Here is a 69661-nt window from a genome sequence, read left to right on the forward strand (position 1 = left end):
TTAACATGACAAATTTAATTATTAATCATCTTTGAGGCTCATTAACAATAGAAAAATTTATGCACCTTCAATATAGGAACTACTGAATTAGATTCCATGATGGCAAACTACAAGCCAGCAGCCCCAGTTTAATTGTACACCATAATAAATTAACCCAAAATTCAGTGGTCAAGCCAATCCACACCTTGAGCAAAACCTCGTCACCCCCGTCACCTGTACAATTTCTCATCACTCTTCTCGCTAATGAAATACCAGGATTCCTTTTACAACTATCATCAGCGTTAGTCTTTCATGCAGCCATTAGGTGGGGAATTAGCTACACCTTATAAGAATCTCACGACTAGGATGAAGAATATCACGTTGAAGACCGCACCATGCTTCATATTCGTTGGCGATGAATAGACGAGATCCACTTAAATGCCAAGACAAAGAAATCATCAAACAAGATGCAATTTTCCCGATGCCAAATTATCCAGTAAGCCTTATAGTCTGGAGATATTCCTTTTGATCTTATTGTAAATAGTCCTAATATCAAGTTATTTTTCATTTTTCAAAACATTTCATCGAATTAATAACTTTAACTCTCATATAGACGTCTCGTGTCTCTGGTTGTAAATTATAATAAAAGAACAGTTGTTGTTTTTCTTCGTGCTGCCAAGTGCCATCCTTGTCAATTTTGCATTTGAAGCAAATCTGGAATTGTAGTTGGTGGGTGTGGGTGCATCGACATAAATGAAGCATGCTCTGTTTTCAGGTGTTAGTAAGGTATCCATTATTATATGGCTGACGCAGTATGGGAATAGCCGCATCCCAACAAAAAGGAAAAATGGAAAAGCCAGATTGAGAAATATGGGCCCTTCCCCAATCTGCATTATTAATTTCTTTTGACAGTTACATGTTCTAGTCAACCCGACGAGGTAAAAACCTTGACGCTTTAAAGGCCATACTGAATTCTGTTTTCTGAAGTCATACTTCTAAGTTCATGTTTCCTACAAAAAGATAAAAATCACATTCGTCTACTTAATGTTTAGCAAATAGAAAAGCATGAGGCTCTGATTCATGGATTGGTAAGATTTCATGATTGTAGATTTGTAAGTTTGAGGTACTGGGTTTAAGCATGGAAAAGAAATGAATTGCCTTGTTATCGATAGATTAATTTTTAACAGAAAATTATCTGCCCTCATCATAGGAACAGAACTTTCAATGTTTCTTTTAAATCTTTATCAGGACAGGCCAATGCAAATTAACTTCACAAAAATGCTTAAATCTTTTCTAAAACCAAAAAAAGAACTAACAATGCCATTCTTCTTTAATATTTTAACCATTAGCTCTTTCTCGACAAATTTATAGCGTGGTGTGTAACCGACATGCTGACAAAAATATGATGCGGTGAGCAATGACATACATGCAAGTTTACGTGTGATAAAGATTGTTTTAATTATTAATTTCTAATACTTTTCATTCTCATACTGTAGAGAGAAAGGTCAGCCCCATATGCCCAACTTGGGTCCGCAATCCGCATGCTTCCAGGAAGAACACATCAATAACTAGACTACCTATTAATTAATTTCAAATAAAATTGAAATTCCTGATCATTCAAAGACAACACGTACGTGGCTTGACACTCTTTTCTCAAAATTTGTGTAAAAGCTCCACAGCTCAAGCTGTTATATATAAGCGTCATAGAGGCCAGAGAGTGACTGTTTATCCATCTTTCCTTAATTTTAAGTTCATTGAACTCCCAAGAAAAAGGATAGAGTCGATAGGCCACTAGCAGATATCAGATATGTCGAGTAACGGTGCATTGGAGGAAGCTAAGGTTCCTTTGATAGAAGATTTAGCTTCAGCGGAGCGATTGAAAGCTGAACAAGATGATCAAAATCAATCTCTTACGAAAAGGGTATGGATAGAATCAAAGAAGCTATGGCAGATAGTTGGTCCTGCAATCTTTAGCCGCCTCGCCTCATACTCCATGCTGGTAATCACTCAAGCCTTTGCAGGCCACCTTGGAGATCTTGAGCTTGCTGCCGTTTCCATTGCAAATAATGTCGTCGTCGGTTTCGACTTTGGCCTCTTGGTATAAATCTTTACCCTCATCTAGACAAAAAGCTGATTATTTGGTTCTTAAACCAAACAAAAAAGAAAAGAAAATTGTTTTCTAATGTGCTTTTTTCGGCTTTTATTTTATTAGTTGGGGATGGCAAGTGCACTAGAAACACTTTGTGGGCAAGCCTTTGGAGCCAAGAAGTACTACATGTTGGGAGTATACATGCAACGTTCATGGATTGTTCTTTTCCTGTGTTGTGTTTTGCTTTTGCCTTTATATCTATTTGCTTCTCCATTCTTGAAGCTGTTGGGCCAGCCTAAAGATGTTGCAGAGCTATCTGGGATTGTTTCTATGTGGATGATACCACTTCACTTCAGCTTTGCTTTCCAATTTCCTCTGCAAAGATTCTTGCAGAGTCAGCTGAAAAACATGGTGATTGCATGGGTTTCCCTGGTGGCTCTCTTGGTCCATGTGTTTGTAAGTTGGCTGTTCGTGCATAAGTTTCAGCTTGGGGTGGTTGGAACTGCAATTACCTTGAACTTTTCTTGGTGGGTTTTGGTTTTTGGGCACTTTGCCTATACTGTTTGTGGTGGATGCCCTCTTACTTGGACTGGCTTCTCCATGGAAGCATTTTCTGGCCTTTGGGAATTCATCAAACTGTCTGCTGCTTCTGGGGTCATGCTCTGGTACCTACCTCTGCATCTCTCCCTTTATGACAAGCAGCCAATTTAATTTAACATTTCCCTTTGAATCATTCTGATTGTTTTCTTCCCTTTTTGTGAATCTAATCACGATTCCCTTTTATATTTTAAAATCATCAGCTTGGAGAACTGGTACTATAGAATATTAATCTTGATGACTGGGAATCTGAAAAACGCAAAAATTGCCGTGGATGCTTTGTCAATATGGTACGCTAATTGTTGTACATATATATTTATTTTGACTGATGCATTGTCAGTAAACGGCAACCTTTCATTTTCCATAGGAACAAGTACATTTATGGATGAAACAAACTCTTTTATTATTTTTATTTGTGTGCTAATGAATATGTTCGTTGAATTTGTTATTGGTCTATTTTGGCAGCATGACAATTAATGGGTGGGAGATGATGATTCCTTTCGCATTCTTTGCTGGAACCGGGTAAGACCTCTCATTTTTCCTGTGGCCAAAGCAGTTTCCTTCAATTCTAGTCTAAATTAATGTACCATGTGGTGGAGCCCTTGCCATTTAGTTGCATCCACAATCGAAGGTTTAGGATAACATGAGGGCAGAAAGATACTACGCCATAAATGGTTTAGGTGATCTGACCTTTTAGTTGTCAATCCACCTCTGGATGATTGGGACTTGGGAATGATTATCATCAACGTTTTCTCCTCTTTCGTTTTCCTTCAGTTATATATGGTACCTGTCATTTGAAATTATTAACTGATAAACTCACAATTAAGCCCTTCTGAAACCTGGGGTCTAAATATCAGTGACACCATTTTAAATGATAAAAAAAAAATAATTGTCCCGTTTGTATTTTCTGGTATAAATTTGTTCTTTTGGGGTCTCAATAATTTTGCTTTTGTCAAAAATAAATTTTGTTTACTTTCTCTTTTCCTAAATTTGACTACTTTGTCTTGAGCTACCAAAAAGCTCGTGTGACCACTATATTCACGGCTCTAGTATAGGAAAGGTCCACGTTGAGGAACATGTCGCACGAACTGTATGTGATAGTATTCATTTCGTGAACTAAAACTTTCCAATAATTAATAAAAGAAAATGTCATATCTATAGTAGAAAATTTGTGTTTCTGGTCATCGACTCGTGAAGATGTCATATAAATATACACAAGCTTTTTATATATTCATGGATTGGAGTCAATCAATGTTTAGAATAAGATTTGAGAAAGGTCTAGATTGGTGGCCGATTTGTGTAGCAGTACATATTGTCACATCAACGCCAACATAGTCGTGTTCATCTTGTTCTCTGCGATTTTTCTTGTTTTCCTACTATAGTTTACCTTCTTTTTTTTCTGTCAGGTTAAAAATAATTTAGTTTGATGTTGAAGGTAAAGGAAAGGTCAAACTCCTATAGCGTCATATATCATCTTTAGGGACAAGAAGAGAAGCCAAAACCTTTGCTTAGCAAGGGGCGAGGTTAGTTACCTGCTTAAGGCCATCTTAAAGAGAGGAAGAGTGACAACCAAGAAAGCCGTATAGATTATCACTTATAGAAAAATAACCCCTAGTTGGTCAAACTCAATGTCTTCATCTTTTAGTTTCTATGGTTCAATTCATGACTGAATCAGAAGGCAAGGTGCATAAATAGAAAAATAACCCCTAGTTGATCAAACTCAATGTCGTCATCTTTTAGTTTCTATGGTTTAATTCACTGAATTAGATGGCAAGGTGCATAAATAGAAAAATAAATCAACAACAAAATGCTAGATCCTTTTGGGAAAGACACTAATTTGATTAACTGCATGGAAAAAGTCAGTTGCTATTATAATATCTGCTCATGACAACAATATATGGTTTATCGAACATTGATAAATACTTCATAAAACAAAAAGGGTGATCATGAAATGAAATTTGATTGAAAAAGAACAAGAAAAACCCAAAGTTCTATCTGTAGGAAGGGGCTTGTAATGGATTTGATCACATGCAGAAGCCAATTCGAAGTTTGTATTGCCCTCTGAAAGACTTTAGAATAAAGCTGTCACATAGAACAAAACATAACTGATGCATGTACAATCATGAATAAGATACTTCAGTCGCCATGTGATCTGCCAAATTTTCTGCTTCCCTTGTCTATATCTTCATGCGACTTCTTTTTAATTTTTTTTCCACGGTATTAATTATACATTTTTACAACAATTTTTGTTCTGTCCACTTTTAAACGGTGAGAACTGGAAATGAAAACCTTGAATATGGAGCTATTACCTGTGGCTTTGGCCTTCCTAACTTGGAGCATAAGAGTCAAGCACAACATTAAAGCACAAGACAATTAATATAGAAAATATCAAAGAGACAAAAATTATTAGAATTGCAAATTCATACAAACTAACTTTCTAGTTGGATTATTACTAAATGTAAATAAATATGACATTTCAGTTGGTGACATTGAGTTATTCATATCTGATACAGAGTTAGGGTGGCAAATGAGCTTGGAGCTGGGAACGGGAAAGGAGCTAAGTTTGCAACAACAGTTTCAGTGGTGACATCAATTATAATTGGCATCTTCTTCTGGCTGTTAATTATGGTCTTTCACGATAAGTTTGCTCTTATATTTTCCACAAGTGAACCAGTCTTGGAAGCAGTAAGCAAGCTCTCACTTCTCTTAGCCTTCACTATTCTGCTCAATAGTGTTCAGCCAATTCTATCTGGTAACTATTAATAATTTTCTCAGCTTCTTCATATATAAGTTCATCTAACTACTTATTAAGTATAAATCATGTTTACATTAATTTTGGTTTTTGTGTAGGGGTGGCAGTGGGATCTGGATGGCAATCCTATGTGGCTTACATAAATTTGGGTTGCTACTATCTGATTGGGGTTCCACTTGGATTCTTGATGGGATGGGGCTTCCATCTAGGAGTAATGGTAAGCACTATATATATTCCACCTATTATGAATGTAAATTTGTATGTTGTTTCTTACATTAAGAGTGGAATGAAATGTTTGTAGGGAATTTGGGCTGGAATGATCTTTGGTGGGACAGCAGTTCAAACTGCGATACTGGCCATTATTACCATGCGCTGTGATTGGGATAAGGAGGTAGGAATTTCCTCTTAAGTTGTTTCTTAATCAAGTTACTATTACTTGTCCTCTCTCCAATTTCATAATAGATTTTGAATCTGATACGGTTGGCATTTCCAGGCTGAGAAAGCAAGCATGCACGTAAAGAAGTGGTCAGGGACAAAGTAATCAAAAGCTCATGTGAATCAAGTTCAAGACAAGGATCTCGTATGTCAGAAAAGATATTACGCAATTTTGAAGTGAAGAGAAAGGTCTTACAAGTTTCAAGGGCCTATTAAATTTCTACTGGCAAAATGAATAAGTCCCTGGTTTGTAATTCTCGTTTTTCCCCCATCTTTGTAATTTTCTTTCGTTTCGAATGAAATTGCATAATGTTGTTGAAGTGTAAACCATGGAGCAATTCCTTCATAGCAATTATTACTTTTTGACCCAAATTAAAAAAAAGAAATATGCTTACAAGCATCATCTTACATTAGAAAATCGATTAAAAAAGAAAAAATTATAAAAGATAATCTTCTTCATAAACTCAATTTAAAAATATCATTTATTGTAATTTTAATTATTTTTAGTCAATTTTTAACACAATTTGACAACAATATTCTTTCAACAATTTTAGACAAATTAAAATGATTTCGTTTTTTTCTATCATGTCATTCAGACAAAAATTTTAAAATTAAATCCTGATTTCTCTTTTTTACCGAATACTGTTTATCTTGCCATCCAGCTCTTTCTCGCTATCCAAAAAAGCTGAGATGACATCAAGATATATGCTTTAGGTTCTTAAGTTTATTAATTTATATTTATAGAACTTTAAAATTGAAGGGTTGAAATTGATTAGACATATCTATAAATTAGAACACTATATGACTTTAGCAACTTAAACCTATTCATAAGCAAGCAAATCAATTAGTTATTAGGTATTACATTACTGGTTTTTAGACATTGTATCATTGGTTTTTAGGTATTGTGAGATTGATTTTTAGGTATTGCGTGACTTAATCATTGCGTCTATGATTTTTTGGTATTACATAACTGATTTTTAGATATTGCGTGATTAGGTTGTAAGCATTGCGTGGTTGATTTTTAGATAATGCATAAGTCACACAATGCCTAAAAACTAATTACACAATGCCTAACTAACTAGTCATGCAATGTCATTTTAACTAGTCACGCAATACTTAAAAATCAGTCACATAATATCTAAAAATTAGTCACACAATGCTTAAAAATTAGTCACGTAATACTTAAAAACTTGTTACTCAATGCTAAAAAACCGATTACGTAATACTTAAAATCCACCAAAACTACTAAGTTTCATTTAACAAAATCAATAACTTCAAATAATAAATCATATTCCATTTAACAATATAATCAACGAATATGTTTACTTAACGAAAAATGCTCAAAACACTCAAAGGTTTTTTTTCACATATAAAAAAATCACTCCAAAATGCTTAAAATGCTCAAAACGATCAAAGATTTTTTTTTTTTTGTATCAAAAACCACTCTAAAATGCTCAAAATATTTAAAGGATTTTCTTTATGACAAAAAATACTCTAAAAATGAATGATTTAATAAGAAAAGCTCAAAGGATATGAATCAGTTTGCAGCGCGGATCTAAATATATCAATCAGTTTCATTAAGGTTGTCCAAAATTAATTTCTCTTAACTAAAAATAGTTAAAATTATAGAGAGAGTTATTTTCAAAAATACTTTATTTATGAGAAGTATTTTTGAAAAAAACCGATTAAAAAATGTCCTAAATATGAAATGTAAGTTTCATTACTGTACTTGCACAAGTGATCATAAAAAGGAGAGACGTCATTTAGCTATTTGCATATTTGTCAACTATTTAAACAAACCATAAGAAAACGAAAATACATGCAATAGAATCCAAACTTATGTAACACTCAGAGCAAATAAGAAATTTATAATACCGAGACAGAAAAAAATAAAATCATGATTATTTGAATCTGACACAATGAGTAATTTGGAAAATATATCAGAGTCATCGGATTAATGGTTCAATCCTTAAGGCAACAGTTGAACTGCATATTTAAGTAACAATGCTTGAGTTGATAATTATAAAAGTTTATGTCTTCCTTGAGCCAAGATTTTAATCCAATTAATGACATTTAAATGACTTTAAATTAATATAATTCTTTTAACATGAATCAAACTAGTTTTACCGTCTGTGTCAATACTAAAAGTTTTATCTTTGAGAACACCAGTCCAGAATTTCTCTTGATGAAACTGAGGTAAACAAAAGAAAGTAGGGAAAGACATGCCTAATTCCAGCATAATTGAAGAATCAAAGGTTCCTTTATTGATGATGTGCATTCAGCTATTAAAGAGGAAGGCAATCAAGCAACCTTGCCACACATTCTTGCCTCCTGCTCTATGGGAGTCATCACTCAAGCCTCTGCTGGCCACTTGGGTGATCTTGACCCTGCAACATTTCCATTGCTTATAATTTCCAACCTTGCGCTTCGATTTTGACCTTCTAAGACTCTTTTCTTGCATATTTTACGTGTGTCTACACGTTCACGTGTTTATGTAAATTTATCTTTCTCTTTGATCTCTTTGCATTTAATTTGTTTCGGTTAGGCATGGCAAGGGCACTAGCAAATACACAGTGCGGGCAAGCTGATGGGGCAAAGACATGCTTTATGTTGGGTTTATATATGCAAAGATCATGGATTGATTACAAACGAGCCCTAATATGATACCATTTCTAATTGAGACTTGTTAAATATACCCATCATATTAAAATGGTTAAAATTGAATAGCGCAAATATTACAATTATGTAAACATGATGATATTGCTCAAGTTAGCAAATTTAGCAGAACTCACTAATTAATAGATTGGATGGCAATCAAACGTAGCATACATAAATCTGGGTTGCTATTATCTGGTTGGATCTCTGTTAGCATGGGGCTTAAACCAAGGAATTGTGGTTAAGTGCCTCCTTTGCCTGTGAACTGTGGCCACTATTTTGATATTTAATAACAATGTAACTAGTTCCGAGTGGATAACAAATTAAAGTTCCCATTCTCAATTTGTAGTCACACATTCAAATTTGAAAAAAACGTAATTACTATGATCTTATAATGTAAGTCTGACACTACTAATATGAATCGGGAATAAGGGTATGCAAATGGGAATGAATGATACAATTTGGCGAAACTACGATGCAATCCAGACCTTGATTTCAGCTGTCATCATTGCTTTCTGTGATTGGGAAAAGAGGCTTTAAAGCAACAATTCACCGGCTAGTTCCTGGCAACATTTTCCATTCTTTGGGCCACTTAGTTGTTAGGAAACACAAGCAGGTCGGTAGTATTTATATTTATAATAATTGCTGATTATTGGTTTGGGCCTGTGTTTAACTTTTTGCATGCAGTGAGAGCCGGCATGCATGTAAAGAAATGGACTGAAATCAGTGTAGAAACATAAATCTATTCCTACAGCTTGGGCAGGTCCATAATCTTTAAAATTCTCCATAGGCATAATGAAGTACCAACATTTACATCAGCAATTTTTGGGCCTAATTAAATTTGTGATAAGCTCTTTGGCTGATTTTAATCACACTATCATCAATTCACCCATTGTTTCCATAGACATGCATAATCTAATTGTAAAATAACTTAAGCAAAATAAGAATATAATAAAATAGAAAATCAGATGGCATTCTCTAAAGCAGGAAAGATGGCCTAGGTCTTTTTTTCTGTCTAGTAAAAGGTATTTACGTATCGAAAAGTTAACAAATGGTCCCATGGTCTAGTGGTCAGGACATTGGACTCTGAATCCAGTAACCCGAGTTCAAATCTCGGTGGGACCTTATTTTTCCTAGTTTTTTGTCTTATTTTTATTTTTACAACATTTCAAATATAGTACTTGATTTTTTTGTCCTTTTAACGTCTGTTACTTGATTTTTTTTGCTTGCCGTGTCTGGGCAATCCTTTTAACGTCTGCAGAATAAAAAACAGACAAATTTGGACGACAGTACTAAACAGTATATTCATTGGGTTAGACATTGAGTTTAGACTTTTCATACAATGATAGTTTTCCATTTTTCCTTTAATTCACTCTTTAATGTTGCCCTGTTCATGCTTCATGTCCATTGTTTCCGTCCCTCATCACATTTTTATACAATTCAAATAGCAAGTAAAACGATTTACTTGCCAAGTAAATAGTAATTAGTTCCAAAATTACTTGCTTTAAGCATTTTCTTCCCTTTATTTTAAATAAGAAAAAAGAGCTGGTTAAATTTGATCTTTCCTCGAAGGAAGTCACCATAAATTGCCAACATGAAATCCAATTTTTTTTTTTTTTACGCGTTGAATGTGTCAATTAAATTTTCGCTTTCTGTCTTCCATCTTTCCATCAAATCAAATAAACCCCAAGACCCCCTTTTAGGATTCGCTTGTGGAATTATGTGAAGGAGGAGCACCAAGGCCAGTGAGTGCGGCTGATAGGATTCCTTGCTTCTAGTCACTTCATCGATGCAAAATTTCAAACTGTCATTACTTTACAACACCTTGTATTTAGCTTTTGAAAATGAGGCTTTATGACACGAATTTCAGTGCATTACGCAAAAAATATTGGCAACATGATTGTGCTCTAACGTTCGCCCACATCCTTACTAGTGGTTAAGTGGACCATGGGATTTGCATTATTATTATTATGATTGAAAAAGAGGGATCCCATGCCTACACCTTTAGTCCAAATGGGAAGTCAATCAGAGTAGGTTACCCCAACAAGTAATTAGGTTGACTTGACTCCTTAATCCGTCGAAATTAATTTTTACAAGCAAACTTTTATGGATCAAAAATTGACCCAATATTATTCAATTTTTCTTTTTATTTAACTTTATTTTTTGATAACATTTTGTTTCGATTTGAATCTTAGTACACGTTAATTTAATCTAATTTTATGATTAATTCATCAATTTAGTCAATTAATTTGATTAATTTTTTATTCAAAAAATTTACTAATCATATCATATATGTTAACAATTGTTTAACTAAATTGTCTCCTATCTCATAAATTTCATAGCGATTGGAATTAGCCGTAGGCAATATGTTAAGAGGAATCGAATAGCCTCAGATGTTGGTGGCGTTGACAAATAAAAATACAAGGAATTCAAAAAAGGTTGGCCTGAACAGGGGACGGAGAGCCCGGCCATTTCAGTGTTAATCGAATGACTTGGTCAAGAGAAAGCGACTCCTTTGATAACGAAAACAAACCTATCTGATTATGTTTTGCTAAGTCTTTATTGAACATTGTGAAAAGTGAAACAAACTTGAGTTTTGGTCCTGACTTTACTCATTCACCAACGAACATCACTATCAATTCATTTTACCAACACCAACAATCTCTTGGGCTTTACAAGGGAAGTAATAATCAAAGATGAGACGTAAAATTCAATTGATAGCACTTAATACCAGTGTTTTTTTTCCAATAATAATTATATTTTTCAACAATTTAATTAGTGAGAAGAACAGATTCTTAATTTGCAAGTGGAAGCTAGCAAGAGCGAGAGCAAAACCCCGAAAATACATACAATCTCAAATTGGTTTATAAAGTAGAATTTACAATCCCCTTCAGGCATATGATTCAACCGACTCATAACTTCGGAAAGAAAGATTATTGGAGCGTAGAAACCTTCCTGAAGAGAACTTGACTGAGTCGCCATGCTTCAGAACTCGCTCCCCGAACCGAGCTGACTCGCTAGCCTTGTTTCTGCTCCCCATTGTCAACAATCTCCCCTCTTCCCTGTACACTTTGCTGCTCCCAACTTGATCCTTTATTTCACTTATTGAACCCCAAACAGCGTCTATCAGCACTTTCTTCCTTTGCGAAAGTGCTAACGATCTCTCTTTACAATCTTCCAATCTCTTCAAAGCACACACCCACTCAACCGAGTCAACGAAGCTCAAACTACTCAGTCTCTCCCTAACCTCACCGACCCGGATGGAAACCTCGTTGATTGATGACAAATAGTCCTCACCCACCAATCCCTGAATCTCCTCCACCAATATGTTGCCATTAGCATGCAAAGAATTGGGGCTTTTGGAAATTTGTTCGAGCAAATTCACCAACGAGTTTATCTCTCTAAGCAACTCACTATTTATCAGGGATGATACTTTCTCTTCTTCTTTATCTATGTCTACACTGCTTGAAGTTGAACATAGAAAGAACCCCAAAATCCTTGATGTTGACAACAGACTTTCAAGGTATAAAGCATACCTGCAAAATTTTTGTTTAGAACTGTTATAAAATTGATATTAGAATTACATTTTTTTTCTTATAAATTTGATCAATTCAGAGAGAAATATGTTTAGAATTTCGTGAAAACAAAAGCACAGACAAAATGGCAAAGCAACAAACAAAACGCACCATCTAACCCAAGAAGAAAGTTCCCACGTTAACGGCGTCGTATTATCTCTGAAGTTGGATAGTTTAAGGTAGTTTCTGCCACCGGTGGCAGGGAAAACAGAGAGCTGATCTTGAAGAATAAAGCTGCCACGTTTGATGATATGATGAATCGTGAATAGACACTTGATGGCAACGGAGGCATCACGGGTGGTCTGGAGGCGGTCCATGAGGGCCTCGATGGCGGTGGCAGCGATGGCGCGTGAGCTATGACCGAAGGAAAGTAGAGCCGCCAAGTGCCTAGGGTCGGGTGGCGTGAAGGGGTCGTGGGTTGTGGCTCTTAGCAAGGCAAGGTGGAGAGATAAGGTTTTGGGATTGGAAAGCAAAGCTGCTTTGCTTTGAGAAGCTTTGTCTTTGATGATTCCTATCAAGTCCCTGAGAATTGTTACGCGCCCCATTAGAGGAACGAACGAAAAAGAAAGAAGAAAGAAATTCGAAGAAGAAAGGAAAAGACTGAGAATTTATGAAGGGCTGGGGTATGATGTGGGGTTGATTTCATTATAGTTGCCATAGCGGCGTTTCTTTAAATGCTCTCACTCTCATATTGCAAGAATTTTTATTTTTTTATTTTCCAGGCACAAACATTGTTCTTAGACACATTGACCTTGAGCACGTGGTCAAACTTTTGGAACATCAGCAGAGATATAGCAAAACATTTTGTTTTAATTTTTTGATATAAGAAGCCAACAAATGTGGCAGAAATATTAAGCTTTAAGAGCTGATGTTTTTGAAAAATCAGACCCTTTCAAGCCATCTTTTTACAAGTTTCAACTTTGATTAATCTTCACTCAATTATGTAAATAATGTGCTTATTTAAAAATTTTGTTGATTTATGACGAGGGTCATTAATGAGCTGAAGTGTCGACTGCTTTACGTGAAGATTAATCAAGTTCAAAGTTAACTATATAATCTGAGTTGCATTCGATTAAAAATACTTAAAATTCAACTTGACCTCTGTCTTGTTAACTGTAGCCAATTCCAATAACTTGCCTTGTTTATGCATCCATCCTCTCAATTCGCAAAGAATAAGGGGAAACTTTTTCAAGGATTTATGATCAGCCATGAAGCTAATGACAGTTGGCTATTAGTTTTTTCCTCTACATTCTAGCCAATTCATAAAGCTGCAAAGAAAGGTTTGCGGTTGCATCATATTTTAACAGCATATTGTTCAAGATTTGAGTTTTAATGATTACGAGATAATCTCACTTTTAAGATAACTCAAACCCAATTTTTATAATATTTTCATCCCATGATCCAGCAATATACTAATGATTTCTTTCACCCAAGACCCCAGCTCATTGACCTGATCACTTCTCAAAGTGATAGCAAGACAGTAGAAAATGCTTCAATTTTCTTTGTTTGAAGAAATTCAAGAGGATTGAACAAATTCCCCCTCCCCCAAATTGCCAAGTAGTATTGAATTAAATAGGTACCACATGCACTAAGCAACCAACACTAGATTGGACTTATTTATTGAGGATGATGACAAATGATCTGCTCAAAATGGGGCTGCTCCATCCACCAATTTGATTATGAGCTTGTAAGTTTGGACAAAAAAAGACAGAGATCACCCACCACCATTATGTAAAATTAAGAAGAGGTAAAATTTTCTTTTACCTTATTCTTTCTATTTATATTATTTAACTATTATATGAAATCTTGTATTTTGTATTTAATTATTTATATTTTATTCATTATAGTTGTATGTTTTATTTTTTAAGTTTAAATATAAATAAATAAGAATATTGAATGTTGACTATATTGTTTTTTTTTTAGATTTGATTAAAATATGAGTAAGTTGAAAATAATTGACAAATTTTTTAAAAGAAAAGAGGTAGATCGCTCAAATGATTCTCCTACACTTGAGCCATCAAACCTTAATACCTCATCATCAAAGAATTACACTTTTTGAATTGTGCCAAAGATTAGCAGCAACAGAAAAGTCAAAGAATTACTACTTGATTGATAGATTAATTCACCTTATTTTGACTCTTTCGATTTGTACAATAACTACAGAGAGAGCCTTTTCAACAATGAAAATTGTGAAAACAAGATTTCTAAAAACAATGGATGATGAGTTTCTTACAGATAATTTAATTGTTTATATTAATAAAGATATTATCAGTCTTTTCAATACAGAGTCAATAATTTATTGAATTTGAATTTAGGAAACATCGTCGGGCATAATTTTCTTAGATAACTATTATAAGTTTTTTTTAAAATTTTTTTATTTACATGTTATATAAAATTATTATCTATTATGAATCTTTTGATTGTTGGTTAAATTCAATATATTAATTTTAAAAAATTTTTATTTTTATTTTTTTTTATCTTTGACCCCGTAACAAAAATTGATTAGCGCCGTCCTTGGCTGAACCTGACTTTGGCTCCCAACAACAAGAGCGTGTTTAATGGGCCTAATTTAAGTCCATCGAACCTGACTTTGGTTTCGTAACATTTGTCTGTCTGGGTCGATTTCAGACTGTCACGTGAAACCCAATCTGCTTTGCGTCATTTTCATACAAGGCGAAGACGAATACAAATACTGGTGCACTTAGTTTACCTATTTTAATTTTAGTCCAATTAAAGTAACAAGATCATTTTCGTTTAGGACCTGGGAATATTCTGATTTAATCACAAATGTTTGAATATTTTGTTCTAATAACAAATGCATGTATCTCTATTTAAAAAAAGTCGTGTCAAATCTTCATTTATTTCCTTCTTCATGAGCGTCTGATTACCCCTAATCTTGCAAAATTTGGCACCTAAAATCCCAAACTAATACCATTTTCTCTAAGATAGAACATGGTTCACGTGTAATCAAAAGTGGAACAGATGATTCTCGTGAATGCGCTACACATGTGTCGCCATGACTTGGTTGCGTTGTTTACAAAGCGATTCATCTCTTCTCCGACAAAGACGTGGCGTAACCTTTCACCATTACTTATGGACCAAACTTGTATTAAAAATTTAAAACTTGGTAATATGAAAGATCCTCGCCTAAATTTCTTTACCCCCACTTCCACATTCCAATCGAACCCCATTCAGATGAAGATTCCGTTCAAAAGGGTTCCACCCAAAAAAAAAAAAAAGGAAAATCAAAACAATACTATTAAGCAAGATTAAAATGGGATAAATCAGGATTACCATAGTATTTGTTAATCCATTCTTTCCCAAATTAATTTTCTCATTAGTTTTGATGGAGCTGTGATTATCCAAAAAGAGAATTAAACTAAAAAACCAAAACCCTAAACTACTTTAATTTTATAATTACAGTAATACACAGACTGAACAACAGTTATACCGGCAGCCGAGCCGAGGATTCGTCGCTGTCAATTTGTTCAACCTTCAAGTTAAGACAACTTAACTTCCCTTTAACGGACGTCAACCCTCTCCATGAATTCGACCCATCTCCATCTCCAGCGCCACCTTTCTGAGGCTTGACGGAACCCATCCTCGAAACAAACGGCGGAGTCCTTAAAAGCACCCGCCTATCAATATAACTCTTCCCTCTACTACTTCCTTCGCCTTTCCTAGAACTACCTTCCCTTCCCAACACGACGTCGTAACTCCTCGTCCGCTTCAACCTCCCGCTTTTCGCAATTTGCTTCTTAATTTCCTCTGGCAATCTCAAGGTATACCTTTCCACGTTCTCCCCTGGCTGAATCAGTGAGTGACCCGTCGAGTGCGATCGTGGAAACTTCCCCGTTATTTTCCCTCGCGGTCGGGGTTCTTCATTCACGTCAATGACGAACTCATTTTGTTCTTCAACTCGTTGAGTTGTTGGAGGACTCGACCACTCATTATTATTCGAGTTCAACTCAGTGACATTTGAGCTTGACTCTACTGGTTTCCCATCGGAATCGGGAGTGAGTTTAGCTCGACAAACGGGACAAGTCACATGGTATTCCAACCAAGCGTCGATACAATCGGGATGAAACACGTGACTGCATTTCGGTATCAAACGCAGCGCTTCGTCGTCTTCGAACTCGCTTAAACAAACTGCGCATTCCAACGCTCCTTTCCCCATTTTAAGGTCCCTCACGCAAGAATATATAAAGACCGGGAAACTCTCAATCACGGCCGAATCAAGACCTTTCCGCCGAGACCTTTCGCCAGAGGAAGCTGCAGCGACGGCGGACGCGGTGGCAATGGCGTTGGATTCGTTACACTGGCGGATGTAAATGGAGAGGAAGCCAACGAAGAAGAAAGCGCAGACGAGGACCATAACGACGATAGCCATTGAGGGGTCGAAGTGAGAGTAAAGCCCGTACGAGTCTCCCCTTGGTGGCGCGGTTGGCTGCGCCGCTGCTACGACGACCGTTACTATGTATAAGAAAACCCAGCGTCTGAGATTTAACATTCCGGCCAAGGGAATCAAGATTTGGAGAAAGAAATCGAAACGGTTTACTCACTTGCACTCTTTTTAACTGAAATTCGGGGTTGGGCTAGACCTCGCATTGTTGGGCTAAATACAAGAAGCAAGAGAAGGAAAATAGAAGACAAGAATCGGAAGGATAATAATCAGCGGTTGCCGTGGGCGGGAAGTAAAAATGGAGTCGTGGATGCTGACGTCATCCTAATATCAGAGGCTAAACTTTGGACACGTGGATGAGTTCGATTGAATTCCTAGTCGTAAAACCTAGATTAGCTTAAGTGTAATAATTTTCTGGAAGAATCTAATTCTTTCGCCGCTTTGGCACATTCAATCCAGTGACTAAGAAACGATGGGCTGAAGGAAGAAAACGGCTCCGAGTGAAGAAAGTGAAATGAAAAGGACGGGAGGGCCAATGTGTTAGGGATAAGGTTTGTTCGGCTTGATTTCTTAAAAAAAATAAATAAACTGTTTTGAGTTTCGATCTGATCCTTTTGTTGTAATTGCAATATGACTTCATCGGTATTGCAATTTGTAATTCCCTTTTTCCTAATTGATGTGACATAATCATTTGCTCCAAGATCAGGATTATCGTTGAATGTCTCGTTTTTTTACTAATCGAGTCAAAGTTCGGCTTTTAAGGCTTCTTAATCAGGTCATGATTTTGTCACGCTTTGCACTTTGTTAAGTGTTAAACTGACTAATTTGCTTTTCCAGCAGCCCTTGTTTTCCAAACGGAATAAATTAGGGGTTTACCGATGCTACTAAGCAATACCGTAATAAAATTGCCAAAATTGAAAACCGGCACCTGCACTATATCAAATTTTAAAGATTTAATCATTAATCTATCACAATTTTAAAAGATTTAAATTTTTATCAAATGTCGGATTTCGAATAATCCTTAATCATGAGATTATTCAATTGTTAAATTAGGTAACATGGCATAATTTTGATGCGTTGCATGACAAGTGGACTTTGCTAGCTGATTACTTATTTTATATCAAGTTTTCTTTTTTGTATAAATTATTATAATAATAGTAATAATCTGATAAAAAATTTAAAATAATTAAGTGAAATAGAGTGTCACTTGACAAGAAAAATATGTGGCCAGTCAACCAATTTGGTGGCTGAATATTTACACTATTAATAATTGTCTTTAATCCATGCATTGAATGAAAATACAGAAATTAAACTCGTTGAAATTGTAATATAGAGATTAAATTGTTAATATTGATATAGTATCAGGATCAAATTCAATTTGGACTTAATAATGAAAGGGGTTCTTTTCAAAAATACCTCATACATAAAGTGTTTTTTAAAATAATCCTCTTTATAGTTTTAACTATTTTTAATTAAGAGAAATTAATTTTAAATAAAATTACCCTCAATGAAATCGACCCATATGTTTAGGTTCGCATCTCAAACCGACTCATATCCTTTAAATTTTTCTCACTAGATCATTCATCTCTGGAGTATTTTTTACCAGAAAGAAAAACCTTTAAGCATTTTGAATATTTTAGAGTAGTATTTGATACACGAGGAAAAACCTTCAAACATTTTGAGCATTTTTAAGGATTTTGAAGTGATTTTTTATATATGAAAAAAAAAATTTTGAGCATTTTGAGTATTTTTTACCAAATAAGCATATTCGTTGATTATGTTGTTAAATGAACTATGGTGTATTGTTTGAAGTTGTTGATTTTATTAAATGAAATTCAGTAGTTTTGTGGATTTTAAGCATTACATAACTAGTTTTTAGACATTACGTAATTAGTTTTTAGGTATTACATTACTAATTTTTAGGTATTACGTGACTAATTGATATGGTATTGCATGACTGGTTAGTAAGATATTACGTGACTAGTTTTTAGATATTATGTGACTTAAGTATTGCCTAAAAATTAATCACGCATGCTTTAAAAAGTGGTGTACAAATATAGTTTTATGATTTCTTCGATTTCTTTTAGAGTAACCATACGTCAAGAGATCAAAATTAGATAAGGTTTGATGTCTGATTTTTCCTTTTTATTGACGAAATAGCTGAGATTCCAAGAGAAATTTTTTCATGAAACGATGAGCAAGTTGGTATGCCTCGATGGGGAACTTTGCGTGATGAGGGCGAAAAAAAGCTAACGGCCTCGGCCTATCTAACAGATTTGTGGGACAAATTTTACAAGCCATAGCCCATCATTTTTGGGGTCCAACTTTGGATTTTGCCTGGAGAAACATGTAAATGACATAATCTCCATTCAATGTTTTCAGATCGCCTAGCTAACACCTCCTTTAAAAAAACACTTAAAATACCAAGTGACATTATTAATGTAAAGAAAGTTTGTGTTTTTTTTAATACAAGAGGGAGCATTATAACTCCAATGCATAATTAAAACGAATTTATTTAATTTGGTTTATGAATGTGAAATTGAGACAAGTTTCATCCTTATCCTTTTTGAATAAACACCAAGTGGACCGCCATCAATTAAAAAATTATTTGGAGTAGTTGAAAACATTGTAAATTAAGAACCCATCCAAATCACCTTCCCTATTCACTTATAAAACACTCCTTGTATATCTAAACATACGGAGTAGTATTAAATAACCTTAAGAGCTCTCATGACTCTTACCCAAATTTAATTCATATATAAATACTACTTATAAAATGTATTTGCAAGTTGTAAGTTGTAACAAATGGGTCAAACAAATTGATAATGGCCCCTTCCAACAGATAATGGTAAAAGGTGCTCTGGAGCCAAGACCTTGTGTTGGCTCGATTCTCCTGGGATATTGAAAGTACAAATTGTGGATCGTGTAAATTAATAACAGAACGTCAAAGACTCTAGACTATCTTATTTGGCAGATAAATCCTCATCTTGCCCTCCCTATCATTTTTCAATAAGGTCAAATTATTGGTGTGATTTGGTCAGTCGAGTTAGTGAAAAGCTCAACTTCAGCTGGAATTCCATACTAAAGTAAAAGTTTGTATGTTGTTTCAATCAAAATTTATTAAAATAGTTATAATATTTTAAATAATTTATGAACTATAAAGAAAATTTAAATAAACTTATATTTTTATTGAATTTAATCATTTATTTTTATTTTTAATCAAATAAATTTTCATGACTAATGATAAATTAATTATTATTAATCAAAATATTATTTGTCATTTTATATTATGTGACTTTGATATAAAAATTCAAAAATATAATGCCATCATATCCTGTCTTGAGTTTAAGCTAAATATAATGTAACGATTGTCCAAGTAAGTTCCATTACTTTTTCTAATTTACTTGGACAATCGTTACATTAATGGAATTAAATTTGAGTTAGACAAATTCATGGTCTTGGGTTAGGCTCAATTGATCAGCCTACTATACAATGCTGACTTCAAATTCCAACTTGTTTATTTTTCTGCTTTTTGTTGGAATAGATTATGAAACAATTACTATATGTATTAATATTCACTTGCAATTATTTTGTTGAATATTATGATAACTCTAACAGTCTAACTAATGAATATATAGACAGAGTACCCATGATATAAGATATGCTTCAACAGAATAGTTCAAGATTAGCACATCCCCGTTGCAACTAGCAATAGATATGGTTGGAGCAATAATTCAAGGTGTTACACAGTTATTGTACTAATTTTTATTCAATAAATCTTTATTAACATATAATCATCTTAGCCAAAAGACAAGTAAATCTAGAATGAAGAAATCTAGGCAAGTAATTATTACAAATAATTAGTTTTAATAGTTCCAGATATTATTACAAAAAAAAAGTTTTAATAGATTTAGGTATTATTTCAAAAAAATATATTCATAATAGTTTTATGCATTATTACAAAAAAAATAGTAACTTTACATATTTTAAAATTTAAATAATTAGCATTCAAATATTATGTCATTATTTATTATTTTAAAAAATAAAGTTTGAAAATGTATATTAAAAAACATGTGTTTTAAACTTTATATTTTCATATACTTGAATAATTTTGTAAATGAATATTATATCTCAATAAAATACTTTTATTCTAATCCCTACTAAAATGCTTTTAGAGAATACATTTCTTTTATATTCTTTTTTCTTCTTTGAATCTTGAGTTTTCACATGATTTCTTTCTTTTTTGTTATGGGAAGCCTTATCAGATGCCTTCTCTCTTAATATAATAAAGCCTCTTAGATTCAGAGCCAATATTGTTTAGTGCACAACACATGTAATTAAAGAAAACAAAAGAAAAGTTCTTTCCTTTAACTTTGACTTGCTATAAGGTAGTGTTTCTTTTAAGTTCTATATCCTTAAGAATAAAAAGTAGATCAGTTAAAGTGTGATAGAATTTCAATGTGAATGCAAAAAAAAAAAAGATAGCCTAAATATTGGTGAATTTTTATATAAAAGATTTACTTATTATTTTTATTAAAATAACTTTTTGGATGTTTTTAATTTAAAGAAAATTGACAAAAAAAGTTAGTATATGTAGTTAATTTTTTTAAATGAATAAAATTGAAATGTTGTATATCAATTTGAATGAAATAATAGGTTGAATTTTGAAATAAAAATTTGAATAATATTAGATATTAAAGTAAGTATTTAGCCAAATATGATATTTTATATTAGGATAAAATATTCTTGCTCCTTAACTTTTAGACATAATTTTAGATAGGTTTATTAGTTTTCAAAATGGATAATCCGTCATAAAAAGTAAACATCATTAACAAAAAAATATAAAAGGATTAAAATTCTTTTTTGCTTTTTCTTATTTTTTTTCTCAAACAATATGACAAGTCGAACACCCCATGGTAGGTGCTCCCCAAGAGAAGGGAGCACCGATCAAGTGCTACTAAGGGGAGGGGAGCACAGAATTGGGAGCACTAGATGCACTAGATTGGTGCACCCCTAAAATTTTTTTTTTTGCTCCCCTAATAGTGATTTGAATGAGTTTCCCCTTTGTCAGATATTTCATTTATTAAGTCATTCATTTGTGAATTCTTATATACGAAACTTGAAGAATAAAAATAGAGATGATGATGTTATTGTGAACAAAGACCGGATATAAAGCAAATGTTTTCTTACATTGTTGAAATGGTTTAAGTAAAATAGACCTAAGAATCTAGAATCAGTAAAAATAAATAATTTCAAGATAAAAAATGAATTTATGCAAGAATGATTTATCCTCAATGGCAAGTTGAATAATGTGTATTTATATGCTTTCATGAATTGTCAATTCTGTTGTACCTGTTATAATAAATTGTTATGTATCTTTCTCTGTCAATTTCTCTTGAATAAAATAACAAAACTTCATACGTAACAAAGCATGTAACCTTGAATAAATTTTCAAGGTTTTAGGATCAGCCATGAGCTATATATGAGATACATCCTAGGCTATTCATAAAGTTGCAAAGAAAGGTTTGTGGTTGCATCATTTTTAACAGCATATTGTTCAAGATTTGAGTTTTAATGATTACGAGATAATCTCAGATTTAAGATAACTCAAACCCAATTTTTATAACATTTTCATCCCATGACCCAGCAATATGCTAATAATTTCTTTTCACCCCAAAGATCCCATCTCATTGATCTGCTCACTTCCCAAAGTGATAGTAAAACAGTAGAAAATGCTTTAATTTCTTTGTTTGAAGAAATTCAAGAGGATTAAATAAATTCTCCCTCCCCCAAATTGCCAAGTAGTATTGAATTAAATAGGTACCACACTAAGCAACCAACACTAGATATGACTTATTTATTGAGGATGATGACAAAGGATCCGCTCAAAAAGAGGCAGCTCCATCCACCAGTTTGATTCGAAGCGTCGGGTGAGTAGCCATTTTGATTAAATGCCGGTGCAACTAGATTTCAGAATTTTGTATACGCTACCGTAATACTATATGAACACAATATAGATTTAAACAAGTTTGGATTTATGTTAATCGTGTTTTGTATATTAATTATATTGACGTGGTTTAAATACGAATAAATCGTGTCAAATTTGCTTAATCCATTTAAGACATATCTAAGACACTAATACTTAATCGTGTTATCGTATTACGCGTATAACTTATGATCTGTTTATTTTATTGTGTTCACTTATCATGTAGATATGTTTATTACATGGTTAATACTCATCTATTGATCTATATAAATACTAATATTTTTATTATTATTAAGATTTATTAGTATTGAATTTTATTATATTTGTTAAATATTATGATATTTATAATTTTTTGTTATAAATTTGAATATTAGAATCGTATTTTACTTGTATATATTTCAATTTAATCGTATTAATATGTATTAATCATATCAATCGTATAAACAAATCATAAATCATATAAATTTTAATCGTATTAATCATGTTATATCGTATAAAATTTGACCTGACGCATTTAACAAAAATATTAATCGTGTCATATGACATGATTATTAAATGAATCCGTATACGTATTCAAGATCTTGACAAAATTAATTAATCGTGTCATATTTTTATTTACTGGTATAATTATTAATATCCTGAGTTTACACAATATGATTAAAATATAAATACACGAATTACCAAATTTAGGTACAACTATCACTTCTATTCACAACCACACTTCATATTCTTCCAAAAAGCCATTTAATTAAAGATGCGCTTTTATATTATAAATATATGTTTAGCTTAGAAACCAAGCTCCAACGTGAATGAAAAGAACGAAGTCTAAAATAAATAAACACATAAAGAAAACCTTCAATGTGACATCGATGTTAATCAATCATTTTGTTTATTCTACAAAATGTAGTGAAGACATGAGACTTTGATTGGAAGAAAGCTTGAGCGTCCCTTGATAATTAATTATGTGGTAGCATACGGTAAAATTGTACCATGCCATAATAATTCTATTTATTCCATTCCTTCTGGTCATGGGTTTTCTCCTCCAGTAACTTTTTTATGCTACCACTTTTTTGTTCTCTCACTCATCTCAAGAATATGAATCATTCTTAACATAAAGATCTTGGAAAAAGTTGATGAGTAGAGTACCAAGGTATTGTCTTTTCTTTTGAGAGTTAACCAAACTACAGACAGGGAAAGTAGACCGAGAAAAGTTAACAGGGAAGTTGTTACTTCTTTCCACAGTGGAAGTAGACAAAATTCACAGCCTTTACAATAGTGAAAACTGTTGGCAAAATAATGAAGTATATGACAAATATAATTAGTTTGAGGCATGATTTATTGTTTTTAAGAATAAATTTTATTTTTAAAAATATAAAATTCCATATAAAAGAACTAAAGTGGTTATCTCTAAGATTAAAAAGATTTTTCTTAATTAGTTTGTACAAACTATCAGAAATACTAAAAATAGCATAAAATCGAGAGGTGTGTTTTGAATGATTAAATCAAAATACAAAAAAAAAAAGGAAAAATTAAAAGGTGTGTTGCTGATTTGAATGACTTTGGTGCATGGTATTTATTCGCTTAGGATAGAGAAAAATAAAATTGACTATCAAGAGATAAAATATCACTTGGACTTAGCCTATAGGGAGTTTGTTTTTTCACAAGTTTTGATCCAATCTTATGTGTGTGCGGAAATCCCCATTGTACTTATAATGAGTTTGCTTATATAAAATACTAAAATCTTTTGTATTTACATAATGTGAGATAAAAATTTTATAAAATATCACTATTTTTCAAACAAATGCAACTTTCCAAAATCAAAATTGGTTGTTTCATTATTTAAAATTTGGTAGATTTTAATGCTCAAAAACTTAAATTAAGAAAAATCTGTTTTGCTTGTTACAGCAAATACCTTGGATTTGCATGTCTTGGACTGTCTAATTATTACTAAAATTGTTTCTCTCCTCGCTGATGCTGAAGCCATTGCCTTTCTATTTATTGGGAAAAGAGATGTGCTGTGGGCTTCCATCTCAAGCAATTGAGATACATACATCATCCATACATGAGCTTTGTTGCATCTCACCCCTTTTGCCACCCTTTGACCCAGATACCCATCATATAACATAACAAACTGTGAAACAGTTGAGAGGCTCTTCGGAGTGCTACGTGGCACTCCATCAGCCTCTTCAATTCCTTTTTGTTTTCTTATAGCCTTTTGCAATATGGTGCTTCAGCCTTTGGGTGCCTTAACAAGATCAAGGAAAAAAAAAAGAGTTGAAGAAAAAATATACCAAAACAGAAAATAGAGGAGGAATTCAGTTAAAAAAATTCAAAATTTTATTATAATTTTTTTATATTATATATTTTATTATTTTTAAAAGATAATATCTAATATTTTACTTTAAAATGAATAATAAAAATACAATGAAATCTGATTGCATCATAAAAAAAAAATCTCCTTTCTTTCTAAAAAAAGTAAATAAAGAAAGTCAGCACATTTCATCACTTCTCTGTTCCAAGGAAAATACAATAATCTGACGGCCGGTGGGCCCCACTCATAAGAAAAGCCCTACCGCATGTTTGGTAGGGGACACTATTCCTTACAAAATTTTCTCTCCTCATTTTGTTCGTTTTTTAGGAAGGGATTGCCATTCCAAAAAATGACTATTTCTCCAAACTTAGTAAAAATTTGGAATAGTTAATATCACTTTTTTCATGATATTAGCTATTTCACACTCATAAAAATAAAATTTAAATATTTTATATTAAAATGTCCTTATTTACTTTCAAAAATTACAAACTTAAACTTATAAAATTAATATTTTAAATTAAAAATTATTAATTATTAATATTTTCATATTTTAATTATAATAAATTTAAATTATAAATACAAAATTAATATTATAAAATATTAAAATTTTAAATTATTAAGTGAAAATATAAATTAAAAAATGAAACATACAATTAGAGAAAAAAATAAATCTTATTATAATAAAAAGTTTAAGTTTTAAACTATATATTATAAAATATTTTGAACTTAAACATTAATTAAAAGTAATAATATTTTAATCATAATAATATTTAAATTTTAAATAACATATTCATATTTTAAAATTTTAATGATTAAATGATAAATAAAATATTAATATTTAAATGATCAAGTATTAATATTTTAAATAAAAATATAAATTATTAATATTTAAAACATAAAATTAAATAAAAATAAATAATCACAATAACATTTAAATTATAAATACAATATTAATATTTTAGGAATTTAATAGTTAATTGATAAGTAAAAATGTTATTATTTAAATGATAAATTATTAATATTATAAATAAAATATAAATTATTAATATTTAAAAATAAAAAATAAAATAATCATAAAAAATCATAATAACATTTATTATTATAAATTAAATATTATTATTTTTAATATTAATGATTAAATTATAAATAAATTTAATATTTTAAATAAATTATAAATTATTAATATTTAAAAATAAAATAATTTAAAAATAAATAATCATAATAAACATTAAAAGTATAAATAAATATTACTATTTTATAATATTAATAATTAGATTATAAATAAAATATTAATATTTTAAAAATAAAATAAATAAATATATATAATAAAAAATATTTTTATTTTTTTATCCTCTATTATTTTCTTTTTTTTTAAATTAAATATTGTAATAAATTATAATAAATATTCCTACACTATTTTATTCATTGTACTAAATTTAATAATAATGATTTTATTTTATTTTTATCTATTTTTATCTACTTCCAAGTAAACAGTGTTAAACTTGAAATCATCCGGTGGGCAGATTCCCTTGACATGACACTGACAAACTTTTTCCTATCTGTCAATGTTCTACGAGATTCAGTCTCATGTCGAAACGTGGCCCAACTGTACAGGGTACCCATTGTACCTACTTTCTAATTACCCTCTGTAAAAGCACCTTCTTTCTTAAGACATTCCCCTCTCGTAGAATCTGTTTTTATGTTTTAACTTTTCCGCCTTTTTTTTTCTTTTGGATAATAGTCGCCTGTCGCCCAAAAGTCCATTAACCGTGCCGGAAAAGATCCCTAATTCAATTAAATAATATAATTAAATTAAAATATTCGATATTTAAATAATCTTCTACGAACCAACTCCATAGGAATCAGCGCCGCCTCTTACTGGCTACAGAGAAAAGAATGAATTAGTTTTTTCCCTTATTTTGTCGTTTTGTTGATTGCTTTGCAAATAGTACTCAACACACTGATGAATGACACGTGTCACGAGAGGGTCCATGGGCTCCACCTCTGCTCTGAGTTTATTTATGTTCGTGCGGATTTCGTGGAAAACGAAATGAGGGAAGTCGAGACTCTGAGACCGCTCAGGGCATTGGCCGTTGGGCGCAGTGGACGAACGTCGTGTTGGCGCAAAAATGGCGTGCATGAGCGTGGTGGGTCCGCGTTTTGGTCGCCTAATGGCCTTTTTTCTCTTCAGATATGTCCCCCAATAGGGTGACGTATACGTTTTTCTCCTTTGTTGCGTTGACTGTTTTGCCCTTGAACGCAATGTGCAATGTTAAGAAAGTTTCTGATAAAGTATTAATATAATAGGAGTAATTAGAGATAATTAATTAATGACCAATGAGCCATATATAATTAGTTTTTACAAATGATTTAGGTTAATGGATAATGAGTTTGAACTAGGTGTCATGGATGAATTGTTTTAAATGGTTTAAAATGTACGCAAATGATGCAAGCTCTCAAGATAAAATTGCATCATTTTTTATTTAAAAAAATATATAATTTTTTCATTCAAAGACTATTAGATTATTCGACTCTTTATCTCTTCCCTTTGAAAATATTGTTTTTTACCTGTTCATAGAGCATTTTTTTATCCTTCAATTCTATGAATATTAAACTTGATTGATTTTCATATTAAATGCAACGTTCATCGATAAATTAAATATTTATGAATAGATAGATTTTTATTGTGCTCATTGCACTGCTCTTCTACCTATAAAGAAGAGAGATCCAGAGCAATATCTCAATCTTAGTATCTCTCATGGAGAGTCTTATATTAATAAAGAATTTGATAAACTTTGATACTACCTGTCATAAAACCCACACTTTTATCTCAATAGATATGCTTATTAGCTTATGTGAGTACTAATCTTTATCGAGTTGTTGAATCGACTGTTTTGTAAATAAATTGAATAATGATAAATAAATATTTACTATCATTAGCATTATTTGAAGTCTAATATTAGTACTTTTATAATAACAAGATATTGATAAAAACAACGTACCTAAGCATTTGATTCATTAGTTGATCATAATCTCCTTCTTAAAAAGAGTAAGATTTAAATTTCCTTCCCAAAATATATGTAAGAAAGATTTTGATAAAGATAAATAAGTATTTTTAGTAAGTATTGTGAAATTTTGAATATATTTAATCACATATTGCATTTTATAGAGAAATTTTGTATTTCCATGAATACTAAACTTTATTGAGTTGATAGAGAAAATATTTGATCAATTAATTGAATTCATGAATTTTTTTGTTATCAATAATATTTGAAGTAACCAATACCAAACACTTGCAAAATAAAAAGTGATGTTGATAAGGATTAGAAAAGTGTAAATATAGTGTGTATCATGGAATTTAAATATGTTCATTGTATTGCAATTTACAGAATATTTCTAAAAATTCATAATATTAGAAAAATAAATGGTATTGATAAAGATGTACAAGTATCTTTGTTAGGTATTTTGAAATCTTGAATATGTTTAATTACACATTACATTTTATGAAGAATTTTTGTACTTCCATGAATATTAAACTTTAGTATGTTCTTAAAGTAAATATTTGATCAATTAATTAAATTTACGTGTCCTTATTATCCCCGGTAAGATTTGAACTAACCAATACTAGCACTTGCAAATAAAAATGATATTGATAAAAATTACAAAAGTGCAAGTATAATAAGTATCCGAAATTCAAATATATTAATTACATTGCATTTTATAGAGCATTTATTAACTTCTATGATATTAGTAAAATAAATGGTATTGATAAAGATACACAAGTATTTTTAGTAAGTACCATATAATTTTGAATATATTTAGTCATACATTACATTTTGTAGAGAACTTTTGTACTTTATGAATATATATTAAACTTTATTGTTGTTAAAATAAATATTTTTTTTCTTATGAAGAGCAGCATTCATTTCATATCATGATAAATGAACAAAAGACAGTCAATGGAGCAAATAAATCTCCAGCCACCAATAAAACAGACTTGCAGAACACCAAAAAATACATCTGCAGGGACTACATCCTCCTGCAAACCCCAGCAACCGACATTTACAACCCCCCAAACCTCACAGAGATTAGCATAACGTCATACCACAATGCAGACGATCTAGTCAAAAGAACAAAACAGAACTAACCCCTATACATCAAAAAGAAATCATTCACAGAGACAGTAGAAACAAGGGCAAAAGCAGGAAAACAGTCCCCTGAAACATAAATCTCCCCATTTGGATCACTTACAGATATTGTCGAAATCCAAAGGGCAAGCACGTTTAGCCATCTGGACAATCCAGGCCAGCCTCGTACCAGCTCGCAACTTCATCACCAGCATCTGAACGAACCCACAGAGGATGCATCTCTCTCTGAACCCAAGCCGTTGCCAAAGAATCTGCTACTTCATTTGCAGATCTTTGTATTTTCTGACAACTTCACTGCTTCAGCTTTGACTTGAACAACTCCAAACGCATCATGGTAGATCTATATTTCCAAGACACAGTAGATGGCTACTTAGCCCACTTCACCACATTCTCCGAATTGCTCTCCACAATAATACCATCAACACTACCCCATTTAGATGCCACAACAATTTGAAAAACCTTTTTTATTAATTCAATGAATTTATGAATTCTTAATATCATCAATAAGATTTGAAGTTGTAGATAGCAGCATTTGCAAAATAAAAGTGTTGTTGGTAAAGATTAAATAAGTGCGAGAATAGTAAATAATGTGAACACTTAAATTGTTTAATTTCACTTTACTATACAGTCGAGATTCAATATTATATTTTGAAAACATGCATCCTTCCTTGTTACGAAATTAATGACTTTTACTAAAACCTCAACATCCTCCTCAATGTGAAATTAATGACTCACTGTTAAAACTATGACAATCTCACCTACTCTAATAAGAGTCTGTTAATTTTAATGACATATCGTTATTACCAATTTACCAGCAGAGTCATTCGGATACCAACTATATCAGTTTATTCCGACTTGCAAAATTTGCCCTCTAACCTTACAGTTTTATCCCCGTGAAAAGTATCTCACATGTTAAAAATGATGTCAACCCTTCAAAATGCCAAAGCAGGTCAAAGTCGATAAACGTTTTCGTACAAAAACAAAAGAAGAAACAAAAGGTCATAAAGACTCATCCGACATTTGTTAGAAGAATGAGGGCAAATTCTTCGTTAAAAGCCACGTCATAGCCGTCACTGTCCTTGCACCTATAAAATCACTCATTGTATACGCACGTCTTACCAAGTCTTCTCTCTGTGGCTTTTATAAAGAAAGGCTCACTTCTCTTCAACTGGTTTTTCGGAGCGTCATTTCGAAAGTCTCTACTGCTAACGGTATCATCTTTGTAATCAGTTTCTCGCCTTTTGAAATTTCATCTTGACACAATCTCTCTACCGTTTAACGGCAATGTCTGGACGTGGCGGTCGCCGACGTGGCCCGGGACAGGACTCCGGTAGCGGTCAACCGTCGCCGTCTCTCTCTCGCGGTGGCGGCAGTCGTAGAGGAAGAGGTCGTGTACCCTCTGGTCCTCCTCCTTATTCCTCTTACACTCCGCCTCGTCCTCAGGTGGCTCCTACTCAGCCACCTCCTCCTTCGGCTCCGGCGTATCATCCTTTGTCGAGTTCTGGTGCGGAATCACTGATGAGAGAGGTCTCGCAAAAGCTTACATTGGAGCCAGAGTCTGCGACGACGGCGCCTCTTCTTCCTCCGTCGTCGTCAAAAGCGATTAGATCAGCCCAAAGGCCAGGTGTAGGTCGGGACGGTGAAAAATGCAAAGTCAGAGCCAATCATTTCCTCGTTAAGTTTGCTGACAAAGATCTTCATCACTACGATGTAACTCTCTCTCTCTTCTCTTTTCCTCTCTGTCTTTCCTATTGATTTTTGGCCACTCCTACTCTTGTCATTTGCTGGCCTTCCTCTGTTGTTTTAATCGTTTTATTTTTGTAAGTTTTTTCTATCTCTGTCTTTTTTTAATTTTCTAGTAAAAATTTTTCTGTTCGTGGAAGGCTTATAGTAATTTCTTTTATAGATTTTTTATTTTAATTTATGTTAGAAGCAATTATGGAAGATTTTAACTCTTTATTATATGCTTAAATTATTTACGCTATTCTGTTTATTCCTCATTCTTTGAGTTTTAGTGGTTTCTTCTGTTTGGTTATTTATTTACCTCAATTCCATTTCTGTTTTCCTTTGCATTTTTTTCCGTTCTCTCTTTTTTTGAGAGCTTTTTTCCCTACTCTTTTAATGGCTTTTGGTACTTTATTACGGGTTATAGGTTTCTATAACTCCTGAGGTAACCTCAAAGAAGACGAACAGAATTATAATGCAACAACTCACTGAGTTGTACAAGCAGTCACACCTTGGTGGCCGGTGTCCAGCCTACGATGGCCGCAAGGGCTTGTACGCAGCTGGTGCTCTGCCTTTTGAGTCGAAGGAGTTTTTTGTTAAGATAATCGATGAAGACCAAGGTCGTGGTTCATCCAGTTCAGCAACGTAATATTGTTTTATATTATGATGGTGTCTATATGCAATTTCGTTTTTATTTAGTATCATTGTTGTCTAAGGGTTATTTGTTTGGTTGTCTGTTATTGCAGGAAGGAATGGCAATATAAGGTGGCGGTCAAATTGGTATCGAAACCTGATCTTCATTATTTGCGGGAGTTCTTGCTTCGAAGGCATTTCGAAGCTCCTCAAGAAACTATTCAAGTGCTGGATGTTGTTCTTAGGGCTAAACCATCAGAGAAGTACTCGCCTGTTGATAATCTATAGAATGTTCAGCATTTGTTGTTAATATATTGCTGAAACTAAACTTATATGCCTCTGTAGCGGATTAATCTATTTGAAACGTCCTTTTGCAGTTATACTGTGGTGGGAAGGTCATTTTTCCACCCAGATTTAGGTCCAAAAGGAGAGCTTGGTAATGGAATAGATTACTGGATGGGGTATTATCAGAGTCTTCGACCCACTCAAATGGGTTTATCTCTTAATATTGGTAGCTATTCCATGCTTCTTGTTCCTTCAGATTTGTGTAGCCACTTGTACTTAATGTTTTAGTTGTAGTTGTATTATCAGAGTCTTCGGCCCACTCAAATGGGTTTTTTCTTTTCAAATCTCTGGTTTTGCTTTACAGATGTGTCTGCTCGATCATTCTATGAGCCACTTTTAGTTACGGACTTTGTTACCAAACATTTCAAGCGTACAAGCTTGAAAAGGCCTCTGTCTGATCAAGATTGTGTTAAAGTATTATTCTCCTTATCCTTCTGTTCTTACTATTTCTGTGTATAGTCACTTATTTGTTTCAAAGTGTTTTATATCATCAAAGTGGTTGAAACTTCTTATATGTTGTTTCTATTTCCATGATTTTTAGCTGACAACGGCATTGAAAGGGGTGAAGGTGCGACTTATCCACATGGCGTATGCAAAAACTTGCAAGATCGTTGGCATATCCAGATTGCCAATAAGCGAGTTAACGTGAGTTTGTTATAATTGCTCATAATTATTCGAAGCTATTTGAAATACTAAAGTACCTTTTTTGGGCCAGTATGGTAGAACTGTTTTTGGGTGATCTCTGTTCAGTCACAATTCGATTGCTAGTGGCAGTCCCATATGTTTACTACCCAAATAAGTTCCATATTCAAATCGATCAGAGTTAATAATCAACTTGTTGCAGAATATATTTCATGCTAGATATGTGAGTCAATAGCTACCATCATCGCCGTGCAAAGAACCCGTCTGGATAATTCTGAAAAGTAGATTATAAAGTATTTGAATGGGATTGTGAGGGATATCTCAGGGAAAAGAGGTGCTTTACAAGATGAGGATTTCTGTAATAAGAAAAATAATTATATAACATTTGATTCCAGAACCTTATTTTCTCTGTTATATTGTCATCAATGATGTAATTCTCTTTTTTTTTTTTTATTAATCTAACTCCTTTTCTCTCTTCCTATTTAGTTCTATTATACTTTTGTGCAATTTTTGGTTTTGTTAGGTTTACTCTTGACGACAAGAAAACAAATGTGTCTGTGGTTCAGTATTTCCTTGAAAAATACGAAATTGTGCTTAAACATCCATCGTTGCCTGCCCTTCAATCTGGAAGTGAAGCAAAACCTATTTACTTGCCAATGGAGGTTCAGTTTATATGGATATGGAATTATTTTCTTCTTATTGCCTTTTTACCACTTTCTATACTGATATTTTTTACCCTTCTCCCCTATATGATTTTGTTTGTTATGCAGCTGTGCCAGATTGTTGAAGGACAGAGATACACAAAAAAGCTAAATGATCAACAAGTGAGAGCTCTGTTGAAAGCAACCTGTAAACGTCCACCTGATAGGGAGAGGGATATTAGAAGGGTACAGCAACATTGAGATACTCACTTTTTTGTTGATTAATTAAGAACAATGGTGTAACTTGGCATATCGTGTTGCTGCAGATGGTGAGCAATAATAATTTTAACGGAGAAGAGCGTGTAAGTGAATTTGGAATTCATGTTGGACAAGAACTTGCACTCGTTGAAGCGCGAGTTTTGCCTGCTCCAGTGGTAAGTTCATCCCAAAATGTTATATTTCAAGAGAAATCATGCTTGGTGTTTTATTATGAAATATGATGTTCGTATGTTTTGGTTGCTGCAGCTTAAGTATCATGATACTGGACCAGAAAAATGTGTTAAACCTAGTAAAGGGGCATGGAACATGATCAACAAGGTGCTATACTAGTTTTCTTTGACTGTGTCGTTCATTTCCTTTGGAATAAAAAAATAGAGAAACCAGAACCAAGTCAAGATGATTGGGTCAGCCCTTTCTTCTTGCACCAAAGATTAAATTTCCAAAGGAACTGGAGTTGCACATGTTTCCGCATTGTATGTTTGACATTGTAATGTGTCTTAAATTCTTTTGGGGGCTTTATTTTGGATAAGCTCTGGGCCTGATTGGAGCATTTATAATACTATATCCAGCTGAAAATTTGGGGAATCATGCTTTTCTTGGCTTTGAGGTTTCGAGGAATGGTGGTCTCTTTGAGGTTACTAGTAATAGAATCCTATTTACATAGCCCTCGGAACCTGAAGGCAATTGTAGTCATTTGCATGAAGTGTTGCTACACCAGGATTTTCACTGATTATTTTTTTTTTTTGTTTTTTGGTTCTGCAGAAAATGGTCAATGGTGGGGAAGTGGATAATTGGACTTGTGTGAACTTCTCCTCAAATTATGCAAATATTTCAAATGACTTCTGTACACGATTGGTGGAAATGTGTAATAACAAAGGAATGGTATGCTGTGCAGTTTCTTACATGCAGATTTTTTGTTTGTTATTAAGTAATTGACTGACTTGATTTTTCATCTGCTTGTTATACAAGGTATTTCGTCATACCGCTGCAGTCCCTATCCGTTCAGCTCATCCTTTTAGAATTGATCAAACTCTGCGAGATGTTTACGAGGAGTCTACAAGGCAGAAGAGGCCACTTAAATTGTTGATAATTATTTTACCTGATCAGAGTGGCTCATATGGTAAGAGATCCAGATTTAAAATGTATTTCGATGATTCTAGTATCTCTTCACAAATAAAATCTTGTTGCTTACAGGGAAAATTAAACGAATATGTGAGACAGAGTTAGGTTTTGTTTCTCAATGTTGTCAGCCCAAGCAAGCTTCAAAATATTACCCTCAATATTTTGAAAATCTTGCTCTGAAGATCAATGTGAAGGTATTTTTTCTGCCTCATTGATTATTTGGGATTTTGATGTTGGCTTCTTTTGGTATTTTCTTAGTCATCTTTGAGAATTGTAAATTTACCAGGTTGGGGGACGTAATACCGTGCTGAATGATGCCATTGAAAAAACAATTCCTCTTGTGTCTGATGACCCTACAATTATATTTGGTGCGGATGTCACTCATCCACAGCCTGGGGAAGATTCTAGTCCTTCAATAGCTGCAGTAAGCATAGTCATGTTCGCCATTGTCTCTTTTCTGTTTCTGCATCTAGTTAAGAGCTAGGTAATTGATTGGCTGCAGGTGGTTGCTTCAATTGATTGGCCAGAGGTAACTAAGTACCGAGGAATAGTTTCTGCACAGCCTCATCGAGAGGAAATAATCCAAGATCTCTATAAAACAGTTCAGGATCCTCAGAAGGGTGTTGTTCCTAGTGGAATGATCAGGTATGGAGGTGAATATGGTTTTATTTTTAGGACTGTGTTCAAGTGTTATTGGAAGACGTCTTCTTATTTCCGTCAAGAATAACTTGTTTTCTTCAGGGAATTGCTTATCAGTTTCTATAAATCAACTAGAAGAAAACCTTTAAGGATTATTTTCTACAGGTAGCCTTTGTTTCTGATCACCCAAATTCTTGAATTTTTTCAGTGACATTGCTGATCTTGCGTTTTTTTAATTTGGCAGAGATGGTGTTAGTGAAGGCCAATTTAGTCAAGTTTTGCTCTATGAAATGGATGCAATTCGAAAGGTATATTAAAGGTTTATTTTTGGTGGTGGAAGGGGGTGGGGGTTTGTAGGACTATTCTCTCACGTGGACTAAGTAACAGCTCAGTGTCTTTTGGAAAAAAAATCTTATTGAGCCCGCCATCAGCATGAACTATAAGTATTGTCTTGTAAACTCGTAACTCCTATTATTTTGAAAGCTATGGAGTCTGTTATATGGTTCTTTGATTATCAAATTACTTGGGCATTTCTTTAAATGGAAAATACAAAGATTGTATGGAGTTCATGATTTTTCAACTAGCATAGCATGCTTAATAATGTCTGCTACTTTTTAGTTGTGCAATGTTTGGTCTTTGGGCTTGCTGATGCCAGCAATTGTATTCCTTCCAGGCTTGTGCATCAATACAGGATAATTATATGCCACCAGTTACATTTGTTGTGGTGCAGAAAAGGCATCGTACTCGCTTATTTCCTACTGACACTGCCTCAACAGATAAGAGTGGCAATATCGTAGCAGGTAATAAATGTCATAATAAGGATTGATCATATTCTCTGGACCTCCCTTGCTGCAGTATTGTATTAACTTTTTACCACAACCATGTTTTGCAGGTACTGTTGTTGATACTATCATTTGTCACCCCACAGAATTTGATTTTTATCTCAATAGTCATGCTGGAATCATGGTAAACTAGACTTGCCTTCTAATATGATGATCAATTTATACAATTATTGATATGCTTCCTCTATCTGATTTTAGTTTTTCTTTTAAATTGGGTATTCGTTATTTTTGTTATGTAGGGAACAAGTAAACCCACTCATTACCATGTCTTGTATGATGAAAACAAGTTCACTGCAGACAACTTCCAAGTGCTCACAAACAATTTATGCTACACGTAATGGGTTTACATCTTTTTCTATAACCTGAAATAGTGTGAACAGATAATTCTCAGATTAGTTCTACTTATTATATGATAATTCTACCCATTTACAGGTATGCAAGATGTACTCGGTCGGTTTCCATAGGTTAGTGATTTTTTGTTAACTACTCTTAAATTTGTTTTCAAGTTATCATCACTTTATATCTAAGCCAGTGTTAATAGATAATATGACAATTACATTTCTAGTGCCTCCTGCATATTATGCTCATCTAGTAGCTTTTCGGGCACGCTATTACATAGAGGATGAAACTTCAGACACTGGCTCTGCAAATGCGAGACGGAATGCAAGAGACAGAAACGTGGAGGCTCAACCTCTCCCAAGCATTAGAGAAAATGTGAAGGAAGTCATGTTTTACTGCTGAATAGGTGTGTATTTTTCTGTTTATGTTTTTATTTAGGTTTCTTCCACTAATGCATTGTTGGTTAATGGATGGTTCTGTAGTGTATCTTGAAGCCTTCAACACTATACATATATGTTACATTTACATTGCCTTAGGTTGATTTTGCCAATAGCTTTTGAACATTTTGTTTATCCCTGGAAGTTGGGGACTGCCCTCCTGATAATTCTTTTTGGTTCAAGGCTTTGTTTGGTTTTTGTGTACATGTCACAGGTTGAGGTTTTCTTGAGCTGGATACTTTTGAATCATATTGCTCAGTTACTAAGGTTAAATGTCAGACAAAAATGCTAAATAAATTGATTATAGTGACCATATTTTCTTAAGGCAAATACCATAACAAAAAGAAATAATTCACAATTTAAAATAAATGCAAAAAAAAATTGTGGAAGAAATTTCATTGCAAAAGTATTCTAGTTATACATAAGATCGATATGGTTCTTACATAGTTCATTAACTCCTATCTATAAAATAGATATTTTTCCTACATAGTTTGTTAGTGTCTATATTCTATCCTGTCCTGATATTGTTGGCCTTCAAGAAAAATGCGTTCCCTCCTCCAGTTGGAAAGCTAGCTTTAGTTGTCCATTTTAAAATAGCATTTTAATTTTTCTTTTCCGTATCTTGATCCATCTTTAAAAACCAAAAGGATTAAAGGCTGAAAAGCAGCAGTTGCTGCAAGCACTCGCACAACCCTTCGTTGTTCAATTCTATTTGATGCCCATTTCTCATTTTATTTGCACTAATAGCTCTCTGCAATCTACAAAATAACCCTGTTAAACATTTACTGTAATGCAATTTTAAAGTTACAAATATATATAAAAGATTGAGTGCAAATCTTCAATTACAGGATAAGTTAGGAAAAGGAAGAGGAAAATACCTGTGGATATGAATGCTGAAATGGGTAATTGCGATTATGGGCAATCATATGCCCATTCATCCTCTCCTCATGTTGACTTGCAAAGCCTGGAATCTGTGCAAAAACCTGGAGGTATCGACACTATGAAGTTTAGTATTCATCATTAACCATAAAGTTGAAGTGAGCCTATCAACTCATAATCATACTTATTCAATGGTTTTTAGTTAATGAAAGACTTACCATAATAATTAAACATTGGATATGTTGGAGTAATTGGAGTGCTGAAGGGTCCCGGTATTCTTCCCATTGTTCGTTGTGTGAGCAATTTGACAAAAATATCTTCTCTCCTCTTTAGTCTATGCCATGGGTACATGTAGAGGTTTGCGGTGAAACATGATAACGACAAGCAATCAGGTAATTAACTCATTAAAGCTCCATTATTAAACAGAAAAGGATCAAGGCAATCCTGTAACCCTGTCACATTATAGATGCACTATGGAAGAAAAATGAAATGCAAAATACTATAAAAGATGCCTACTTATTGAGGGATTCTAAGGGTAAGTTTGAATCCCAAAGTTAACTCTATCAAAACAAAAGAAACTTCCAAAACTTTTGCGGATTTGGAAGAAAGTAAATATTAAAATTAATAAGCTGCACCTGCATATTTATCATTGAGGATTCTAATAGCTTGCTCAACTTCTTCAAGCTTGGAAAAGCACACAAAACTAAAACTCCAACTTATTTCATTATCATTTCACATAATCTTAACAAATTTAACCATTTCACAGTTGTTAAAAAATTTTTCAGTTAGTTTCCATCCATGTCATCATTTATGTGTTTTATATACACGTTGAAACCCTAAGAGATCAAAAAATAAAAGAATTTAACAAAATTAAAAAAAAAATGCACCCATTAGAAAACTTGTGGTCATTTTCTCCAAACCTTATTTTGTTGAATTTGTTCCCATGGCATTCCCTAAATTTGATGCTGAAGCATATGTTAGCGTTCTTGTTTCTTCAGTGCCTTTGTTACATATAACACTTTTGCAATTTATCATTAGTTTTATTCTCGTCACTAGAGGGTGACCTATGCGTTGCACCTAGGTATTTCTAACAAAAGAAGTATCATAATAAATTTTGATTTAATAGTGATTAAAATAATATATGTAGAAATAATTGTATCATGATTATTTGTTTTACAAAAAGTATCTTATTTGTTAATTTAGTAGGAGCAATCAAAATACAATAGAATACGTAAATAAAAATAAAAGTTACTGAAAAAGCACAAAAACAATAAAAGCAACGAATTCATCCAAAGAAAGAATACTCCATGCCTGTGAGAGTACCAATGTTGATTATAAAAGCATTCAATATTTATTTGAAGTATAAAAAAGAAATAAAGGAATAAAGTAATAATACGCATAATTATTATCGAGAAAACAATTCAATCACAATCATTAAATATTTATCCAAAAATAAGAAACACATAAAATTATAACAATCACAAGAACATTAACATCCACACCAAATGCAATAGGAGGCAAAATAATAAAAAATTTGATTTATTTTCTGTTCAAACAAAACAAAATTAAAAGCAAAAATGAATAACGAAAAGTCCTTCAAAATCCAACAACGACTAATGAAGCCACCAAAGTATCTGCTTTCCCCTAAGAGGGAATCAAGTTGGTTAAATCACATTCAAACCGTTGAACTCAACCTACCCAAAGGCTTTTGAGCTCCAAACCCTCAAATTGGAAAGCAGTGTTTTCCCGTTGACACGTAAAATCTTTCCCTTTGGAAAATGTTTTCAATCTTCCAAATAGCTTTAACTCCTGAAAATGGTTTTTGAAAAACATTTTCTGCAAAACAACGGACCCTTTTTTTCAAAATTTTTAACATTTTTTCCAACAAAATACCCAATGCCTCGTTCTTGATTTGGTCAGTTCTAGTAACATATGCGTCTTTGGGCCTCCAGTTGATTACAAACTTGCCTTCCAAAGCTTAACAAAAGTAGTTTTCAAAACGACAATCTTTTTCCGCGCACAACACCAAATTCGGCAAAAATTTATTTCAAAATTTTCACAGTTCCCAGCCCTCCAAAATTTCCATGAAAGGGCGTGAAATGAAGATATTTAGCGCCTAAACAAACAAACAAACCCTATTGGTCCTTTCCATTTGACGCGGATTACAATCCCAGGCACTCCCTCTCTCCACCGTACGATCAAAAAAAAAAAAAGGAAAGATCCTCCCCACTCCAAAATTTCCCAGTTATCGAATCTCCCACGCTTCTAAGCTCCTCTATATGAAACCCCCAAACCCCCACCCAAATTTCGCATCCCAAATCTTCTCTCATTTTCTCAAGAAGCAAACAGCAAGTCACTGAAGCCCCATTCCACTTTTCACTTTCCAAATGGCTCGTACTAAGCAAACCGCCAGAAAATCCACTGGAGGCAAGGCACCAAGAAAGCAATTGGCTACCAAAGCCGCTAGAAAATCAGCCCCAGCCACCGGCGGAGTCAAGAAGCCACACAGGTTCAGGCCAGGAACCGTGGCCTTGCGTGAAATCCGAAAGTACCAAAAGAGCACCGAACTCCTGATCAGGAAACTCCCATTCCAAAGGCTGGTGAGGGAAATTGCCCAGGATTTCAAGACCGATCTGAGGTTCCAAAGCAGCGCCGTTGCGGCTCTTCAGGAGGCGGCTGAGGCTTACTTGGTGGGTCTCTTCGAAGACACCAATCTGTGCGCCATTCACGCTAAGAGGGTTACTATTATGCCTAAGGATATCCAGTTGGCTCGGAGGATTAGGGGTGAGAGAGCGTAGATTTAACAACTTTATTTTTATATTTATTTTGTATTTTTGGGGTTTGATGTGGGAAATATGAAGGTGTAAAGTTGTGAGAATTAGATGGTAATTCGATTTTTAAAGTTGGTTTAGGTTAATGTCCTTGAATACTGTGCGTTTGTTTTGGAAATGGCTCGGATTAGCCTAAGAAGTCCGGGCCGTGAGGAGGCACGCGGGCTCCCTTCAGTAGCCCAAGGGACCCGGCGCCGCTTCGGCGCTATTCTTCTGGTTGTGCGGGTGGCAAAACGGTGCCGTTTTTGGCACCCATGTATTTAAATCCCTTTCTCTCTCCTCATTTCTCAAAAAGAAGGTTGTCAATTTGGAAGTTGAATGGTGTACAATATCCAAAGGTTTCTAATGATTAGATGATGGGGAGATTTGCTAGTTTATTTGGTCGTGCGTACATCTCTTATTTATTCTCCTTTGTTTCTGCAATTTTACAAATTGATCGGAGAAGGAGGGCGCAGTCCACTGTGTTTCAAATGTGGCAAAAGCCATTCACATGAAGAAGTTTTCAGTAGAATGCATTATTTTATGTTCTTTTTTCCTCTTTGAATCTTGGGTTTTCACATGATTCCTTTCTTTTTGTTGTGGAAAGCCTTATCAGATGCCTTCTTTCTTAATATAATAAAACCTCTTAGATTCGGAACCAATACTGTTTAGTACATAACACATGTAATTCAAATTAAAAAAAACAAAAGTTGTTTCCTTTTTTCTTTCCTTGAACTTTGACTTGCTATAAGATTGTCTAAATATAATTTCAATGTGGGTGTAAAATAAGATAGCCTAAATGTACATTTTAAAATCTAATGTTTGTTAAATTGCTATATGAAAATCTATTTATTATTTTATTTAAAGTAGGATAACTTTTTCGATGTTTTCCATTTAAAGAAAATTGATAATAGAAGGTACTAAATATAGTTAATTTTTCTTAAATGAATAAAATTCAAAATGTTGTATCTCAATTTGAATGAAATAATATGTTGATTTTTGAAATAAAAGTTTGAATAATATTAGATATTGAAGTTAGACTTGGTAATTTTGGACACGACACGTTAACACGATAAGAGAAGATACGAGTTAAATAGGTTTTTGGTTTACTTTTAACGTATTTTGTATCTGACATGACAAACACGTTTACTTAATCGTGCTATATATTTAAACGTGTATACATAACACGTTTATTAACTTATTAAACATTAATAGTTAAAAATTATTTTAATGGCAATAAAGGTTTATTGTCTTTAATGGCACATCATTAGTACAATTAGAGCCCACTCTAATACGAGCTATCACATTTCATATCAACTTGTAAGGTATTGTTCACTTTCACTCGCTAACATCATGGTTGTTTTCCTATAAAAAGCGCCCCACATGTTGAAAAAGGTGTGAACCTTTCAATATTGTCTCATCTAACTCTAGTGTCTGGTAATGTGAGATTAATAACTCGTTATTGAGATCATAATATCTTTCATTACTGAATATTAAACTTTATTGAGTTGTTAATGCAAATATTGAATCTAATATGGAATCAATTAATTGAATTAATAAATCCTTAGTGTCATCGTTAAGGTTTGATAAAGATGTTTAACGTGTATGTATAGTAAGTATCATGGACACCAAATATGTTCTTTGTTTTGCTTTTTATAGAACATTTTTTGAATATAAGATTATTAAAATGGATCTTATTTATGAATATGTGTTAAGTATTTTTAATTGGTAAATACCACGAAATTATGAGTATTTTAATCATATTTTGTTTTTATAGAATTTTTTTTTTACTTCTGTTAATATTAAACTTTGTTGAGTTGTTAACACAAATATATAGTCAATTAATTGAATTAATGAATACTTACCATCATCATAGAGATTTGATAACGATGTTAACCGCATATGTATAGTAAGTATCATGAACACTAAAAATTTTCATTGGTTGCCTATTTTAGAACATTTTTGAACTTTTATAAGATTAGTAAAATATGTGTAAATATTTTTAATTGGTAAATATTGTGGAATTATGAGTATTTTAATCACGTTGTGTTTTATACAAATTTTGTATACTTCCATGAATATTAAGCTTTACTGAGTTGTTAGTGCAAATATTGAAATAATTAATTGAATTAATGAATTCTTACTGTCATCATTAAGATTTGATAAATATATTAACCGTGTGTGTATAGTAAGTATAATGGACACTAAAAATGTTCGTTGTATTGCCTTTTATAGAGCATTTTAAAAGGCAATACAATGAATATTTTTGAGCCTTTATCATATTAGTGAAATAGAACTTATTTTTAAATATACATCAGTATTTTTAATTGATACCTTTCAAAAAAATATTTTTAGTTGATAAATATCGTGAAATTATAAGTAATCACATTTTATTCTTTAAATGAAATTTTTTTAAACCCGTGAATAGTAAACTTTATTGTGTTGTTAATTCAAATATATAAGCAATTAATTGAGTTTATGAATCATTAATGTCACTAGTAATATTTGAAGTAACTATATCAGAACTTACAAAATAAAAATAATATTATTAAAGATGAGAAAAGTAACAATAAGTTACAATTCAATTATATTTATTACATTTCATTTTATAGAACAATTTTTTCACTTATATGTTATTAGTAAAAACTGACCGAGTTATCGCACTGTCGAGGAAAAAAAAATATCATGGGTTAAAAAGGAAAAAGAAAACTGACACCCCACCCCGAACCCTTCAAATTCGTACCCATTACGGCTAGTACAACCCATCAAAACTTCAGCAATGCCAAAGTCGTTAACGTTTTCGTACAAAAAGAAAAAGAAGAAACAGGGCCATAAAGACTCATCCGACATTTTGTTAAAGGAATGATGGCAAATTCGTCATTAAAAGCCACGTCTTAGCCGTCACTGTCCTTTCACCTATAAAATGAGGCATCGTATACACACGTCTTCCAAAGTCTTCGCTCTGTGGCTTTTATAAAGAAAGGCTCACTTCTCTTCAACTGGTTTTTCGGAGAGTCATTTCAAAAGTCTCCACCGGTAACTCTATCATCTTTGTATTCTGTTTCTCGCCTTCTGAAATTTCATCTTGACACTATCTCTCTGTCGTTTAGCGGCAATGTCTGGACTTGGGCAGGGAAGGGACTCTGGTAGAGGTCAAGCGTCGCCGTCTCTCTCTCGCGGTGGCGGCAATGCTAGAGGAAGAGGTCGTGAAGCTAGTGGAGGACGTGGACCCTTTGGTCCTCCTCCTTATTCCTCTTACACTCCGTCTCCTCCTCAGGTGGCTCCTACTCAGCCACCTCCTCCTTCTGCTCCTTCGACATCTACGGCTCCGGCGTATCATCCTCCGTCGAGTTCTGGTGCGGAATCACTGATGAGAGAGGTCTCGGAAAAGCTTACATTGGAGCCAGAGGCTGCGACGATCGCGCCTCCTCTTCCTCCGTCGTTGTCAAAGGCGATTAGGTTCTCGCAAAGGCCAGGTGTAGGTCGGGAAGGTAAAAAATGCTATGGTAGAGCCAATCATTTCCTCGTTAAGGTTGCTGACAAAGATCTTCATCACTACGATGTAACTCTCTCTCTTCTCCTCTCTGTCTTTCCCATTGATTTTTAGCCACTCCTACTCTTGTCATATGTCGGCCTTCCTTTTTTGTTTTAATCGTTTTATTTTTGTAATTTTTTTCTCTTTTGTTCTTTTTTGCTTATATCTCTGTCTTTTTTTTTTTTTTTGGTCGTGGAAGGCTTCTAGTAATTTCTTTTATAGATTGTTTTTATATTTTAATTTATGTTAGAAGCCAATTATGGAAGATTTTAACTGTTAATTATATGCTTAAATTATTTACGCTATTTTCTTTATTCCCTATTTTTTGAGTTTTATTGGTTTCTTCTGTTTGGTTATTTATTTACCTCATTGCCATCTCTGTTTTCTTTTTCATTTTTTGCTTTTCTATTTTAATGGCTTTTGGTACTTTATTACGTATTATAGGTTTCTATAACTCCTGAGGTAACCTCAAAGAAGATGAACAGATTTATAATGCAACAATTCGCTGAGTTGTACAAGCAGTCCCACCTTGGTGGTTGGTGTCCAGCCTACGATGGCGGGAAGAGCTTGTACACAGCTGGTGCTCTGCCTTTTAAGTCAAAGGAGTTTCTTGTTACGATAATCGATGAAGACCAAGGTCGTAGTTCATCTAGTAAAGCAAGGTAATATTGTTTTATACTATGATGGTGTCTATATGAAATTTCGTTTTTATTATCGTTTTTGTCTAAGGGTTATTGGTCTGGTTGCCTGTTATTGCAGGAAGGAACGGGAATATAAGGTGGCGGTCAAATTGGCATCGAAACCTGATCTTCATTGTTTGCAGGAGTTCTTGCTTGGAGGGCATTTGGAAGCTCCTCAAGAAACTATTCAAGCGCTGGATGTTGTTCTTAGGGCTAAACCATCTGAGAAGTACTCGCCTGTTGATAGAATGTTAAGCATTTGTTGTTAGTAATTATACGCCTCTGTAGCGGATAAATCTACTTGAAACTTCCTTTTGCAGTTATACTGTGGTAGGAAGGTCATTTTTCCACCCAGATTTAGGTGGTAAAGGAGAGCTTGGTAATGGAATCGATTATTGGAAGGGGTATTATCAGAGTCTTCGGCCCACTCAAATGGGTTTATCTCTTAATATTGGTAGCTATTCCATGCTTGTTGTTCCTTCTTAAGATTTGTGTAGCAACTTGTACTTAATGTTTTAGTTGTAGTTGAACTGGTTTTCCTTTGCAAATCTCTGGTTTTGCTTTACAGATGTGTCTGCTCGATCATTCTATGAGCCACTTTTAGTTTCGGACTTTGTTGCCAAACATTTCAAGTATACAAGCTTTTCAAGACCTCTGTCTGATCAAGATTGTGTTAAAGTATCATTCTCCTTATCTCTCTGTTCTTACTCTTTGTGTAGTCACTTATTTGTTTCAAAGTGTTTTATATCATCAAAGTGGTTGAATTTCTTATAGGTTGTTTCTATTGCCATGATTTTTAGGTGAAAAAGGCCCTGAAAGGGGTGAAGGTGCGACTTACGCACATGAAGTATGGTGCAAAAACTTGCAAGATCGTTGGCATATCCAAATTGCCAATAAGAGAGTTAACGTGAGTTTGTTATAATTGCTCATAATTTTCTGAAGCTATTTGACATACTAAAGTACCTTTTTTGGGCCGGTATGGTAGAACTGTTTTTGGGTGATCTGACGTTCTGTCACAATTGGATGCTTGTGGCAGTCTCATATGTTTACTACCCAAATAAGTTCCATATTCAAATCGATCAGAGTTAATAATCAACTTGTTCCAGAATATATTTCATGCTAGGTATGTGAGTCAATAGCTACCATCATCGCTGTGCAAAGAACCGGTCTGGATAATGCTGAAAAGTAGATTTTAAAATATTTGAATGGGATTGTGAGGGATATCTCGGGAACATAGAGGTGCTTTACAAGATGAGGATTTCTGTAATAAGAAAAATGATTGTATAACACTTGATTCCTGAACCTTATTTTCTCTGTAATATTGTCATCAATGATGTAGTACTCTTTTTTTTTCATTAATCTAACTCCTGTTCTCTCTTCCTATTTAGTCTTATTATACTTTTGTGCAATTTTTGGTTTTGCTAGGTTTACTCTTGACGACAAGAAATCAAATGTGTCTGTGGTTCAATATTTCCTTGAAAATCACAAAATTGAGCTTAAACATGCATCGTTGCCTGCCCTTCAATCTGGAAGTGAAGCAAAACCTGTTTACTTCCCAATGGAGGTTCAGTTTATATGGATATGGAATTTTTTTCTTCTTATAATTTTTTTACCTCTTTCTTTACTGATAATTTTTACCCTTCTCTCCTAAATGATTTTGTTTGTTATGCAGCTGTGCCAGATTGTTGAAGGACAGAGATACACAAAAATGCTAAATGATCAACAAGTGAGAGCTCTGTTGAAAGCAACCTGTAAACGTCCACCTGATAGGGAGAGGGACATTAGAAGGGTACAGCAACATTGAGATACTCACTTTTTTGTTGATTAATTAAGAGCAATGATGTGACTTGGCATATCATGTTGCTGCAGATGGTGAGCAATAATAATTTTAACGGAGAAGAGCGTGTAAGTGAATTTGGAATTCATGTTGGACAAGAACTTGCACTAGTTGAAGCGCGAGTTTTGCCTGCTCCAGTGGTAAGTTCATCCCAAAATGCTATATTTCAAGAGAAATCATGCTTGGTATTTTATTATGAAATATGATGTTCGTATGTTTTGGTTGCTGCAGCTTAAGTATCATGATACTGGACCAGAAAAAAGTGTTAAACCTAGTAAAGGGGCATGGAACATGATCAACAAGGTGCTATACTAGTTTTCTTTGACTGTGTCGTTCATTTCCGTTGGAATAAAAAAATAGAGAAACCAGAAAGAAGTCAAGATGATTGGGTCAGCCCTTTCTTCTTGCACCAAAGATTAAATTTCCAAGGGAACTGGAGTTGCACATGTTTCCGCATTGTATGTTTGACATTGTGATGTGTCTTAAATTCTTTTGGGGGATTTATATTGGATTAGCTCTGGGCGTGATTGGAGCATTCATAATACTATATCCAGCCGAAAATTTGCGGAATGATGCTTTTCTTGGCTTTGAGGCTTAGAAGAATGGTGGTCTCTTTGAAGTTACTAGTAACCGAACCCTATTTACATTGTCCTTGGAACCTGAAGGCAATTGTAGTCATTTGTATGAAGTGTTGCTGTACCAGGATTTTCACTGATTATTTTTTTTGTTTTTTTGTTCTACAGAAAATGATCAATGGTGGAGAAGTGGATAATTGGACTTGTGTGAACTACTCCTCAAATTATGCAAATATTTCAAATGACTTCTGTACACGATTGGTGGAAATGTGTAATAACAAAGGAATGGTATGCTGTGCCGTTTCTTGCAAGCAGATTTTTTGTTTGTTATTAAGTAATTGACTGACTTGATTTTCATCTGCTTGTTATACAAGGTATTTCGCCATACGGCTGCTGTCCCTATCCGTTCAGCTCATCCTTTTAGAATTGATCAAACTCTCCTAGATGTTTACGAGGAGTCTACAAGCCAAAATAGGCCACTTAAGTTGTTGATAATTATTTTACCTGATCAGAGTGGCTCATATGGTAAGAGATCCAGATTTAAAAAGTATCTAGTTTCTCTTCACAACTAAAATCTTTTTGCTTGCAGGGAAAATTAAACGAATATGTGAGACGGAGTTAGGTATAGTTTCTCAATGTTGTAAGCCCAAGCAACCTTCAAAATTAAGCCTTCAATATTTTGAAAATCTTGCTCTGAAGATCAATGTGAAGGTAGTTTTTCTACCTCATTGGTTATTAGCGATTTATGATATTGGCTTCTTTTGGTATTTTTTTAGTCATTTTTGAGAATTGTAAATTTACTAGGTTGGGGGACGAAATACTGTGCTGAATGATTCCATTGAAAAAACAATTCCTCTTGTGACTGATGTCCCTACAATTATATTTGGTGCGGATGTCACTCATCCACAACCTGGGGAAGATTCTAGTCCTTCAATAGCTGCAGTAAGCACGGTCTTGTTCACCATTGTCTCTTTTCTATTTCTGCATCTTGTTAAAAGGTAATTGACTGGTTGCAGGTGGTTGCTTCAATTGATTGGCCAGAGATAACTAAGTACCGAGGAATAGTCTCTGTACAGCCTCATCGGGAGGAAATAATCCAGGATCTCTATAAAACAGTTCAGGATCCTCATAAGGGTGTTGTTCATAGTGGAATGATTAGGTATGGAGGTGAATATGGTTTTATTTTTAGGACCATGTTATAGTGTTATTGGAAGATGTCTGCTTCCTTCTATCAAGAATAACCTGTTTTCTTCAGGGAATTGCTTATTGCTTTCTACAAATCAACTGGAAGAAAACCTTTAAGGATTATTTCTACAGGTAGCCTTTGTTTCTGATCACCCAATTCTTGAATGTTTTTAGTGGCATTGATGATCTTGGGTTTTTTAATTTGGCATAGATGGTGTTAGTGAAGGCCAATTTAGTCAAGTTTTGCTCTATGAAATGGATGCAATTCGAAAGGTATTTTAAAGGTTTGTTTTTAGGGGTAGAAGGGGGTACAGGGTTTGTAGAACTTTTCTCTCACTTGGACTAAGTAACAGCTCAGTGTCTTTTGAAAAAAAAAAATTATTGAGCCTGCCATCAGCATGAACTATAAGTATTGTCTTATAAACTAAAAACTCCTATTATTTTGAATGCTATGGAGTCTGTTATATGGTTTTTTGTATATCAAACTACTGGAGTATTTATTTAAAATGGAAAATACGAAGAATGTATGGCGTTCATGATTTTTCAACTAGCAGAGCATGCTTAATAATGTCACCTACTTTTTGTTTGTGCAATGTTTGGTGTTTGGGCTTGCTGATGCCAGCAATTGTATGTCTTCCAGGCTTGTGCATCAATGGAGGAGAATTATATGCCACCTGTTACATTTGTTGTGGTGCAGAAGAGGCATCATACTCGCTTATTTCCGACTGACAGTGCCCCAACAGATAAGAGTGGCAATATCGTAGCAGGTAATAAATGTTATAATAAGGATTGATCATATTCTTTGGATCTCCCTTGCTGCTGTACTATATTAACTCTTTACCACAACCATGTTTTGCAGGTACTGTTGCTGATACTATGATTTGCCACCCCACAGAATTTGATTTTTTATCTCAATAGTCATGCTGGAATCCAGGTTAACTAGGCTTGCCTTCTAATATAATGATCAATTTATATAATTATGATATGTTTCTTCTGTCTTGTACTAGTTTTTCTTTTTAATTGGTATTCACTATTTTTGTTATGTAGGGAACAAGTAAGCCCACTCATTACCGTGTCTTGTATGATGAAAACAAGTGTACTGCAGACAGCTTGCAAGTGCTCACAAATAATTTATGTTACACGTAATGAATTTACATCTTTCTTTATAATCTGAAATAGTGTGAACAGATAATTTTTATATAGTTCTTCTTATTATATAATAATTCTACTCATTTATAGGTATGCAAGGTGTACTCGGTCGGTTTCCATAGGTTGGTGATCTGTTCGTTAACTACTCTTAAATCTGTTTTCAGGTTATCATCCATTTATTCCTAAGGCAGTGTTAACAGATAATATTATGATTACATTTGCAGTGCCTCCTGCATATTATGCTCATCTAGCAGCTTTTCGGGCACGCTATTACATAGAGGATGAAACTGCAGATAGTGGCTCTGCAGATGCAAGACGGAATGTAAGAGACTGAAACGTGGAGGTTCGGCCTCTCCCAAACATCAAAGAAAATGTGAAGGAAGTCATGTTTTACTGTTGAATAGGCATGTCTTTTTTTGTTTATGTTTTTATTTGGGTTTCTACCACCAATGCATCGTTGGTTATCTTGAAGCCTTCAACACCATACATATATGTTACATTTACATTCGCTTGAGTTAATATTGCCAATAACTTTTGAACAATTTGTTTATTTCAGTTACCAAGGTTAAATGTGGCTGTGTACAGAGTAAAATTATTCTCAGAATTATGTTTAACAAAAAATATGTTTTGAACTATGATTTTTTTTTTTTTTTGCCTTTGACATGCAATTGTTTTGAGCTATTTGCTACCTGAGGGGCTAAACTAAAATGTTATAAATCATACTTTATTAGTCCTTCCATATATCTATTATTTTCTCTCTTTTTAACTCTTGCATAGTAGACATGAATCTTGATCGATTTTGCATTAGTATTCTCTAGCCATTTCCAGAATAAGAGTGAGAAAATGGATTGTAAAAACAAGTTGTTTTTGGTGCACATGAGTTAGTTTAAGTGGAAGGGTCCAAGAAGAATAGTTAGGAAATGGAAAATAGAATTTGCTTTTGATCATGTGAAGAAGTTCGGGGAACAGATTGGAACTGTGGATCTCACCTTCTTCGAAGAAGACTAAACCAAGCTTAAATTGTTATATAACTGTTATAGTAATAAAGGGGATATTAGCCAAACCGATAGCCAATCGTGATAGTTTAACTGAATTCTAGATTTCCAAACCTAAGCCACCCTATAGCATCAAATATCAGTACGAGAAAAAAAATACTAAATTAATTGATCATAATGACCACATTTTCTTAATGCAATACCATATAAAAAAGAAATAATTCACTATTCGAAATAAATGCAAAAAAAAAAAAAAAAATCATTGCAAAAATATTCTAGTTTTGCATAAAATAGATATGGTTCCTACATAGTTCGTTATAGTTCCTATATATAAGATAGATATGGTAGTTCATTAGTTCCTATACATAAAATAGATATACGTTTCCTACGTAGTTCATTAGTTCCTATGTTCTATCCTGTCCTGGATTTGTTGGCCTCTCAAGAAAAATGCATTCCCTCCTCCACTTGGATAGCTAGCTTTAGTTGTCCATTTCCAAATAGCACTTTCGTTTTTCTTTTCCGTAGCTTGATGGTTCTCTAAAAGCCAAAAGGATTAAAGGCTGAAAAAGCAGCAGTTGCTGTTGGCACCCGCACAACCCCTTCGTTGTTCCCTACTATTTGATGTCCATTTCTCATGTTATTTGCACCAACAACCCTCTGTAATCTACAAAATAATCCCGTTAAACATTTACTGTGATGCAATTGTAAATTTATAGATATATATAAAAGATTGGGTGCAAATAATGACAGGATAAGTTAGGAAAAGGAAGAGGAAAATACCTGTGGATATGAATGCTGAAATGGGTGATTGCGATCATGGGCAATCGTATGCCCATTCATCCTCTCCCATGTTGACTTGCAAAGCCTGCAATCTGTGCAAAAACCTGGAAGTATCGACACTGTGAAGTTTAGTATTCATCATCAAACATAAAGATGAAGTGAGCCTATCAACTCATAATCATACTTATACAATGGTTTCTAGTTAATGAAAGACTTATCATAATAATTAAACATCGGATATGTTGGAGCAATTGGAGTGTTGAAGGGTCCTGGTACTCCTCCCATTGTTCGCTGCGTGTGAGCAATTTGACAAAAATATCTTCTCTCCTGTTTAGTCTGTGCCATATGGATACATGTAGAGGCTTGCGGTGAAACAGGATACCTACAAGCAATCAGGTAATTAACTCATTAAAGCTCCTTTATCAAACACAAAAGGATCAAGGGAATCCTGTGACCCTGTCACATTATAGATGCACCATGGAGCAAAAAAGAAATGCAAAATACTATAAAAGTTGCCTACTTATTAAGGGATTTTAAGGGTAAGTTTGGATCCCAAAGTTAACTCCAGAAATTTTATACCATAATCAAAATAAAAAAACTTCTAAAACTTTTGAAGATTTGGAAAAAGATAAATACTAAAATGAAATTAAAATTAATAAGCTACATTTGCATACTCATCATTGAAGATTCTGATAGTTTGTTCAGCTTTTTCAAGCTTGGAAAAACATAAAAAATCAAAACCCTTCTTCTTGAAATTATCAACATAACTAGAGCATATAGAAAAGATCTATAGATACTGTGAGTACATGTTCAGTTACCAGCAGAGAAAAGCGAAGCTTAGAAAAATATAGTAGTTTTACGGATTTTTGCTTTACATACATATTCTTCCCTTTGATATCGCGACCATTAAGTTCTTCAATAGCTTTTTGGGCAGATTCTGGTGTTTCAAACTGAACATAGCCGTACCCTTTGCTGTTTCCATTGTCAAACTGTCGTGACGTGCGGGTCCGGGGACCCGTTCGTCAGACGCGGGGCGAAAATTAAATCGCAAGGTGCGGGAGTCACCACCAATCTTTTTTATCTAGGTGTGATTGGTCACCTATTAACCCGATTCTTAATCGACGAAGTCCTAAATTAATTTTAGGTCCGTCGAAAGAACGAGAACTGGTCCACGTTTTAGAGATGGGTTCGAGAGTGCGGTTACGCACGGAGAAGGGTTAGCACCTCCGTGACGCCCGTTCTACGAACGGTACCATTTTAATCTTAAGTTATCTTAATATAGCCTTTTCTTAGTTTAATCCCTATTTTATTAATTAAAAATTTTTTTATTGAATTGTCAGACTGAGTTTTTCACTTGGTCTTACGTATGCATATGATGCAAGCATAGAATGATGTCGTGACTTGTTTATTTTAAATGATGGAGTCGGTAATCTTTTATTGGAAAATTATTCGAAGACCATCCCAACGCTTTGGTGAAGTCTCGAAATTCTCCTCACCTAGAGATATCCCCGGAAGAACTCGTCTCTACGAGCTCCTCGGGGAAATCCCATCATCGGGATTCCCGCGCCATTTGCAAAATATGAGTGGCATGCAATGACAGTATAAAATGATGGTATCTATATGCACGCGTTTATTGATTATTTTAAAATTTTTGGTTATTTATTTATTATTATTTTTTTATTTTTTATTTATTATTTTTATATATACTTTATTTTTTGGTTATTTAAATCCATGTTTGTTGTTGGTCAATTTTTTACTTGTTTACAAAGCTTATTTAAATAATTAATTAATTAACTTTTAAACAATTAATTTAACTTTATTTGGTAATATTTATTTGAATTAACGAAATCTTTCATATATTATTTTCTAATAATAACTATTTGACTTAATGGGTTTTGAAATTTAGAGTTCAGATTTATCCCGACGCTTCAGTGAAAATTCGTCTCGAACTTCGCACCCGAAAAACCTCCGCCCGAAAGAGGCAACTCTTTGCCCCCTTTTTGGCGGTAATACTCAAATATTTTCTTCCAATTATATTATTTATTGTTATTATTTATTTATTTTTTCATTTTATTACTATCATTATTTTTTATTTTATTTTATATATATTTTTTTTATTTAATTAATTTTTTTATCTAAAAATATAATATAATATATATATGTATATTTATATTTATTTTTTATTTTTTATTTTTTAAATATAATGTAATATATATACGTATATTTGCATCATGAATTACTATTAATATTATTATTTATTTTATTTTTTTGCAAGCCTTGAAATATATTTATAATATTAATATTTTTTATTATTTACATATCTTTATTAAAGCTAAATAATTAAAATAAACTAAACTAGATGAGCCCAAATCCACAAGAGATGGGTAAGGCCTCACCTTGCTTGGGCCGGAAGGATGGCCCAAGTTGTCTGGGCCGCGTGGAGGTCTGCCTGGCCCGTTTCCTTGGTCCGCTTGGCCCTCTCTTAAACGCACTGTTTTGGGGCTCTGGGGACTCCCTCAAACGACGTCGTTTTGGGGTCGACCCTTTGAATTCTTCCCTCTGCCGAAACGACGCCGTTTTAGGCCTTGGACTCGTGTATATAAACCCCGCTTTCGTCCTTTCCTCTCATTTTCAGCCTTTCCGTTTCTCTCTCTAGCGTTTCCTCTCCCTTCTCTCTAAAACTCTCCTTTCTTCTCTCTTCGCCGGCGCCGGCGCCCCCCCCCCTCTCCTCTCGGATTTCTCTCTCCTAGTCGGCGAATCACTTCGCCTTCCGTTGCAGGCGTCAAGCTCTCTCCCTTCTTCTCTCCGCCGGTCGTTCTTTCCTTTTCTCTCTCTACCCCTTCCTCTTCTCAGATCTCAACCCTTTTTCCCTTTTTTTTGTTGTTGTTTTTTGTTCTTTGATTGTTTGTGGCTAACTGCTGTCTCTCTCTCTTTTTTGCAGGGTTTTTAAAGAGCCGGGTTGTCCAATTTTTTGGACAACCCGGCGAAGGGGGTTCTGCCACCCCCTGGAGTTGGTGGTCAGAGCCCCCCACTTCACGCGTAGTGGGTGGGGGATGGGAAGGCGAAGGGAGTACGCCCAGCCATCTCGATTTTTTATTTATTTATTTATTTATTTTTTTTGTTTAATTTTATTTAATTTATATTTATATTTATATTTTATTTTATTTTATTTTATTTTTAATTTATGTGTCTACACAAACACTTGAACTTTACAAGACAAAATATTTCCATAGTTTGCAAAAATTGCTTGAAGCTTCATGTTGTCGATTGAGGAGTCCTAGTTCTGCCAAGTATCCAAGTTTCCCAATCAATATATAAAAGCAAACGTCTAATTAACATAAAATGCTTCACTCCATCAAAAAGAATATAGAAATACGTACCTCGACAAAAAGATTTGCATCATCATTGGGTTTATACTCATCATGTGGCCACGTCATTCGAATGGCTTTACCATTCATAAGTGTATTGTTCCTTGTAGCCATGGCTACCATTGCTGATCATCAGGAGAAAAAAAAATTAAATTAAAGTATGCAAATTGATAATAAATATTTATATATATATATATATATATATATATATATATAATGTAAGCAAGCATGACCCTGATGTACATCTTAGTTTGTTAAGTCTAATTAACTTATGGTCCCATGCATGGCGTAAAGAAGAAACGCAGTATGATGCATCATTGTTTGTTGATTGCAAGATCTGCTATCTATATATACTTAACTAATTTATGATCATTAAAGGAATTTCATAAGAGAACAATAGATGACAATAATATCAAATATATATTTAATGGCAGAAAAGAAAAAATATTTAACATATCGATTAATGTTTTTTTCAAAATTTTTAATATTTTTTGCCAACAAAATACCCAATGCCTCATTCTTGACCTGATCACTACTTGTCATAAAATATAATCTCTATAAATTTACTCGATAAATTAATAATTTTGGTTAAATAATATTTTTTGTCAATATCGATATAGGGTCAATATGATATATAAATAAATTATTAAATTCATAATTTACTAAAATTAGAAGATAATACATTTTTAAAAAAGACACATAAATCCTACTTGATATATAAATTAATAGTTTTTTTATACATCAAGATTATATATACATATGTCTCAATTAGGAAATCAATGTTATTTGTTTTTTTTTTAAATTGATGTCTCCTTATATCTTATCTCTAACTTTTCTTACTTTATTAAAAAGCTCTAATGTAACTTTCTCTAATTATAAAATAAAATTATACAATGTAATTATTATTTTGAGTGTGTCTTTACATGATACAGTTTTAATACAGAACTATTATCTTAATTGATATATAAATTAATAAATTATTGATTAAATAATATCTTAATTAATTAATAAATTTGTATGATCACTTGGATATTAATTTATAGAAATATAACTATATATGCTTATTTAGGCTTTCAGTTTATAATAAGCTTGCTTTTCGAAGCTTAATGAAAGTAGTTTTCAAAACGACAACCTTTTTCCGCGCACAACGCCAAATACGGCAAAAATTTATTTCAAAGATTTCAAAGATCCAAACCCTCCAAACTTTGCACAAAAGGGCGTCAAACGAAGATATTTGGCGCCTAAACAAACAAATCCTATTGGTCCTTTCCATTTCACGCGGATTACAATCCCCGGCACTCCCTCTTTCCACCGTACGATCAAAGAAAAAAAAGAGAAGGATCCTCCCTCCACTTCAAAATTTCCAAATTTTCGAATCTCCCACGCTGCTAAGCTCCTTTATATAAAACCCCCTAAATCTCCACCCAAACTCGGCATCCAAAATCTTCTCTCATAATCTCAAGAGGCAAACAGCAAGTCACTAAATCTCCTTTCCACTTTTCACTTTCCAAATGGCTCGTACTAAGCAAACCGCCAGAAAATCCACTGGAGGCAAGGCACCAAGGAAGCAATTGGCCACCAAAGCCGCTAGAAAATCAGCCCCAGCCACCGGCGGAGTTAAGAAGCCACACAGGTTCAGGCCAGGAACCGTGGCCTTGCGTGAAATCCGAAAGTACCAAAAGAGTACCGAACTCCTGATCAGGAAACTCCCATTCCAAAGGCTGGTGAGGGAAATTGCCCAGGATTTCAAGACCGATCTGAGGTTCCAAAGCAGCGCCGTTGCGGCTCTTCAGGAGGCGGCTGAAGCTTACTTGGTGGGTCTCTTCGAAGACACCAATCTGTGTGCCATTCACGCTAAGAGGGTTACTATTATGCCTAAGGATATCCAGTTGGCTCGTAGGATTAGGGGCGAGAGGGCTTAGATTTACTTGCTTTAGTTTTGTATTTGTTTTGTGTGTTTAGGGATAAATGTGGGAAATATGGAGGTGTAAAGCTGTGGGGAATTAGATGGTAATTTGATGTTTAGAGTGGGATTAAGGTTAATGTCCTTGAATGCTAAGTGTTTGTTATTGGAAATGGTTTTTATTACAGAAATGAATTACCTTTTCTTAATTGGGGAATTAATTGGTTTTGTTATTGTCCTTGATCGGGATATTGGCTTTCTTTTTCCTAACTTCTGGTTGAGTAGTTTGACCTTTTTTTTTTTTTTTTTTTAACTTGACTCATTTTGTGGTGCTACTGATATCTCCCTGTTTTCTATTGAAAGCTAACGGATACAACACTACGTAAGAACAGTGTCTGCTTTTGGTTTCTCCACCCTTCTTTCATACTCTTTTGCATCAGTTTTTCTATCTCTTTTTTTTTTTTTTTTTTGCACTGTTGTCGTAAAATATCATTTGCTCCTTTTACAATAAAAGAGTAATTCTATTCTGTTTCACATCTTATGATTTATTTTTTAATATTACTTTATTTGAATATTAATCTATCATTTTATTTTTATTTAGACGCAATATTTTTTTTTTAATTTTTTCATATGTTAAATAGGTAAGTAAAAATAATTGAATGTAATGATGGGATATCTAGCTAATTTAATTTCATTAATTTTTTTCAATTTGAATAAATCTTATCTAAAAAGTAATTTTGTCTCGTTCTAGTGATAAAAGTGTACATTATGAATTATAATGATTTATATTTATGAATTTTGATTAGATTGACATTTCAATGATCATTTTTGGCTTAGCTCAAATAGTGTGAGCTTATGATTGTGATTGTTAGAGTAATTATGTGGAGTAAAACAAAAGTTTGATTACTTTATTTGTGTGATTGAATTGGTGTTGAAATTAATACACATGTAGTAGTTAAACTTTTATATATTGTTCATGTGAACAAATTTTTTTTTAAAAAAAGCATTTTTGTTCAACAAATTTCACTTTAATTTTGATGGAATGTTGATCAAATATATATCATACCTAAAATAATTTATCACTTTTCATTAATATTATTTTTTTTCGAAATCAATAAATGTTCAAGGAAAAATGCCACAAAGCTTGATTTGTATTAAAAAAACAGAGGTACCTTTGGGCCAGGCGTATGAGGTCATATGACCACAAAGCAAAAGCCTATTGTACCTCAGAATGCAAATCCACAAAGCCCAAGTGCAGGGGCAGAGCCTGGCCCCTTCACACTCACACAATCCCCCACTCAATAAAGCTCAAATCTTGTAAATTTTATTTTCTCCTTTTAATTGGTTGCTTAAAAAACAATTGGGACCCCCCCGCCCCCCCTTTTTTTTCTTCGCACTTCAGCAATAACTTCACTGTATTATCATTCATACAATATTTTATATGTTCTTTTCCGATTTTCTAGACTTTTTAGGTTTTGAATACTATTATTGTATTATGTTCTCCAAATTAAAACAACAAAAGTGGCCTGGTACTCGGAGCAAGGAGTCAGATGCTGAGATGGCACACTTGGTTTTGTCTCAGCATATTCCATTTGCACAATTCTTAGAAAACCAGAGAATTTTGATAATTAATTGCCTTCAAAGGAAGTTTTGTATATTGTACAATTCACAGCTATTCAACGTAATGGTCTAAAAAATAAAAAGGTTTTAATTTCTAATATTTTTTCTTTACGAGTAAGGTATTAAGTTAACAAAGGTACGGGGAAGGAAATACGATTGATTATATTTGTAAATTTTCTTTCACATGGAATTCAATCCCTGTCACAAAAAAGTCAGAATTTTATTATCCTCTCAATATTTAGTTAGGGATATGGTTAAGATTTTGAAATTCCATGGCTTTTCTAGGTGAAATTTTATTACTTTCTTTATCTTTTTTTCTTAAAAAATAATTTAATCCAAAGTTTACATGCTGTTTGATAGACAACTGAACATTTTCAGCTAAAGAATTATTTTTTAAAAAATTCCACATGCTTCAAATCATATATGCTTCTAATTAGATATTTATTTTAATTGGTAGTATTATATATATTGAGAAGCAAAATTAAGATTTAAAAGACTTAAAGGAAATGAAAAAAATTAACCCAATAATTCTCTCTTGTCATTTTGTGAGAATTAACACGTGGAAAGAACAAAAGGCAAAGGACATGAGTGGCGAAAACCAGGCTATAAAGCAGAAACCAAACCCCATTTATTTGCTCCTATTGCAGGAATTGAGCTTCCTTTTGCCCAAGGTCCATCCAAGATAAAAATGACCCCCCCATCTCCATCTTTCATGTGCTGTATCATATATAAATACGAAACAAGACGAGGCAAATAAAATCCAAGTGTTGGGTCTTTCACACGTAGGGTCCAAAAGCAGGGCAAAAAGGGCACAAAAATTATTCTTTTATTGGCATTAAAATACTTAATTTAACAGTTGTAAATTGGATTTTCCTCAGAAAGAAGGTTGTCAATTTGGAAGATGAATGGTGCACAATATCCAAAGGTTTCTAATGATTAGATGATGGGGAGATTGCTAGTTTACTTGATCGTACGGACATCTCTTAATCATTCTCCTTTGTTTCTGCAATTTTACTTGTTGATCCGAGAAGAAAAAAGGGCACAGTCCAAGTATTACAAGATTTTTTCCGTCCACTATATATGTAGTTGGTTCCACTGTGTTTCAAATGTGGCAAAAGCCATTCACAAAAAGAAGTTTTCAGTAGAATACATTTCTTTATATTCTTTTTTCCTCTTAATTTGAATCTTGGGTTTTCACATGATTCTTTTCTTTTTGTTGCGGAAAGCCTTATCAGATGCCTTCTTTCTTAATATAATAAAACCTCTTAGATTCGGAGCCAATATTGTTTAGTGCATAACACATGTAATTAAAAAAAAAAGAAGTTGTTTCCTTATTTCTTTCCTTCAACTTTGACTTGCTATAAGGTAGTGTTTCTTTGAAGTTTTATATCCTTTAGAATAAGAAGTAGATCAATTAAAGTGTGATACAATTTCTATGTGAATCTAAAAATAAGATAGCCTAAATGTTGTTAAATTTTTTTATATAAAAATTTCTTTATTATTTTTATTTAAATTAAGATATCTTTTTTGGATGTTTTCCATTTAAAGAAAAGTTAGTAATATAGTTAATTTTTCTTAAATGAATAAAAAAGAAAATGTTGTATCTGAATTTGAATGAAATAACAGGTTGAATTTTGAAATAAAAATTTGAATAATATTAGATATTAAAATAAGCATTTAATCAAATAAGATATTATTATATGTTATGATAGTGATTTGAATGAGTTTGCCTTTTTGTCTAGCATAAATTTGTCATATATTTTACTCATTAGTTAATTCACTCATAAATTCTGACATACGAAACGTGGAGAATGAGAATAGAGATGACGATATTAATGTGAATAGAAATCGGATATGGAGCAAATGTTTATCTAAATTGTTGAAATTGTCTAAGTAAAAGACCTAAGAATCTAGAATCAGTAAAAATAAATAATTTCAAGTTAACAAATGAATTTATCCAAGAATGCCTTATCCGCAATGCCAAGTTGAATAATGTATATTTATACCCGTTCATAATTTGTCGATTCTGTTGTACCTGTTATAATAAAATGTTATGTATCTTTCTCTAACAATTTCTTTTGAATAAAATAACAAAACTTCATATGTAACAAAGCAATGGTCTAATTTGTGATGCCCCAAACCTAAGCCTGTAACTTTGGGGTTGTTGACACTTGTTTAATATGAAAACATATGATTAAAAAATATATGCCTAAGATTTAAATGTCTGTATAATAATATAAAAGTAATAAAAGAGTTTTCTTTTTTTTTTGTTGAAAATAAAAGTATATTTGGGCACTACCAACCAAAAGAACAGGTTAAAAGGATAAATCTCAATTGCTATATAAGGCTGATCCCATCGGCAACAACCCACAAGCTAGCCTCCCATATTTGACATAAGGCAAACATGTCCTGTCCAACAATTGATGCCACCACCCACATAAGCAACGGTGTCACTTCAGTTGACTGCCAGAAACAAGTCCGTTCATGGCGGCTTCTTCGTTCCCTCATGGAACTCCTCATTCCAAGCTGCAACTGCGCCTTCGTCGACGACCATGAGATCAAACATGAAAATTACCTTCGCAGCTATTATCCACAACCTGTCTGTACTTCGTCTAGTGTAATTACAGGTACCATCTTTGGTTATCGCAGGGGAAAAGTGAGCTTTTGTATTCAAGCAAACTCAAAGTCCACCAACCCAATTCTCCTCCTTGAGTTTGCAGTCCCAACAGCGGTTTTGGCTAGAGAAATGCAAGGTGGTATCCTCCGGATTGCGCTGGAGTGCACCAGTTCAGGGAATGATGGGAATTCTGATTCAGTTTTGTCCGTGCCAGTGTGGACTATGTACTGTAATGGAAGGAAAGTTGGGTATGCATTTAAGCGCAGGCCATCGAAAGCTAATATGGATGCTTTAAGGCTAATGGGTTCAGTTGTTGTTGGTACTGGAATGATTAGTGGAAAGGAACTCGATCATGACGATGAACTTATGTACCTGAGGGCTAACTTTGATAGAGTTCGTGGTTCATCTCATTCTGAATCATTCCATTTGATTGATCCGGATGGAAACATTGGTCAGGAGCTTAGTGTTTTCTTTTTCCGGTCACGGCCGTGACCTTGATTCTGGTTTTTCCACAGATACTTTTTTATTTCAAGTCTAGTGGGGGGTTGTCCTGTAACCAGTTTTTAGGCCGTCCCCTTCTTTTTGAGCTGTGCTGATCATTAGCATAGCTTTTACAGCCTTTGTATTTGAGAAAAATCTATGTTTTGGGGGGAGGTGACAATACCATCTGTACGGCCTGGGTAAGGGAAACTAGATTTCTGTAACTATAACAAAAGTGGTAGAGATCATCAGGTTTAACTATGAAGTGTTTTTTTTCTCTTCTACTTCAAAATGAAACTAGTTAATTTGCCATTTTTACCATATGGTTTCAGTATCATGGATGATTCTGAATGGAATTTTCATTCTGTCAAGTACATGCTGTAAACATCAAGACAGCGAAAGCGCATTCCCTCTTCCAGAAGAAGAATGATATTACTATTGCCCTGTGGGCAAGGCTGTCCCCATTTGGCATATATCCAAATAGCCCGACCACTCGACAAATCATATATATCTTGATTTCAGTATGCAAATTTCGGCAAACCATGATGAACCAGTCTGTCCTAAAAACAGTAACCTGCACCAAATCCCTTTTTCCCCCTTGGGGGTAATTTCTTAAGGATTAATTATAATACAATGACAGAGCAACATGTCTCATGCAGGCTTGCATATATGAACCAGGTAAAAGTCATAAGAAAAATGCCATTGCAGATCATGAGAATTTTGAACAGTTCACACTTCCAACATACCAAAAACAAAACATACTAACATCATCCTCTACATCATCACCTTATTTTTAATTGTTTAGCAGGCGCAACAAAATCCAACTTTTTCTCTTCTTTTTTCTTTCAAACTTCTGAATAGCACCAGCATAATATATATAATATTTTTAGCAGCAGAAAATGGACAGCTGCCCAAATCTGTTTTAACCCTTTATTATTCTAATCTTTGAGAATAACATTTCATGAGCTTCATTGAATCAAAAACAGTGCACCAAAAGAATATATGATTCGTGTGTGTGTATATATATATGCCATATGCAGAGATCCAGACTGTGAAAAAGCAAAAGATTTCTGTGTTAGAAATCCGACATCTTGAGATTACAATCCTTTCTCAATACTTGCCATTCTATATTTGTATGAATATGTAGATGAACACATATTTGAAGCTTTAGTGAGGTAGAGATTTTTGTACAATTGTCAGGGTGGGGGCTTTGTTTTCTCTAAAATGGGAGATGATATGTTGTTGTATGAGCTGTTATGTTGATGCCTTGTCTCGTTTTTTTCCAGAGCGTGTGTAGATATTGTAATGTGCACATGGCAGGAGGATCTATAATCATGAATTGGTGTTCATCACCTTTCTATTACTATTTTGGTTGGGTCTGTGCCTTTTTCACTTTTAAGCTTAACAAGTTCTTTTTTTTTTTTTTTAAATTAAATTATCATGTAATCGACTTTTTATTTATTTGTTTTTAAAGGATCGCTGGTAAGAACCTAGATGTTCAATGCCATGGATGCACCCAAGGTACCTAAGAGTGGGGCTAACGTAATAATTGAAGAGGTAATAAAGAGATAAAAAGGTTTAGATTTCCTATAATTGTTGTCACAACTTATCAATACGATTTATGTCACAAAAATATTTCTATCTTATACGAGTTAATTCACTTAACTCATGTTAACACATTTATTTAACCGTATTAATAAATTAATTTACATTAATTAATAAATATTTAACTTGTTTAAATTTATTCATTAAATTACTAATATTTAGATATATAAAATAATTTATTATATGTAGTAAATTATTTACATTTAAATAGATTTTTTACAGGAATAATTTCATTCCATCATGAAATTTCAAAATAACAACATGAGTAAACCAATTTAACTAACCAAGACCTCTCACATTGTAAAAGACCTACGGCTTAGTATGAGTCTCGTTAAATATATTAATTATTTTATACATATCGTGTAATTCATGTAAATGTATAACATGATCAATTAATAATATTTTATTTGTATCAATCTATTTATTTATATAATTTTACTTTTACACGACCTAATTATAAACCGATAAGTATATAAATTGCCAGCTCTAATTGGAGCTTGCCATTTTGCTTGTGCGTTCTACCAAGTTTGTGATATCATATATACTCTTGTTTAGCTATTTAGTGTTGAGATATTTTAGGTCTTATAATGCTCTTTAAGATGCCTAGAACGAGTAATAAGTTACTTATTAAAGTTTATTTCGAATTGTAATTGGTATTTATTATTAATTGAAATATAACTATAACTATTATGGAACCTAGGCTTAAACACGTTAGGACATAAGTACACTTGTCTTTCTTGTCACAAATTAATTGTCTCCCCTAATGTCTTCACCTTTAGCCTCTCCCAATCACAAGCTACTGTATCTTTTTGTCCAATTCACATGCCTTATATATAAGCCTCTATTCAAACATTTAATTTTCATGATTGACGTTTGTATCTTTATTGAAAAAAAAGTTGTGTTCACATCTCTTTTTTTCAAATAAAAATAATGACAAAATTATATATAATTCTGATAAAACATTAGGATATCTTAAATCTAATACATTCCCCAATGCCATACTCCTCCATTTAATTCTCCTAATGAAAATTAATTTTATTTTTTCACACTTGTCAAAACAAATTAAGGGCATATGTTTATATTCCTCTCTCCTCACAACTACTAACGCAAGCTCAAAGGAGCCGTCCTCCCATTTATAACTTACCAAAGTCCACAATTATTTAATTCTACTGCCTTTAATTACCATCATCATACTTTTTTTTTTTGGGATAGCAAATATTTGTGCATTAAGAAAGCAATTTTTCTTCCATAATTAAATTAATTAGGTTTTCGAAATGCGTAAGGAGAGTAACCCCTTCTCCTTTTGGAAACTTTATCTTAATATTTATGATTTTAAATCAATAACCTTTACCCTAAAGTTCTTTTAAAATCTAAATTCTATTGTTGTATTTGGTAACATAGCAATCAAGATACATGAACATTAATTTTAATTTTTCTATTGCCATGGAATGCACCATGCTTTGGGTCCTGCGACGGTAACCCTATCCAAAACTTATTGGCCTTTGTAAGTTAACCCTTTTCCAGCCCGAAAGAGTAGGTTCATTTTTTTTCCCCTGCTGTTAATATAACAAATTTAAAGTTGAATTGAGTAATGATTCTATTCTCACAAAAAATATGCAACATCGAAAAAATTACTTGTGAGATTTATATTTGTGACACTCTTAGTATATAGTACTTACTCAGATATATGCATCTTATATTCAATTTCTAGTAAGCGAAATGATTTAAAAACTTTATATTATAATCATATCTTCCGACTTTGTGAGGTGGGAGGGAGGAAGGTAGGACAACACCTATCATTTTAGGCCATCTGTCATTAATTTATTTAGGTTTAATTATAATTACGCAGCTTTTTGGTAAATTAATCAGAAGATAATATAGAAAAAAACAAGATGTTTTTGATTTGTTAGTTGGAATGTTTGATATCACGTGAAACATGTTTAATTATTCTTAGTTCTAGATTTTTATGATTTGATCAGCAACAAATAAGATGAAAAAGGAATCATTGCTACTTGATTGAGCACTTGGGAATTGAGAAAAATTGCGTGCTGGGATTTAGATAAAGCTACTAATTTATTAATTGGAGATCTAATAAGCCTAGATCTACTAATTTTACAAATGATCCCTAAAACAATTCATGTTCAAAACATTAATTATTATAGATAAAAAAATCTAGAGAACAACAGGTCTTTTCTTTATTTGACAATATAAGCCTCCCTTTCATTGTCAAAAGTATATAATTAATAATCGACATTAATTAAGAAAACTTTATTAAAATAAGATTTTTATTATCAAAATTTTAATATGGGATGGTAATTGATTTCTTTTAAAAGAAATATAGGAGGGGCAAGTGTTGTGATTAATGTTGAGAATGATGGTCTTTTTTTTTTTTTTTTTCCAAAAAAACATTTTAATAACTAATTTAAAGAATTTTCAATATAATCCTAAAGAAAACCGGTATGCTACAACGAACCCGGTCCGAGTTAGCTGGCAAATAACAGCCAATCCCCTTTCCCTCCTATAGCAACTGCACCTAACGGTCATTTAAGTTTGGTAGTTGAAGCTTTGAACTTTGAAGAGAAAACACAGGGAAATAAAAGAAAAAAAAAAAAACAAGTTTTTTTGAAAGAGCAAAACAAAAATATTTAATTCTCTCTTCTACCTTCTCTTCAAATCCTCAACCTCCCCTCCTCTATCGATTTCTTTCTTTTTCAACCATGCTCTTTTTATTTTATTTTGTTTTTGGATTCATTTTTTCTGGTATTGTACTTCCCTTTTTCTCTATCCTTTTGGACCATTTCGATTCAAGCCACCTCATTTTGCTCCTATGGGAAGCCTCAAATTCTTCAGGTTTTTCAGGTTTCGAACCCAGTTTGACGGCCTCCGTTATTCCAACCCGGTTCATCAAAACCTTGTAAGCAATGCTAATAGTAATATCAATCATCACGACCAGGATGGGTTCTTTTCGAATTCCGTTTTCAGGTTTCTACGGTGTTTTCAGTCTGGAGGTGAGTCGTCCCCCGTTAAGGTCTAATTTTATAGTTTAGTTTGGTTTTATAGGAAGTGTTTTCTGAGATGAGGTTTTTGTGTTTTTGGGTTGTTTGTTTGAGATATGTAGAGAAGATTGATGGGGGTTCAAAGACAGAAGAAGAAGAGAAGGTTTACTCCTGGTTATATGCTTTGGCAAGATCAGAAAGGGATTTGGTTTTCGAGTATGTTCGATCCACAGAAAGAGGTTAGCTTGTTAATTTTTTCTGATTTAGTGCTTTTATTGATTGGATTAGTATTGGGTTAATGGAGTGCCTGTTGTTAGTAGGAAGTTTACAAAATATGCTGTCTGTTGATTGATGGATTACTGATAAAACTTTTTGCTTTTATAGTCTATTTAGATAAATTAAGAATTGCATTAATGCAGCAAATTACTCCTACAAAAAAAAAGTTACATCGGTGATACATAGATATATATTCAATGATGAATTTATTGTCAAGATCAAATATTAACTGCAAAAGCTTCTTTGAGTAAATAATTAATTAGGTAGCACACTTCCTTGTTCTGTTTACCTTTTTCTTTTTTGTTTTGGTGCCGTTAAAATGCTCATTTCTTGCTTTTGAGTAGGCTTGAGCTTTACTGAAGCCGAGAGGAGATTGAAGGAAAATGGCCCAAATGTTCCTCTTGAATATAAATTTCCAAGCTGGTGGCATCTTCTGTGGAACGCCTTCTTTCATCCTTTCAACATCATTCTGATTGTGTTGTCAGCACTCTCATACATAACCAGTGATAATCCAAATGGATGCATCATGCTTATATTGGTTTTTATTAGTGTCTCCCTTCGATTCTATCAGGTACTTCTTACTTGCTCGATATTCAAATAAGCGTCTTGCATCCTTTTTTTGCTTCAAAAGGCTTTTAACGATATATTCAATGTGCCATCCAGGAATATGGCAGTTCAAAAGCGGCCATGAAACTTTCAGAATTTGTAAGAAGTCCAGTTAAAGTTCAAAGATGTGCAGGGAGGGTGGTTCAGACTGAATTAATCGTACAAGTGGACCAAAGAGATGTTGTTCCAGGAGACATTGTCATTTTTGAGCCTGGGGACCTGTTTCCTGGTGATTTAAGACTATTAACTTCAAAACACCTGGTTGTAAGGTATAGCAACTTCAACATTTCCCCTTTTTGGTGTGATGGTTGAAATTTTCCTTTATGTCCTTTTTCTGTCTGGTCAACCATGGAAAGCCTTATTACATCCTTGCTTCTTGAACAGTCAGTCCTCACTAACAGGGGAGTCTTGGTCAACCGAAAAAACAGCCGATGTGAGAGAAGATAGGAGCACTCCTCTGCTAGAATTAAAGAACATCTGTTTCATGGTGGGTATAGTTGCTCCAAGGATCTCTTTTATTTGTTACTTGTAGTAGTAATAATTTTTGCAACATAAACAGAATTTAATGGTCCCATGTAGAAAATACTCACATGTTGCTGTTAGTATCTCAGTTAATGATAGTATCAGGAACAGTGGCTGGCAATTAATCATTTGCACTATTTGAATCTAAGAAGTATGGCAACTTCAGTTTAGCTAATAATCAAGGGTTGTATATTAGTAGGTAGTCATAGATTCTTACTACGTAATACACTGAGGTATGTACCCGTTGTGATTAATATTTCAGGGGACAACTGTGGTATCAGGTACTGGAACTGGTCTAGTTGTCTCCACTGGATCCAAGACCTACATAAGCACCATGTTTTCGACTATTGGAAAGCACAAACCAGCAGATAGTTTTGAGAAGGGTATTCGGCAGATATCTTATGTGCTTGTTGGTGTGATGCTTCTAGCAGTCACAATCATATTTCTGGTAGAGTACTTTAATTTTTACGATATAAGTGAGAGTACTCTTTTTGGAATCTCGGTTGCATGTGCCCTTACTCCTCAAATGCTTCCCCTCATCATCAACACAAGTCTTGCGAAGGGAGCACTTGCTATGGCAAGAGAGAGATGCATAGTCAAAAGCTTATCAGCCATACGAGACATGGGATCAATGTAAGTTCCTGAATATAGAGGTGAAAAACTTAAAAACTGTTAAATGAGTTAATGCTTACTCCCATGTTGTTACTTGGAAAACACTTGGTGCTGAAGTAATACTTAAACCTGAAGCAAAAGCATTATTAGTTTTGTGTACATTTGTGAAAGAAAGAGGAGAAGCGGAGAGACACAGTTATTCTGGTACTTGACAGTAAAATTAGAATGTTTGTCAAATTGTTTGTAATGCACAGTGCCAGTTATATATAGTCCATCAACTGCACGATCAAATCACACCATGATTATTACTACTTGAAGTGTATTGCATCAGCTTTATTGATGACTATGAACTTAAAAAGTTGACACAGCAAATCAAGTTGATCTTCCACTGAGATGCTTGATTTGAGTAAAGAGGAAAATTGCAAAAGATAACAATCATAAATATTACATAGTAAGGGAGATTTGGTGATATTTTGGATTCAGAAGCATGCTTCATTACACAGGATGATAGCATTCTTTGACCTGTAAATCTGGGTGAAAGATCTTTGCTTGCTTCCACGCTTTTGAAACCAAGAGTTTCATATATAGATCTAATTTGCTCAAATCATAGTGCATATACCTAGAAAAATGCATTTTCAATGGCTTGATTAAAACACTTGCATTTTGATGCTACAGCATGTGAAAAATCCTAGCTCATGCTTCCCGTTGTTATACATACTAGGTTCAGCAAGTTTTTCCATTTTGGAGTTCAATTATTTTGACATTTTGTTACTTATTTTTGTTTTGACAGGGATATCCTATGTATTGACAAAACTGGGACGCTCACCATGAACCGTGCTATCATGGTTAATCATCTGGATAGCTGGGGTTCTCCAAGAGAAAAGGTCTTACGTTTTGCCTTCCTGAATTCTTACTTCAAGAGTGATCAGAAATATCCTCTAGATGATGCAATTTTGGCATTTGTTTACACAAACGGATACCGGTTCCAACCATCCAAATGGAAAAAGATAGATGAAATCCCTTTTGATTTTATGAGAAGAAGAGTATCTGTCATTTTGGAAACAGAATCTAATCCAGAAGGCAGAAATAGCCAACCCTGCTATAGATTCATGATAACCAAAGGAGCACTTGAAGAAGTGATGAAAGTTTGTTCCTATGTAGAGCATATAGATAGGGGTGAGATAACAGCTTTCTTTGCAGAAGACCAGCATAGGATTTTAAATGTGGTGGAAGAACTAAGCAATGAGGGATTACGGGTTATAGGAGTTGCAATAAAGAATCTACCACAAACAGTGAGTTTGAATCTCCTTTAAACCATTTTCTCTTTTATTTTATGTTCTTGCTATCCGCCTATCCCTTTCTGTTTTACCTTTTACGTGCATGAATTTCAAAAAGTTTCTCCTTTCTTAGTAATCAAATTCAACAGTGTTTCATGCCATAAGCTAGATTAGTTCACCTAGTCACCAAGCACTTAGCATCCTTGTAAAACATGATTTGCTCGTTAGTATCAGGTTTAGTCAGAGCTTTTGGGAATGATACTCCCAAGTCCATACCTTATGGGAGAAAGGTTTGGGAATTTGGATATTTGGTACCTCCAAGCCAATACTATGATAGGAAACAATTCTTAATGTGCCTTGAATGTAATGCAGTTTTATGTCATGTTGCAGCAAATAAGTGAGCAAAGCATGGACAATGAGGATGGTGTTGAATCAGACATGGTATTCCTTGGTCTGATAACATTCTTTGACCCACCTAAGGACTCAGCAAAGCAAGCTCTATGGCGTTTGGCTGAGAAGGGAGTAAAAGCGAAAGTATTAACTGGTGATTCACTGTCTCTAGCAATAAGAATTTGCCAGGAAGTTGGCATCAGAACCACACACGTAACTACAGGACCAGACCTGGAGCTACTCAACCAGGATGACTTTCACGAGAATGTTAAAAAGGCTACAGTTCTGGCTCGGCTCACCCCCTCTCTGAAACTGAGAGTAGTACAGTCCTTGCAGACAGTTGGTAATCATGTTGTTGGGTTCTTGGGAGATGGAATAAACGATTCACTTG

General features: G+C 33.5%; 8 protein-coding genes, 1 long non-coding RNA gene, 1 other non-coding gene and 1 pseudogene across 15 annotated transcripts in view; 8 read left to right on the plus strand and 3 right to left on the minus strand.

Moving 5' to 3' along the window:
• Window positions 1–1615: 1615 nt before the first annotated feature.
• Window positions 1616–6179, plus strand: LOC18611492 (protein DETOXIFICATION 27-like). The gene is made up of 8 exons (XM_018114414.2): window positions 1616–2077; window positions 2192–2733; window positions 2869–2955; window positions 3131–3187; window positions 5179–5417; window positions 5516–5634; window positions 5719–5808; window positions 5911–6179. Exons 1-8 carry the CDS (start codon window positions 1787–1789, stop codon window positions 5956–5958), a joined length of 1473 nt encoding a protein of 490 aa, XP_017969903.2. The 5' UTR covers window positions 1616–1786; the 3' UTR covers window positions 5959–6179.
• Window positions 6180–9560: 3381 nt separating this feature from the next.
• TRNAQ-CUG (transfer RNA glutamine (anticodon CUG)) lies at window positions 9561–9632 on the plus strand. Its single transcript has one exon. It is a non-coding gene; the product is annotated as a tRNA-Gln (tRNA).
• A 1718-nt stretch (window positions 9633–11350) lies between these two features.
• LOC18611493 (putative clathrin assembly protein At4g40080) lies at window positions 11351–12749 on the minus strand. Its single transcript, XM_018113896.2, has 2 exons — window positions 12194–12749; window positions 11351–12043 (listed from the first exon to the last, which is right to left on the minus strand). The coding sequence occupies exons 1-2, from the start codon at window positions 12625–12627 to the stop codon at window positions 11398–11400; spliced, it is 1080 nt and encodes a 359-aa protein (XP_017969385.1). The 5' UTR covers window positions 12628–12749; the 3' UTR covers window positions 11351–11397.
• A 2592-nt stretch (window positions 12750–15341) lies between these two features.
• On the minus strand, window positions 15342–16835 carry LOC18611494 (E3 ubiquitin-protein ligase ATL6 pseudogene; annotated as a pseudogene).
• Window positions 16836–30100: 13265 nt separating this feature from the next.
• LOC18611495 (protein argonaute 5-like) lies at window positions 30101–51033 on the plus strand. Of its 4 annotated transcripts, none has more exons than XM_088805398.1 (23): window positions 30101–30639; window positions 31082–31299; window positions 31401–31550; window positions 31665–31798; window positions 31937–32046; window positions 32174–32277; window positions 32798–32936; window positions 33045–33161; window positions 33242–33349; window positions 33441–33512; window positions 33957–34076; window positions 34164–34314; window positions 34389–34510; window positions 34603–34740; window positions 34819–34961; window positions 35058–35120; window positions 35200–35263; window positions 35629–35755; window positions 35848–35921; window positions 36037–36131; window positions 36230–36261; window positions 36363–36542; window positions 50969–51033. In XM_088805398.1, the coding sequence occupies exons 1-22, from the start codon at window positions 30214–30216 to the stop codon at window positions 36536–36538; spliced, it is 2883 nt and encodes a 960-aa protein (XP_088661524.1). In that variant the 5' UTR covers window positions 30101–30213; the 3' UTR covers window positions 36539–36542; window positions 50969–51033. The 4 variants fall into 4 exon arrangements, with proteins under 4 accessions (XP_088661524.1, XP_088661526.1, XP_017980773.2 ...); XM_018125284.2 differs by lacking the exon at window positions 50969–51033 and adding an exon at window positions 37422–37730 and having other exon boundaries at window positions 30102–30639; XM_088805400.1 differs by lacking the exon at window positions 50969–51033 and having other exon boundaries at window positions 35686–35755; window positions 36363–36755.
• On the plus strand, window positions 39680–40660 carry LOC18611496 (histone H3.2). The gene has a single exon (XM_018125296.2). The coding sequence runs from the start codon at window positions 39840–39842 to the stop codon at window positions 40248–40250; it is 411 nt and encodes a 136-aa protein (XP_017980785.1). The 5' UTR covers window positions 39680–39839; the 3' UTR covers window positions 40251–40660.
• Window positions 43214–49345, plus strand: LOC18611497 (protein argonaute 5-like). 3 transcript variants are annotated; one of them, XM_088805404.1, is made up of 21 exons: window positions 43214–43824; window positions 44242–44459; window positions 44557–44706; window positions 44798–44931; window positions 45046–45155; window positions 45278–45384; window positions 45903–46041; window positions 46150–46266; window positions 46347–46454; window positions 46546–46617; window positions 47058–47177; window positions 47264–47414; window positions 47479–47600; window positions 47694–47831; window positions 47906–48048; window positions 48145–48206; window positions 48286–48347; window positions 48715–48841; window positions 48934–49008; window positions 49122–49216; window positions 49314–49345. In XM_088805404.1, exons 1-19 carry the CDS (start codon window positions 43378–43380, stop codon window positions 48990–48992), a joined length of 2586 nt encoding a protein of 861 aa, XP_088661530.1. In that variant the 5' UTR covers window positions 43214–43377; the 3' UTR covers window positions 48993–49008; window positions 49122–49216; window positions 49314–49345. The 3 variants fall into 3 exon arrangements, with proteins under 3 accessions (XP_088661530.1, XP_088661531.1, XP_088661537.1); XM_088805405.1 differs by lacking the exon at window positions 49314–49345 and having other exon boundaries at window positions 48284–48347; window positions 49122–49184; XM_088805411.1 differs by lacking the exons at window positions 48286–48347; window positions 49314–49345 and having other exon boundaries at window positions 43215–43824; window positions 49122–49184.
• LOC148764454 (uncharacterized) lies at window positions 50723–51089 on the minus strand. Its single transcript, XR_016025834.1, has 2 exons — window positions 50999–51089; window positions 50723–50882 (listed from the first exon to the last, which is right to left on the minus strand). It is a non-coding gene; the product is annotated as an uncharacterized LOC148764454 (long non-coding RNA).
• Window positions 51090–55798: 4709 nt separating this feature from the next.
• On the plus strand, window positions 55799–56478 carry LOC18611499 (histone H3.2). Its single transcript, XM_007047776.3, has one exon. The coding sequence runs from the start codon at window positions 55878–55880 to the stop codon at window positions 56286–56288; it is 411 nt and encodes a 136-aa protein (XP_007047838.1). The 5' UTR covers window positions 55799–55877; the 3' UTR covers window positions 56289–56478.
• Window positions 56479–60276: 3798 nt separating this feature from the next.
• Window positions 60277–61251, plus strand: LOC108662383 (protein MIZU-KUSSEI 1-like). The gene has a single exon (XM_018122650.2). The coding sequence runs from the start codon at window positions 60294–60296 to the stop codon at window positions 60996–60998; it is 705 nt and encodes a 234-aa protein (XP_017978139.2). The 5' UTR covers window positions 60277–60293; the 3' UTR covers window positions 60999–61251.
• Window positions 61252–65207: 3956 nt separating this feature from the next.
• Window positions 65208–69661, plus strand: part of LOC18611501 (uncharacterized) — a 5352-nt gene continuing 898 nt past the window's right edge. Inside the window, exons 1-8 of the mRNA XM_007047778.3 lie at window positions 65208–65599; window positions 65710–65826; window positions 66208–66434; window positions 66527–66738; window positions 66854–66956; window positions 67254–67624; window positions 68394–68895; window positions 69271–69661. The exon at window positions 69271–69661 is cut by the window's right edge and continues 898 nt beyond it. Of these exons, the coding sequence (XP_007047840.1) occupies window positions 65419–65599; window positions 65710–65826; window positions 66208–66434; window positions 66527–66738; window positions 66854–66956; window positions 67254–67624; window positions 68394–68895; window positions 69271–69661 (2104 nt within the window). The 5' untranslated portion in view covers window positions 65208–65418. The remainder of the gene's footprint in view (window positions 65600–65709; window positions 65827–66207; window positions 66435–66526; window positions 66739–66853; window positions 66957–67253; window positions 67625–68393; window positions 68896–69270) is intronic.

Source organism: Theobroma cacao, chromosome 1 (genome assembly GCF_053813885.1).
Source record: "Theobroma cacao isolate CCN51 chromosome 1, ASM5381388v1, whole genome shotgun sequence".
NCBI lineage: Eukaryota > Viridiplantae > Streptophyta > Magnoliopsida > Malvales > Malvaceae > Theobroma > Theobroma cacao.

Coding starts and splice junctions, on each gene's coding strand:
- LOC18611492 (XM_018114414.2), top strand. CDS start 1,787: ATGTCGAGTAACGGTGCATTGGAGGAAGCTAAGGTTCCTTTGATAGAA. Junction 2,734..2,868: donor GCTTCTGGGGTCATGCTCTG/GTACCTACCTCT, acceptor TAAAATCATCAG/CTTGGAGAACTGGTACTATA. Junction 5,635..5,718: donor GCTTCCATCTAGGAGTAATG/GTAAGCACTATA, acceptor AAATGTTTGTAG/GGAATTTGGGCTGGAATGAT.
- LOC18611493 (XM_018113896.2), bottom strand. CDS start 12,627: ATGGGGCGCGTAACAATTCTCAGGGACTTGATAGGAATCATCAAAGAC. Junction 12,044..12,193: donor CTTTCTTCTTGGGTTAGATG/GTGCGTTTTGTT, acceptor AAAATTTTGCAG/GTATGCTTTATACCTTGAAA.
- LOC18611495 (XM_088805398.1), top strand. CDS start 30,214: ATGTCTGGACGTGGCGGTCGCCGACGTGGCCCGGGACAGGACTCCGGT. Junction 33,162..33,241: donor GGGAGAGGGATATTAGAAGG/GTACAGCAACAT, acceptor GTGTTGCTGCAG/ATGGTGAGCAATAATAATTT. Junction 35,922..36,036: donor ATAGTCATGCTGGAATCATG/GTAAACTAGACT, acceptor TTTGTTATGTAG/GGAACAAGTAAACCCACTCA.
- LOC18611496 (XM_018125296.2), top strand. CDS start 39,840: ATGGCTCGTACTAAGCAAACCGCCAGAAAATCCACTGGAGGCAAGGCA.
- LOC18611497 (XM_088805404.1), top strand. CDS start 43,378: ATGTCTGGACTTGGGCAGGGAAGGGACTCTGGTAGAGGTCAAGCGTCG. Junction 43,825..44,241: donor AAGATCTTCATCACTACGAT/GTAACTCTCTCT, acceptor TACGTATTATAG/GTTTCTATAACTCCTGAGGT. Junction 48,207..48,285: donor TTTAAGGATTATTTCTACAG/GTAGCCTTTGTT, acceptor AATTTGGCATAG/ATGGTGTTAGTGAAGGCCAA.
- LOC18611499 (XM_007047776.3), top strand. CDS start 55,878: ATGGCTCGTACTAAGCAAACCGCCAGAAAATCCACTGGAGGCAAGGCA.
- LOC108662383 (XM_018122650.2), top strand. CDS start 60,294: ATGTCCTGTCCAACAATTGATGCCACCACCCACATAAGCAACGGTGTC.